Here is a 72089-nt window from a genome sequence, read left to right as displayed (position 1 = left end):
CTCAAGGAGATAGATCTTGAAGGGTGGACAAGCTATCAGCACTACAAGGAAGAAAAGCCAAGTAAAGAAAAGAACTAAAGAGTGATATGAAATCTGCAAGGTTAGAGCTGCAATCTTTATTAGGTCAAAACCTTTCCAATAATTTCGTACCATTGTATTAGACATTGAAATCCTACATTGCTAGGATAGCTTAATAGCTAGGTGGATAAGCGTTAAGAAAAGGATAGAAGATCCCCATGAGAAGGATAAGAGATCCTCAGGAGAAGGATAGGAGATCCTTAGAGAGGGATAAAAGATTCTTTTTAGAAGGTGACTATAAATCCCATGGACTTGGGTGGGCCTAATAGCTCTGTGTAAATCCTCTAACAGGGTGGAATTCTAATTTGAATATTCTTAAGTCCTCTAATAGGGCATACTCCTAATAGAGTGTAGAAATCCTTTAACAGGGTCACATCTGACAATGTGTAAAGCCTTTAATAGGGAAAACCATCAGAAGTGGTTGAAATCAATTGCACAATAATTTTGTGGGTGTCATCCCCACCCCAGTTTTACCTTCTTATTCCTAGAGGGTTTCTGGGTCACTAAAATCCTTTGTGTTATGAGGTGATGCATGTTTACTTTTCATTATTGTTTAATGTTTAATTGCATGCATGATAATTTCAATTATATACCATTAAGGATTTGACAAGAAAGTAAAAAGGCTAGTACTTCTAATTCACCTCCATTTTAAAAAAAAAAAAAACAAATTGTATTAGACATTATTGGACCTTGAATAATTGATTCACACCCCCCCCCCCCCCCCCCCCCGTCAATTATTCTAAAAGAATTCTAACAATTGGTATCAGAGCCCACTGCTGATTTGTTTCAAGGTACTAGCAGCAAGAAGATCAAGATGTCCAAGAGAGAAGTTACCAAGCTAAACAAAGATAACTTTGTTGCATGGAAAATTCTGATGAAGTTGTACCTTGGATCAATAGGTGACTATGCACAGACCTTAATCATAGTTGATCATGTAGACCCTGCAGGAGCCCTCACTGTAGAAGACATGAACAAGAAGAAGGAGCACAATCATGCAATGTTAGAGATTGCTTCAGCACTATGCTATGCCGAGGATGATGACATCAAAAAATGTGATACTACACATCTTATGTGGCAAACATTATTAGACATCTATGGAGGAGATGATAAAGTCAAGAAAGAAAAAAGAGAGAGCCTAAGAGGAAAGTTTGATGACATGAAAATGGAAGAAGGAGAGAATGCTACTCAATACAGTCCAAGAATGAAAGAAGTGGTAAGTGCCATAAGAAGCCTAAGAGGATAGTTATGAGAAGAAACAGTCTATAGAAAATACTTGAGAACTTTTCTTCCTATCTATGCTATAAGAGTATCAGCCATCCAAGAGCTAAGGTGTGTACTAGGCAACACATTGTCATTTGAAGAAATAATTGGAAGACTCACTGCCTTTGAGCTATCCAACTTTGACAACTACAAGCCAAAAAAATTTGAATCTACATTCAAAGCCAAGATGACGATAAAAGACAACAAGGAGGTGCAAACAAAGAAAAAGAGTGGAAAAGGAAAGTATGTATCTAGTGACAATAGCACTGATGAAGATGATGTAGACCAATTAGAGGCATTACTAGCAAGAAGATTTCACTAAGGTAAAGGCAAAAGATGCTACATTATTGAAGAAGAATCTGATGAGAATGATGATGAAGTAGTCTATGTGGCTATTAAAGATGAATTAGATGAAGATGAAGCAATTGCCCTAGTAACCCACATGAACAAGAATAAAAAATGGATCATAGACAATGCATTCTCTCATCACATGACTAGAGATAAAAGTAAGTTCATTACCTTTGTTCAATATGAAGGAAATAGTGTTAGATTTGGTAACAATGCACCATGTTAGATCAAAGGGAAAGGATGATGATAGTCATGTTCCTAAAACAAAATTTAGATGTGTTTCAAATCTTTAAATGGTACTTGGCCAGAGTTGAGAAAGAGATTGGGAAGAGCCTAAAATGTCTCAGATCTAATAGAGGAGGTGAATTCACATCAAGCAAATTTGAAGAATTTTGCAATGAAAGAGGGATCAAAAGGAAGACATCAGCACCCAGGACTCCACCTAAGAATGGTATAGCAAAAAGAAGGAATAGATCAGTTATTGACTATGCTAGAACCTTAATGATGAAGAAAAATGTTGCACTCAAGTACCGGAGAGAAGTTGTAAGTACTGCAGTCTACACACTCAACAGAGTTCAAGTTAAGAAAGGTAAAAATGCAACACCTTTTGAATTATGGTATGGGCATTCTCCTAATGTAAAACATTTCAAAATATTTGGATGCAAATGCTATATATATAAAGAGTCTAGAAATGGAAAGTTTGATGCAAAGAGTGAGGAAGGCACATTTCTTGGTTATTCTACTAGAAGAAAAGCTTATAAGTTCTTGAATGTTAACACTAACAAAGTAGTAGAAAGCACAAATGTGAAATTTAATGAGCTTGCAAAAGTTCAAAGTGTTGAGAACACCAAGAAAGTAGAAGAATACAAGACATTTGTATACTTTTATGAAGGTATACCTAATAATGGTGAAGTTGCAACTCAAAATGACAATCAGCAATAAAATATAGTATCTGTCAAGTCACAGATAGTGAATGTCAAGAAATAGACACATTTAGAAGCTGAGCTACAGAATACAGAGAATGTTCATTCAGATCTTGAGAACTATCAACATGAAGGAAATGAAGAAATATCTGATGAAAATACACATGAAGATTCAGATTTTGAAAAAGACAACATGCAAACAAGGAAAGAACCAATATTGGCAAAGTATTTAAGAAGACATCATCCTACAGATCAAGTTATTGGAAACAAAGAGGCAGGACCAATGACAAGGAATAGACTCAGAAGTGAGACATGTCTACTCAGCAAAATGGAACCAAAAATAGTAAGTGAAGCCATAAAAGATGATGATTGGTACAATGCTATGAAAGAAGAAACAGAACAAATTGAAAAGAACAAGACATGGACCTTAGTCTCAAGACCAGTTGACAAGAATGTAATTGGAAGCAAGTGGGTGTTTAGAAACAAGTTAGATGAGAATGGTGAAATCACAAGGAACAAGGCAAGACTAGTTTGTAAAGGGTATGCACAAGAAGAAGGACTAGACTATGGAGAAACTTTTGTTCCATTTTCTAGAATGGAAGAAGTAAGGACCTTACTGGCATATGCAGCCTTCAAAGGATTTAAAATCTATCAAATGGATGTTAAGTCCACATTTGTAAATGGTATATTTGAAGAGGAATTCTACACAGAGCAACTGGAAGGATTTTTTGATTAAAACAACAAAAAAAAGGTATGGAAATTGGATAAGGCTCTATATGGACCAAACCAAGCCCCTAGAGCTTGGTATGAGAGACTTCAAAAGTATCTAGTGCAAATAGGATTTGAAAGAACTGATGATAACAGCAAAATGTACATCAAATCAGAAGAAGGTAAGAATGGCCTTGTATCTAAAATCTTTTTGGATGACATAATTTTTGGAGGAAAGGAAGTGCTTTGCAAAATTTTTGCTGACAAAATGAAACATGAGTTTGAGATGTCTATGTTTGGAGAAATCAAGTTGTTTGTTGGATTGCAAGTACATCAACTAAAACATGATATATTCATGACACAATCAAAGTACATCAAAGATATACTCAAGACATCTAGATTGGAAGACTCCAAACCTATCAGCACAACAATGGCAATAGGACATAAGCTATCAAAAAATGATGAATCAACTGATGTCAATCAAACAATGTATAGATCCATGATTGGAAAACTTCAATATGTTGTACATAGCAAACCAGACATAGCATTAGCAATTGGAATAGTGGCTAGATTCTCTACTAATCCTAGAGAAAATTATCTCATAGCAGTAAAAAGGATAATGAGGTATCTCAAAGGAACTGATTATTTTGGCCTATACTACAAAAAGAATGAGAAGTTTGAGCTCAATGCATACACAGAGATAGATTGGGGAGGCAACATTGATGATAGGAAAAGCACAAGTGGAGGAGCATTATTCTTAGGTAGAAAGCTAGTTACTTGGACTAGCAAGAAACAAACATGCACATATCAGTCCACTACAAAAGCAAAATATGTGGTAGCAACAATCAATTGCACAAAAATTGTGTGGCTCAAACATCTATTGTAATGAATGAAAGAAGAGGTAACCAAACTTGTGATACTGTATTGTGATAATACAAGTGCTATAAACATATCCAACAATCCAGTAATACATGCAAAAACCAAGCATATTGCAATCAAGTATCACTATGTCAGAGAATTGTTGGAAGACAAACAAGTGAAGATGGAGTACATTCACACAAAGGAACAAATTGTAGATATCTTCACCAAACCATTGCCCAAGGATACTTATGAATATCTTAGAGGCAAGTTGGGGGTAAAGCCCCTAACTCAAGCAGTCTAAAGCAAAAAAGAATCTACCTTGCATGAATAGGAGTAGATCATTGAAATATCAGAAGAATGATACAAAGGATAACAATAGGAAACAAAATTCTAGATCAGTCACAAGCATGGCAACAGAGGAAAAAGGCATAAGATGAAAAGGTTTCATCAAGCATGTTGAAGATGCTACACCTTTGGCATTTATGTCAAAGAGGGAGATTTGTGAGAAAATGATCAATAAAAGGTAAGAGGGAGATGTATGAGAATGTATGAGATCAGTAGTAGACCCAAAAAAAAAAAGATGAAAGAGGGAGATTCAAAAGAGATAAGAAACTGATCAGCAAGTAGCTATGAAGGATTAGGAGTATAGAGTAAGGATGTAGCAGTCAAGAGGGCAAAGAAAAACAAAGAATTTAGTTTGTATCAGCAAAAGAGGGAGACATGATACAAAAAGGAAGATATATGTAATGGCAACAAGTTTTCTATTTGGTATATAATTTTGGTGATAACTAAGTTGATCAGCTCAATCAATTGATCGATTTGGTTTGCCATCAATGCTAAAGAGGGAGATTGTCTGAAATGAATGAAAAGATCTTTGAATGAAGAATGGTGGAATTGGTAAATAATGCTTTCAATCATTGTTTTTTCATTGATGTCAAACTTGCTAACTACAGGAATGGCAATTGCTTAAATGATCCAAATACTATCACTTAGTTGATTGACAAGATGTAACTAGAACACCTAGAGAAAGGTTGAAGTTATGATGTTGTAATGAAGTATAAGGATCAGCTAAGATAATGATGAAATCATGTATTAATGACATACTTTAAGACACAGGGAATGGACACTACAAAATGCAAGGTTTGACTAAACCATTTGCAAAGACTGACTAAGTTCATCTGTGAGTGCTGAGCAATCCTTCAGGTGTCAAGCATCAGAAAAAAGTAGTGCATGCTAAGAAAATCAAGAATCATTTAGGTATCAAGTTATCTAGAAAATTGTATATGTCGAGTAACAGAGATGTTCATATGCTGAGCTATACAGAATTCAACATGTGTCAAGTAACTCAGGATCCAATAGGAGCCAAGCACTATGAAGTAAATAGAAGCTGAGTGATTCAAGAAAATTGTAGAAGCCAAGCAATACAAGAAAGCTTTAGGTGCTGAGTAAAGCAGAAACTATAGAGGATGCCAAGAAATCTAGACCCAATTAATGTCGAGCATCAGTAAACCAATGATGTCAAGTTGCTGCATTATTTGTTAAGTCAAAAGAATTACTAGATCAATAATGACAAGTTTGTTACATTGAATTTTGTGAATCGGTTTGATCCAGTGGATAATTTTAGTGAAAATTGAAGTGTCTTCAAATCTCCAGATTTTTGTACCATCAAAAAGATCTTAGCATCCTGATTCAAACGCAACTTGAACAGAGCAAAAAGGAGTTCGTTCGTGCAAGTTATGCTTGATCAAAGTTCTGGTCAACAGGTAGACCAGAGGGCTAGATAAGGGATGAAATAAAAGCATCTCAAAAGTGGTCAAAAATGGGTTTCAAATTAAAGATCTTGTCTCAAGCTTTCTAACGGCATTCGTTTCGTCAAAAACAAACTTCATATGTAAAAGTTATGGCAATTTGAATTTTGGAGGTAAAAAAATGTCATTTTGAATCCTAATGATGTCATCATGATGTCGTGGCAGAAATTTAAAACCAAAAGAGAAAAAAACAAAGATTTTGAATGAGATTCGAACCCCTAACCAACCCTTTACTAAAATAAGGTTTGGCCATTGGGCCACGCTTAGTGCCTATTAGAAATTTCAAAACTATTATTTAACTTTGAGCTAGCCGCCAATTCAGTTATGAAAGAGGTGCCAGTGGGGTTTGAACCACCGACCACGTGGTACCCAGAATGTGGAGCAGCCAGTGCGCTATGAACAATGCTTAGAATGTAATAGGTGTATGTTTTACATGACCTAGCAAAAGCCGCCAAGCCTTGTTTAATTAAGGCTTATTTGTTATACATTTAATAATTGGTTAAACCTAAATTTGGCTTCTTTTATTGTATAAAAGGGGGTTATGTGAGGAGTTTTGGACTCATAATTTTCAAGAGTCTTTTTGGAGGAGAGTTTTGGCCAAGTATTCTTGGAGGCAGATTTTATTCTCTTTAAGTGATGATTTATTGAAACAGGCATTGTGACAAAGAGGTCTTGTAAGGAGATTTTTGTACCATTCTTGTATCTCGAAGTTTTATTGCTGCCGAAGTGCTTGAAGGAATGGTCTTGGTGCTTTGTAATTGATTTCTGGAGATTAATCGGATCGGTCATACTCTATTGGAGCCGACCCAGAGATGTAGTCACATTTGTGGCAAACTCTGAAATCAAATCTGTTTGCATTTTGTTTTTTTGCTCTCCTCTCTTATGTGTTGTTTCTCACCTTAAGTTTGATGCATAATTTCATTTATGTGTAAATGTATTAAGACTTTCACTGAGTTGTATTTTTAACTAAGCATTCAATATTGCAAATAGTCTAGATCCATCCATCAGATCAAGTGGTATCAGAGCCCAGTTGACTATTATTGCAGTTGTTTTTTTTTTGAATGCTAACAATATCTAGGATTCAAAAGGTTGAAGGCAAGCTTGAAGAATTTAATCCTAAGATCGGGAAGCATAGGACATTTCCAAAGATGTCTATTTTTGGAATGGAGGTTCCTGATGAGATTAGTGAGAAAGAATTTTGAAGAGCGTTCCTCGAGATGAAGGCTAAGGTGGACATTCTTCTCCAAGAGAGACATGAACGACAATTGAGAAAGACAAATAAGGCTAAGAAGGAGGAAGTAAAATCCTCATTAAAGGATGACAAAGCCAAACAAGTAGGAGGTGGTAGTGACCCTCCTGAACCTCCATCCCCGTCTTCATCATCTTCTCATTCTTCTCCATCTTCTCCTCATTCTACTTCTTTTAATCCTTTCAAGAGTGGGTATAAGCCTAAGATCAAACTGGATGTAAAATTTGACTTGCCTAAGTATTGTGGTGAACTTGATGCTGAAAAATTGGATGATTGGATTCAACAAGTTCAAGTCTATTGTAGAGTCCACAACCTATTAGATGATGTTGATAGGATCCAATTAGCTACTCTTTAGTTAGGAGGTATAGCTTTAACTTGGTGGGAGAGTAAGACTAAGGCAAAAGTTTCACAACATGGTATAGTCAGTTTAACTTGGGCAGAGTTTGTTAATGCTCTTAAGAAGTAGTTTTATCCCCTAGGACATATGCAATAGTTAATGATGGATTGGCAAATGTTTAGCCAAGGGAATTATCAAACTGTCCAAGAGTACACCCATGAATTTAGGAAAAGGGTTATTGCTTTGAATGTTCCTTTGTACACCCAGGATACTTTTTTGAAGTACATAGGAGGTATTCATTCCTACCTTAGACATTCTATTTTGGTATTGAACCCTTGTAATTTGGATGAAGTTTCTATTCAAGCTACACACTTAGAGTCAAGGGGTAAAGGATCATTTATTGATAATTTTGATAATGATGTAAAGAAATCTTCTAAGAATGTAGAGACAGAGAAAGGAAAGAAGGCAGCTATAGTCAAGAAGGATGAGAAACTTTCTTGTACTCATTATGATAGGAAGGGTCATGATGAAGAACATTGTTGGAAGTTGCATCCTAAATTGAAGCCTAAGTGGGATCAGAAATTGGATCAGAAATAGAAAGGTAAGGAGAAAGCCGCAAATGTTGTTATGGATCTTAGTTTAGATTCAGATGACGAGACTAAGATAACAACTATGGGTTTGAAAGGTAAAGTTCCTATTTCTAGTGTTTCTATTGCTAGTTGTGCTTCTACTTCTACAATAAATGATTTGTCTAAAGATAAGAAAAGGAATGAGTTGTTTCATTTAAGAGTTTTTGCTAAGAACACTAAAATTGATGCACTCATAGATAGTGGTTCTCAAGTGAACTTGATTTTTGAAAGTGTTGTAAGGAACTTGGGATTGAAAACTACATTACATAAGAAACCTTATCCATTAGACTAGATTTGTGAAAATGATAAGTTGCAAGTAACAAGACAATGCACCTTAAGATTTGCAATCACTAGTAAGTTTGTGGATGAAGTACAATTTGATGTGGTTCCATTGGATATCTGTGGGATAGTGCTTGGTAGCCCTTATCTTTATGATAGAAAAGCAATTTTCTATAGGGAGAAGAATCATTATCACTTGTTTAAAGATGGCATTCAGTATATCGTACATTCTCACAGGATTAAGACCGGTTGTTCTTTTGAAAACATAGGGCAATCAAAGAGGGTAATTAATGCAAGTAAAGAGTTAACTCTTATGTTTGTCAGTACAGGTGGTTCAACACTTGAACTTGGAGTAGCTAACTAGGGTCAGATGTTGCAGGATGCACCTAGAGTACAACATGAGGGAATGATGAATGAAAGCATTGATGGTTCCTTGGGTAAAAATGTTCCTGTTGTGAAGGATCAATATGTTGTTGATTTATTCTCTTTCATTTTTGCATTATTTTTCAGCTTGATGCTAGTCAATGTTTGTTGGTTAGTGGCTATGAAAATTGATGTAGATGCTTATGGAAGTGATAGAATAATGTTTATGATCAACAATGTTGTTGCAGTCTTCATTGTGCTTGTGAGCCAGGTATTCAGATGTACAGATGATACAGAACAAGTGGGGAGGCCAAGTCCTTACTTTATGTTAGAGTAAATGTCACTTTTGGAGGTCCAAAAGGTCTTCAGTGGGGAGGCCTGATCCGGTGGATAATTTTAGTGAAAATTGAAGTGTCTTCAAATCTCCAAATTTTTGCACCATCAAAAAGATCTCAGCATCCTAATTCCAACACAACTTGAATAGAGCAAAAAAGAGTTTGTTCGTGCAAGTTATGCTCGCTCAAAGTTTTGGTCAATAGGTAGACCAGAGGGCTAGATAAGCGATGAAATAAAACCATCTCAAAAGTGGTCAACAATTGGTTTCAAATTAAAGATCTTGTCGCAAGCTTTTCGACGACGTTCGTTTTGTCAAAAATGGACTTCATATGTAAAAGTTATGGCAATTTGAATTTTGGAGGTAAAAAAATGTCATTTTGAATCCTAATGACATCATCATGATGTCATGGCGGCAATTTAAAACCAAAAGAGAAAAAAACAAAGATTTTGAATGAGATTCAAACCCCTAACCAACCCTTTGCTAAAATAAGGTTTGGCCATTGGGCCACGGTTAGTGTCTATTATAGAAATTTCAAAACTTTTATTTAACTTTGAGCTACCGCCAATTCAGTTATGAAAGAGCTGCCAGTGGGGTTTGAACCACCAACCACGTGGTACCCAAAATGTGGAGTGGCCAGTGCGCTATGAAAAATGCTTGGAATGTATTAGGTGTACGTTTTACATGACCTAGCAAAAGCCACCAAGCCTTGTTTAATTAAGGCTTATTTGTTATACATTTAATAATTGGTTAAGCCTAATTTTGGCTTCTTTTATTGTATAAAAAGGGGGTATGCAAGGAGTTTTGGACTCATAATTTTCAAGAGTCTTTTTGGAGGAGAATTTTGGCCAAGTATACTTGGAGGCAGATTTTATTCTCTTCAAGTGATGATTTATTGAAACAGGCATTGTGACAAAGAGGTCTTGTAAGGAGATTTTTGTACCATTCTTGTATCTTGGAGTTTTATTGCTGCTGAAGTGCTCGAAGGAATGGTCTTGGTGCTTTGTAATTTATTTTTGGAGATTAATCAGATTGGTCATACTCTATTGGAGCCAACCCGGAGACATAGTCACGTTTGTGGTGAACTCTGAAATCAAATCTGTTTGCATTTTTTTTTTGCTCTCCTCTGTTATGTGTTGTTTCTCACCTTAAGTTTGATGCATAATTTCATTTATGTATAAATGTATTAAGACTTCTGTTGAGTTGTATTTTTAATTAAGCATTCAATATTGCAAATAGTCTAGATCCATCCATCAAATCACGGTTGGATGATAAGGATGATGAGTAGATGTCATAGAATTTTATGTAAACCATGTAAACCAATTCAAGGCAAATACTGATGGATTTTCTAGAAGAAATAGTTTGGAGGGAAAACAATTTTGAAAATCAATTAAAATTGATAAGTAGGAAGACTTGAGTGGAAAATGAAGAACAGAACTTCTTTATAAGGAGTTATAGGTTAGAGATCAAGAGAGAGAGTGTGAGTTGGTCATAAGTGTGGCCATGTGAAGAAGCCAAGAGAAGGCTAGTGTGAAGTGTCAAGAAGAGGACATAGTGAGGAGTAAGCACAGAGCATCAAGACTCTGAGTTGATCAAGTGACCATAGAGTGCATTGGCATAATGAGTGGAAGAACTTAAAGAGATAGATCTTGAAGGGTGGACAAGTTGTCAGCACTGCTAGAAAGAAAATCCAAGCAAAGAAAAGAACTAAAGAGTGATTTAAAATCTATAAGGTTAGAGCTAAAATCTTTATTAGGTCAAAACCTTTCTAATACTTTCTTACCATTGTATTAGACATTGAAATCCTACATTGCTAGGTTAGCTTAATAGCTAGATGGATAAGCCTCAAGAAAAGGATAGACGATCCCTAGGAGAAGGATAAGTGATCCTCAGGAGAAGGATAGGAGATCCTTAGAGAGGGATAAAAGATTCTTTTTAGAAGGTGACTGTAAATCCCATGGACTTGGGTGGGCCTAACAGCTCTATGTAACTCCTTTAATAGGGTGACATTCTAATTTGAATGTTCTTAATTCCTCTAATAGGGCATACTCCTAACAGGGTGTAGAAATCCTTTAATAGGTCACATCTGATAGTGTGTAAAGCCTTTAACAGGGTGGGCCTTTAACAGGGAAAAGCATTAGAAGTGGTTGAAATCAACTACACAGTAATTTTGTGGGTGCCATCCCCACCCCAGTTTTACCTTCTTATTCTTTGAGGGTTTCTAGGTCACCAAAATCCTTTGCATTATGAGGTGATGCATGTTTACTTTTCATGATTGTTTAATGTTTAATTGCATGCATGATAATTCCAATTATATGCCATTAAGGATTTGACAAGAAAGTAAAAAGGCTAGTACCTTTGATTAACCTCCATTTTTAAAAAAAAAAAATTGTATTAGACATTATTGGACCTTGAATAACTGATTCACCCCCACACCCCCCCCCCCTGCCTCAGTTATTATAGAAGAATTATAAAAACATTTATATGCTTTACTTCTATAGGATTATCCTACAAATATTCCTTCATCATCTTTGACATCAAATTTACCTTTCCTAGACTCTTTCATAATATAACATTTTCTACCAAATACTTTCAAGTAACTTACATTAGGTTTGTAGCCATACCGTAGTTCATAAGGATTTCGATTTGAGTCATTCTTCAATCGTACTCTTTTCAAGCTATGCGTTGTAGTACTAATTGCTTCCTTTCAATATTTGATTGCAAAACTCTTTTCTATCATCAAAGTTCTTCTACAATCCATGATGGATCTATTCCTTTTTTTTGTGGTGTACCAAGGGATGATACTCGTCTCTTAATTCCTTTTTCACTATAGATTTCATTGAACTCATTGGAAATAAATTCATCATTTATGTCTAACCTCAAACACTTTAGCTTCTTTCTAGTTTCTTTCTCTACTCTTTCCAAATACCACTTAAACTTTTGAAATGCTTCAAACTTATCTTTTAGATACATTATGGTAATCATTCTAAATAATCATCAATAAAAAGAATAAAATACTAATCTCCATTCTATCTCTCCATTCCAATAGGTCCACATAAATCTATATTAACTAGCTTGAAGACTTCCTCATAATGATAGTTCTTTCTTTTGAAACTTGTCTTGCCCATCTTACCAATTTGACAATTTTTGCATAGGCACATATTAGGTTTCCTTAGATGAGGAATACCTCTAACCCTTTTTATCATGCTTATCTTGATCAGATTATCAAAGTTCACATGACATAACCTTTTATACCATAACCACCTTTCTTCTACTTGAGCAATAAAATGTGAATTTTCACTAATATCTTAGAGGTAGAATAGGTTACCTTTTGTTTGATTACCAAATCCAACCAAATTTCCTTTTACATCTAGTAGCTTGGCCTTCCCATTCATGAATTCTACCTTGAATCCAATGTTATTAAACTATGCCACACTTAGTAGATTATGCTTTAGTCCTTCAACCCAATAAGAATTATCAAATCTAAGTTCATTGGTTAGTGAGATACAACCTTTTCCTTTTATGCAACATGGTTCATTGTTTCCAAATCTCACACTTCCAACATTATAATGTTTCATATGTTAAAACTTTGTTTTTTCACCAGTCATATGATGTGAAAAACCATTATCAATAATCCATGTATCATTTTTTTCTAACATGAGAGATAAGTGTCATTTTATCTCCTTCATCATCAAATTCATCTTTTACAAAAATATAAACCATTTCATCATCTTCACTACTATTTGAATCTTTAGTCATAAAACAAGATTTCTTATCTTTGTCCTTGTCGTCTTTGAAGTTCTTAAAATTCTTCTTGCCTTTGTACTTGTTGTGCTTATTTTCATCTATGTCTTCTCTATTTGGACATCTCTACAGCAATGTGTCCAACTTCTTCACAAGAGAAACAAATTAAAGGAATTTTACCTTTATACTTTCCTTTGTCTTTGGGATACCTTCTTGTAAAAAATGCTTCAATTGCTTCAAGATCACTATCAAAACTATATTCCTCTTCACTTTTATATTTTTTTCTTTTAGAATTTTTATATTTCTTCTTGAGTGATACCTTGGCTTCAAATGTAGACTCAAGATTTCTAGAACTAGGGGTACAATTATCATAGTTATCTAGTTCAAATGCAGTCAATCTTCCAACTAGATCTTCCAAAGTTATCTTATTATTTGGATCAAATCTCATCTCTTTAATAGAGGAAACTCTTATTGCATAGATAGAAAGAAGGGTTATGAGTACCTTGCTTATGATTGTTACATCTTCAATTGTTCCTCTAGAGGCTTTGATAACACTGACATTGGCTTTGATTCTCTCAATATATTTTGCAATGTTTTCATCCTCTCTCATTTTCATACGATCAAACTGACCTCTTAAGCTTTTTGCCTTGTCTCTTTTCATGTTATCTTCACCTCCATATACATCCTTTAGTTTTTTGTAAATTTCATGTTCAGTAGCACATCCTTTGACCTCATCAAACTCAACATAGTTAAGAGTTGATGAAATGTCAATCATCATGATATTATGATTTTTATTTTCATCAATTTCTTCCATAGTCAATGTTCTAGCAGGAGCATTGTAAGCATTTTCCAAGTATTTAAAACCTAAATCAATGATAGTTGCCAAGTGCAATGTCATAAGTTCTTGTCCTAAATGGAAGTTATCTTTGTTTAGCTTGGGAATCTCTCTCCTATACGCTATCATGATCTTTAGCTTAGGTCCTTGAAACCTTTCTCTACAAGCACCAACAAGCTTTGATACCAATTGTTGCAAATATAAGAGTAGTTGAGAGGGGAGGATTGAATCAGTTACCACTAAAATAAATCCCAAATCCCTTAGATGTTAGTGTATAACATAAACTTCATTGAAATTACTGATGCTTGATAAAGACACAAGCACTCGGTTTACACTAATAATTCTTGTAACTCAGCAAGCACTAAAATAGCAACTACAACTTAGTAAAATCTTAACATGAAAATTTTAAGATATTATCTATGATTAACCTTACTTAATTTAGTTGCATATTAAAAAAATAGCATAAACACAAGTGACACCAATATTTAATATGGAAACCCAATTTGGGAAAAAACACCAATTGCAACTAGTTACTGATTTCACTCTTTTGAAGTGAGCCATGTTAGGAGCCAGACCTATTAAAGGTTAGAGGTGATGATGGCTAAAGAGTAATAATGAGATGACCAAATTTCTTATGCAACTAAATTGCTGATTATAGATCTCAATTCTAGCTTGTATACTTGATCCTTTCTGATTGAATGTATCTTTGTAGCTCCACAAGGATATTCTTCTTATCCTTTTGATTCATTTCCTCTAAGCATCTTCAAATCTTCTATTACTTACACACATTCAATTCTCAACTTGACCTTATATTTATATCATACACATTGTCAAATTGGCTTCAATATAACTTAGAATGCTTATTATTCATCTCCTCAGATGACTAGAACCAACAAACAAAACTATTAAACTTAATACACCAAAATAGGAAAATCCTTAGTTAGCCAACCCTACTTGGTAGACACTAACTTAGAAATGATCTTCATGTGTTAACCAAGTAAACTTGGTTAATATTGCATTTTCACAAAGTTCCTTCGATAACTGAGTGAGCTCGGTTAACATTGGTTCCATCCAACTTTTCTTACATTAACTGAGTGAGCCTAGTTAACACTCAACTTCTATGAACTTCTCCTTTTCACCTAAGTGAACTCAATAGACACTATCTTCTAAATGTGGAAAACTCTGGAATGCTCTGCAAACACAAGAAACTATCTTCAATGCCCAAGTGATCTTGGCATACAGTAACTAGTAAAGATATGACATTTTGTGTAACATCAAAGACAATACACAATTAACCAATTATTTTCAACTGACTCCATGGACCTTGGTTTTATCCTATGTAGATTCCCTCCCTCTACCCTAGAAATGGCAGAAGTTAAAGTAAATCAACTTCTCACCGAGGATAAACTCACAATATAATTTTCTCAAAAAATATAAGGGCACATCATTATTATTACAGGGTGGTTGGTCAAAACCCATATATAACCTATCCCAAAGATTGGATTTGATCCCCTTATGAGCACACCAATGAATAATAAATTGCTGGGTGGTTCCTCTAGGTAGAGGTTAGTATCAGGATTAGTGAAAAGAAAACATACATCACCATTTTTAATGTTTTTATCTTTCACTTGATCATTGGGTAACCCATCCACATAATATGTATGACATCCATCCCTCCATAAATCCCATTTAGTCACCTCCTTAGCCACCTCATTAGCATTAGTGGTCATTCTTTCTAATGTGTTAGCTAGGGTGGAGTGGTGAGAAAGACTATAAAACCTCAACCTACCAACCAAATTAGTTATCTTGGTACTATTTTATGTGAGATGATTAACAAGGTCTTCTTGACTAGAGTTCACATGATCTAATGGGATTTGTGGAGGCCATGAACATTTTGGTGGTTGTTGAGGGGCATCAATTTGAGTGTTTTATGTGTTTGGAGTTTCCCCTTGATGGTTTTGTGGTTCATTTTGAGTTGTTTGTTCAAGGTTAATGTTTCCTTCTTTAGTAGTAGGTGGCCTTCAATTTTCTTTGCATTTACTAGGTCTAGATGTATCTAATTAAAAAAAATGATTATAAAAAATACAAATTAAAAAAATAAACCTAAAATAATATAACATACAATACAAAAAAAAAACAAAGATAACTAAGCTTTTCATGGAGGCACCATCAAAGATTACCAAAAAACAAGATGACTTTGAAGTTGATGGAGCCAAACCCAATCAAATTTGTGGCTTTTTTGGCACTTTTTAGCATCTTTTGTCCGTAGATTTGGGTGTGAAAAATGGCCCACCCCATAGGAAAACTATATTGTATTTTCACTAGTAAAAACATGATCACATTTTTGGTTGGTAAAAATGCAATCATATTATGTTTAGTTTGAATTTTTTTAATATTGTTTTCTTGGATTAGTAAGGAGCCAAGTTGATACTTGAATTTTACAAAAAGTACACATAACGTGATTATGTTATGTGCACCTTTCACTTTTTTTTCTATGGTGTCCACTTTTTTCACACCATATTGGTGCACTTACACATATCTTCAATAATTATCATATTGATAACATCAACTATCTCTACAATTATTTCTTCAGTCTTCACATCCATCAGCATATTAATTCCTCTTCTTTGCTTCTTCAAGTAACTCTTTCATATCATCTTTATCAACTATAAGAAATATTTTTGATATGATTTCCTCTCTAATCATTTTATCTTGGTCTAATATGACTTATCTACTTGATTTTAGTTTACCATACATATGATTGTGTATCTAATCCTTTATCTGAACTAAAATCTTGATAAACTTATTCAAATTTTATATAACTCTATCTTCTATTATCTTTCTCTTATCTTCAACCAAATATGTTGTGAAATTTCTTGACATGAACTAAAATGTCATGCTTAATCACATTGTTTAAGATTTTATCAATGAGGTCCTCATTCATTAACACTCATAGATTTGTTTGTGATGACCCTTTCTATTGTATTGCCTTCAATTATCATCATCTTCTTTAATTGATATGAATCAATAAAAGATTCAATATGATCTTCCTTTCCTCTCTTCTTCTCAAGATCGATACCCTCCCACTTTTCCCTTCTCTTCATAGGCTCCAATGGTAAATTTTAAATCTTAATCTTAGAAAACTTTGTTGATGGAGTTGATTTCTTTCAATGATGTATAGATGAAGATGTAATTCTTCTCTTGGTAGTCCTTTGACTAGGTAACATATAAATAGGTGGAGGAGAAGTTTCCTCCTTCTCTTATCTAGTAGCCCTTTGTTGGTGTTTTGAAACGTCAAAGTTTCAAATTACCCTGATGAGAATAGAATACATCTAAGGGAAGCTACTTCCCATCTGCAACATATCCTTTCAGACACTAGGCCAACTATAAGGCTAAACCCTTCTTCTACTTCAGGCTTTATAAAACCTAGGTGGGTGGACTTATTAGATTCTTCATATGGTACCAATATTCAAAGCATAGACTGAATCTAAACAAAGAAGATTAAACCCTTATATCTTTTGTACTCATGCAAAGATCATAGTCATGAAATAGCTAATAACATGACCTAAGAAATTGATAAGCTAAGTGAGGGCATCCTTTTAGCTCTTAAATAGAAAGGGAAATGGATGGTCATAATTTTTTATTTTAGCAAATCCTCAAATATGCAACAATAAGAACAATTTGATCATGTAGCTGATCAGTACCTTATCTATTGGAAAATTCCACAAATCACACACATACATCTATGATACTAGTGACATATTCCATACATAAAGATATTAGTTCTATCTTATCACTTTGTGAATCAATCATAGGTGTTCATAAAGACCTCATTCTCATGAAGTATCCTTCTCAAATAACCAGAAACCCTATCAAATACATCAAGCATTTACCTAGCTCTTTGTTCCAATAGAAAAACATATCAAACATATAACCTTAAGGGGATGGAAATGGGTCTTGATTCTTTGTTCCTAAACCACATAACATTGCAGATTATAGGGGTAGGAGATGAGAATCAGAATGAAACTAAGAAGATTCTTGCTCATTTGTATTCATTTCTTTGAAACTATACATTCAAGGTGCATGTAAATAACTCCTAAAACTACTAAATAGATCATAACTATCTATATTAGCTTAATTCATTATTGTTCATACAAGAGAGAAGAATGAAAAATGTGGTGGAATCATATCTCTAGATCCAACAATGTGGGCTCACAAACAAACCAGAACTAACGTGGTATCACATCAATGAGAAAATTTCTCTAGAACTAGAACCTTGGTCTCACAATAGTGAGAAAATCTCAAGATTGGAACCCTCACAATGAATTAGAAAAAGAAAGATATAGGAAAGGAATGAAATCCCATATATGATTTGGAAGTGACATGTGTCCATGTGAATCTTCATTCTCTATTGTTACAATGCATCTCTCATCTTTCTACAACTGAAATTTTATATGATTCTCATCATTATCTTTAAAAAAATTGAAAATATCTCTTCCTTAATGATAAAAACTCATGTTCTACCAAAAATATCTGAAATTTTAATAATACCTTCATTTAGCTAACTTGGAAGTGATAAAAACTACCCCTAACTACATTCTTACTACCTCTATAACACACTTAGTCCATCATCTTCCTACAAATCAAATCTAAACTTTAATACCTAAATGTGGTTGAAAAATGAGTACCTAAGACAAAAAACTGTATAACTTGAACTAGTGGCTTCCTATGTAGAAACAAACACCAAAAATGGAAATTTTTTTCTCTCTCCATTCCAACAATAAATAATAGTCCTGTATTGGTGCATCGGAGATGTCTAGAATCTCATTTTGAAAATCAAGCTCCTAGTAAGTGTTAGAGTAAATAATTAATTTATTAATTATTTATTCTATTTACTTAAGCTTACTTAGGTAAATACATTTTATTTATTAGTTGTAGTCTAGGAGTTTATTATAAGTTGTTTACAATACGGGAGTTTTTTCTCTCCTAAGTCATACTTATCCTCTCACCTTGTTCGAGGACTTTCCACCTAATGTGGATGTATGCTTAATTGTCACACTTATCTCCTAGCGTCTTCTAGTTGGTTCTAGGAGATTCCTTAAGGCTTTTATAAGTGGTCTCTCCCTCATTGTATTTAACAACTCATTTAGCATATTGTAAATACATATTTTCTTGTGTTTGCATACTTGTTGTCTCTCATGTCCGTTTAGGGTTTTTCCCTTGCTCCATGCTCTTCTCTCCTTGGGTTCCCTTTGATAGGTTTTCACATGCAGGTGATCTTGGGCATCTTTGAAGTTGGATTTCATCAACTCCAACATGGTATCAGAGCCTTCCTGTTGCTGCTTCATTGAAGGATTTTTGAAGCCATGATTTGAAGTCACAAACCCTAGTTTGTTTGTGCATTTTTCTTCAAATTGGGGGGGCAACAAGTTTTTAGAGAACTTTGGACCCAAATGAATGCTTTCATTGGATCTAAAAGGTTGTTTGCTGTCAAGATTCATATAAAAATTTTCATTTTTGGAGACAGAGCTTGGGGAGGCAAAAAAAAAATTTCTTGTAGGCCCTACCATACAAACTGTACGAAATTTTAGCATAAATTTTTTTTTTAAAGATTCATTTCAAGCCGCTCTACCACAGCACCGTCCAACAGCCACCATGAGGCTACCTAAGCACCACCTGCACTCCTCCTAGATAGGCTACACCACCCGACCACCTCCTCAGCCCACGCTCACAGGTTCTCTGCTGGCAGCCCAGCCAGTTTTTGTTGCTTCAGCCAGCAGCCCCTCCGCTCTACCGCATAGCTCCACTCGTGACAACTCAAAGCCACCTACTCCAATCTACTACTTCCACATGGATGTTTCTGCACCGTCAGTAGTGTTTGTATGGGATACTGCCCAGTCAGCACTTTGGCACAGTCAATGACAGTTGGTGCGCTTAGCGGGTGACACGAGGCATGAGTGCCACGTGGACTCTGCCATGTCACCCTGCCAACTTGACCACCTACCACATGGCCTCTTTTTTGTGGTGACATTCTTCAAGATGTCAAATTTAGGATAGTGAAATGCTGACATCAGCACTACATCATCCACCTTGCACATCTCCAAGGTCTTTTTTAGATCTACTTGCAATTTTTTGGCCTTAACTTGAGCATACGAAGGTATTTTTCCGATCCAAAAGAACCACCAAAAAGCTAGTACCAAGATGGAGATATTGGTTTAGGTATTTTTAGGTTTTGATGTATTTTTATTGCCCATTTTTTTAGTTGAAGTCCAAAATTATGTTTTTGACTCTGACATGCATATATTTTGTGTCCCATGTTAGTTTTTTGAAAACATTATATTTTTGAAAAGCTAGTTCTATCACCTTTTCAAAAATGTGGTCCTTTTTCTTAGATTTTTGCCCATGCTCTTTCTATCATGTTTTTGGCATTTTTGCCTTTATGGTGAATATTTTGGGTGTTTTAGGTCTGAGGATCATTTTCTTGGCATAGTTTCTTTTGTTTTAGGTTGTACTATGTTTTATATCAACTTGTTTTTAGTTTTGATCATTATAGCTATAATTTTGAAGCATTTTTATATATCACACTGAGATAAAGTGTCACTTTTTCATTTTGGGTTCATGAACATTATTTTTTAGTTAGTTTTACATGCACTATTTTTATAAAGCACCATGGGGGGGATAGTTGTTTGTTGTTTTAGGCATTTTCCCTTTGTTAAGTGAGCATCCCTTCCATGACATTAGCCCCATGCAATGTTAGTGTGACCATGTCTTTATAGGTGTTTGTACCTCTTCCTCTCTTGTCATTCTTGGTTCATCTGTAGGAGATTTTGGCCCACCTTCTCAGTTTCTTGTCATCTCACCCCATCTTCATTAAGGGGGGCTTATGTTTTTGTTCTAATGCATCCTTGGTTTGATAGTTTGATAGTGTGAACTATGTATTCAGTGGTTGATCCTATATACAAGGCGATTGTAGTGGCTAGCTACCTATGCATTTCAGTGAGATGGATCATCTACCATATAGACATGCTCAGTTCGTGCCCTCTTCTTCTATGGAGGTTCTTCATATTAGAATTTTTATTTTAGATGGCAGATTTTGTGGCTTCTTCATGCTTCAATGATGCTCTTCACGATCACTCCTTGTTCCTATTTTAGGGGACATTTCCCTAGTTGGAGGCTTCTTCTGTTCTTCACTAGGTTACCTCTTTTTGGGGGAGGGATTTTCCCATGTGGTTTTCTCTCTTTTCCCATTTTTAGAGGTTGCATCTTTTGTACTTTTTCATGGGTACATAACATGGCCTCATTGCCGGGACCCATTCTACATTTCTTAGTTTTGTCAGCTCAAGGCACTTCCCTAATTTGTACTTAAAGGGGGTGTTAGAGTAAATAATTAATTTATCAATTATTTATTCTATTTACTTAAGCTTACTTAGGTAAATGCATTTTATTTTTTATTTTTTTAAGGAAAAAGTGGCAAGCCACTATATTATTTTATTATTTTATGAATTTGATTCAACGAGGTCAACTAGGAAAGAATTAGAGAAGAAAACCCAGCATCATCCCTAATACATACAAAAGTATAGATAGTTTAAAAAAATAAATACAAGAGGTGTTTCAACTACCACCCATCACAAAATAGAAATTGTCATGGCATATTGATAGTCTCCAATCACTATCTTCATGACAATGACCAAGAAAAAAATAGAAACCTTACAAATCTATCCAATCAGATCCAAAACCACCTTCAAGTGACCCTAGCTCACCAGGAAGAGGGCCCAGGCTAGAACAAAACTTTGAGGAGGTTTGATTCTAGTCCAAATCCAAGTAAACCTGATCAATTAATTCCCAAAAATTATGTTCAATCGGCAGCACTGAAGCTACATTCATACCCCTGGGAACTAAAATAGTAGAATCCATCTGTAAATCAAACAAGGTCTGACCTACTAATTGAACATCTATTAAATTTGGTGCAGAGGGCAAAGCATATTTCAAATAATTAAAGCTGCCAGTGTCTACAGCTTTCTTAATTGCTTCAAAAATATCAAAAAACTCATGTTTATGCAGAAATTGATAATGTGAGAACAAACCACCAACTAGTGTCGCTCCATTCCATAAGTCATACTTTTGCATAGCCAAAATTAGTTGATTATCCACTAGATACTGAGGATGGATTACCTTATGGGCCAATGTTTGAAGCAAATCAAGAGACTATATTAAATCCATTACATTAGAAAGGAAAATTGAAATAAACTGATATGGATATAGAAACATTAATGCCAAAGAGCAGAAGAATTCTTCACCAATAATATGTTGAATAGCTCTTCGAACTGTAGTTGAGTAAATTAAAAAAATTTGATCCATCACTTCATCTGTAATAATGTTCGATAACACCTTTTCCTCAAAAGATGAAGTTAAGAAAATATGAAAGTTCTTTGGCATGATAGCATGGTGTTGTTTGTGACACATATCACAAGCCTGAGCGATATCCCACCCATAATTCATCTTGTAACTAGATGACAACATTGAATTCTTGCAAAAACAATAACTAAAGGATGAGGTAAGTAAAGATTTCAATCCTCATATAATAAATTATACAGTGCAACATGCTAAAAGCCATCTATATTCACACAAGAAAATGTCCTTTCAAGAGCTGAAAAAGTACTAGCACCAGTGTATTTTAATGACTCGGATTTAGCCACATGATAAAATCATATCCCATTATCAAAAAATTCAATGTCGTTAGGAAATAATCAGAATTGAAGCACTTGAAATATACTGTGCAAGTCATATCCTCATAAATGTTTCTGAGTAAATCATGCGACATTTATTAATGTGTACTCTATTACCAGGGCAACTCAGCACTTATTTGACAACCAAAAGCCTTAAACTTAGCACCAAAACTTGACACGTACAAATCTTTACTCGGCAAAAAATATACCACTCTGCATTACTCAGCACCTAATACACTTTTGAACAACTCAGCACCTGATACCAATCTGGACAACTCAACACCAAATACAAATATTTTCAAACAAGCACTTCACCAAGAAATTGATAGAACGCTTTGCAACACTCGACACCTCTAACTGACAAGCTCGACATCTGATACAATTTTAAACATCTCAAACTAGGACTACACCAACTAACTGACCAGTACAGCACCTGAAGAAAATTTGAACAACTTGACTCCTAATACAATCTTGGACAACTTAGCACTTAATACTACTCTAGACCACTCAGCACCTATTGCAAATCTAGAATACTCCAGATCCAAAAATAATTCTAGACAGCTTGACACTTGATACAACTTCGAACAACTCGACACTTAATGCAAATATGAGTTACTCGACACCTAAACAACATACTCGGCACCTGATAAAGCTTGGTCTACTTGACACTAGTAAATGCATTTTATTTATTAGTTGTAGTCTAGGAGTTTGTTATAAGTTGTTGATAATACATGAGTTTTTTCTCTCCTAAGTCATACTTATCCTCTCACCATTTTCGAGGAATTTCCACCTAATGTGGATGTATTCTTAGTTGTCACACTTATCTCCTAGCATCTTCTAGCTTGTTCTAGGAGATTCCTTGAAGCCTTTATAAGCGATCTCTCCCTCATTGTATTTAACAACTCATTTAGCATATTGTAAATACATATTTTCTTGTGTTTGCATACTTGTTGTCTCTCATGTCCATTTAGGGTTTTTCCCTTGCTCCACGCTCTTCTCTCCTTGGCTTCCCTTTGACAGGTTTTTGCATGCAGGTGATCTTGGGCATCTTTGGAGTTGGATTTCATCAACTCCAATAGTAAGGATCTCAGATCTGCATTTTTTTTTTAAATTTTATGAAAAATTTTGATTAATCCTAAAGTTAAAACTTTAGATTATAACTTTCCTGATTATAGCTTAAATATTTTATTGTTCACTACTAATGTCACACATTTAAAAATTCATAATAATTAACATACACACCATGAAATATACATAATGCAAGATGAAGAGAAATATGTATATGAAAATGAACATGATATATAAAATGAAGGGATAAAGGCAATTGTGTATATTCATTTAGGTATCTAGTTAAATAGTGTCATCAGTCGTGACTTAAATTTACATGTGGAAGTTATGAGTATAGTATATAGTATAAATAAATAAATTATATAGTGGTTGATCCCAAACACAAATATGAACTTGTGTATCTATATCCTTCTTAATATAATTTAATTTTGAAACTATGCTCAAAAGATGAAACCCAACATCTAAGACCCAATGAGAATCATTGATGCAATATAATACTCTTAAGCATATTATCCTATACTAAATCAATGGTTAAAGAAATCCTCTTCTATAAGTGAAAGTAGTAGGTATCAACACATACCATACTCCAATGAACATAAACATTACTCGAATACCTGAGTAGATGTATTATGAATGACTAGCTAATTGATAACCTTGTGGCAACATGCATATGTTGATTTGTGACTCCTTAAGCTTGTCCTTCAAAAAAAAAAAAAAAAGTACTTTTGCCCTTAAATTTTGGGCATGACATTCTGGTATTAGAGCTAGGATTCAACACTAGCAGCCTAACCCATTACATATCAACAAAATACAACCTTGTGTAAGATATATTAGTGCACCTGATTAAATCACAATCTATGGAGGAAGCACTTAGAGGAATAGGGGATAGGATACTTCTTCCTAAGAAAGTAGTTTTTATAAAATGGTTGTTTCTCCTCTTCTCCATCAAGGAACCTTGGTATGACCACCTCATTCTTGTGAAATTGTTAATCAATGTGAATTCTTGTTGGTCCTTTGTTGCAAATATTGTACTCATATGTTTTCCAATGATGTGACATTTATCATTTTCTATTTAGCTAGATTTTGGTCCCATTGTACCTTAGGGATATTCCTTGTTTTAATTGGGATTTACCAATGTGGCCACATTTGTGTTGTTTTCTTGAAAACTTGTTCCTTTTATTTTTTAAGTTACTTCTGAGGCATTTTCTTGTGAGTTATGTTGGCAAGTATATTGTAATGTGATGTATGAAATGGCCATAGCAAGGAGGATCCTTGATAACCATCTAAAAAAATTCAGTTCACCATTAAACCTTCTTGTTATGTGTTGCAAAGCTACTAGATAAGATCCCTAATAAATCACACTTTTCTATAGCCTAAATATGAAATGATCAAACTCCTTGTAATCTTTATTTAGCACAGATATAGATTATATCTTATACTTGTTAAGACTATAGGTGAACATTATGTTAAGGACCTTAAGTAAGGGCATAAACAATTTATCGATTAGACCTTGACAAGGTAAAGAGTGGTTTATTAGCACCAATAAGTAGAACACTAATGTTGGACCAACCTTGGTAAATGTAGCATAGATAAGATCCCAATACTTGCACCTTGTGGAGGTTCATGCCTAGAGGGGGAGGATGTGAGGCCTCATCTGATCTCCCATAGCATTGATGACATATTTGCATTATGATATTTATAATTTGATGTTTTGATATACTTTTGAGATTATACGGTTATGATATTGTAATATCTACATTTTGATGATCTAAACTTATGTCTACACATTATGACCTAATTGACATATTTAATGTTCCCATTTCATGTTCTAAATTATTTCAATTGCTTTGATAGAAGCTGAATTGTAGAAATGCTTCAAATGTCAAATTGTAATTTTTAAGTGGAAATTAGTGTTAAAGGATAGATTGAGGTATGCAAAAAGGACCTAGCTCACATGCTTGGTAACTTGATAATGATGGATTCAATATTTCATTAGTGTGATAGAAAATAGATTATTCAGAATGTTAATCTAATCATGTTAGGTAAGGATCTATGTTGATATGCAAGGATTGATATTTTAATGTTTTGAATGTTTTATATGAAAATGATTAGAAAAGAGAAAGCTAATTGGAAATGGTGAAATATGCAAGCCTAATGTTGAATGTGATAGTGATTTATTGCACTTATTTATATATTGATTATATGATTTTCTTAGACTATTGATGCTTGAGTTTAGTGTGTTGTAATTTAACCAAGGGATTTATCGAGGAACCAAGACTCAAGCCCATGTGAGCATGACATAGCCAAGGTGAATCTTTGTATGTATTTATTTTATAAATGTGAGTTTGAATGTGTAGTAAATTTAAATTCATGAAAACATTAGAGACATGTCATTGTGAATTGTGATGTTTTTTAATGTTTCACTTGACACTCGTGTTATCCATGTGGAGATGACATGTCATTTAAGGTTTGGGGAAAAAGTCACCTAACCTAAACCTAACCCAATGCAATACCCAAGTTAACCCCTTATGGTAGAGTGTTAAGAGAAGTCTCCATCAACGGAAATTCGAATTCCAACTTCCTATTAAATTTTAAGGATCAAAAAGTTGTCCTATGGGGTTATTTTGGTGAAAAATAAGTGCTCTCATGGTAGTACTATGGGTTGGAGGTCTAAAATTAACCTTTAGTAGGCCTAGATGACCTTGGGAACCCTCCAAACATGTCACTTTCTTAGAATTTCAAAATTTAAGAGTTCACATGTTTCTCCCACTTGGTCAAGATTTCAATTTTAGAAGAGCGCAAGGATGTAAGAAAAGAGAGGCTTCTTATTGGGCCATTTTTAGTTGAGTGAGAAGTTGGAGGCTTTTTAGAGGGCTCAGGGGAAATTAATGGGTTGTCTACCCACTCTCTAACTTTAGAGACTCTTAGGGTTTGGAAGCTAGGGAGGGAGCTCTTCTACAACCATTCATTATGCAGGAGCATCAAGGCCAAGGATGAAGACTAAGAAGACACTAGAAGCAACAAGATGAAAACATGACCATATTGGGTCATTGAATGTAATAAAACCTTGTAAAGGTCCTTTTTGATATGTTTTGTAATCCTTTTGTTAAAGTTCAAAATTGTAAGCCATTAATGGCATGATGAAAGGACAAGGAATGTGCCTAAGGGTCATTAATGTGATGTAATGAAGTGTCATGGGGATAGAGTCCTAGGATGTACTAGGATGCATAAATGTGGTCAAAGAGTCATAAAGTGGATATAAAATGCAATAAATATGATGTAATAGAAAATTATGTCAAATTGTCAAAATGTTGTCAAGCAAGCCAAATATTGCAAACTAAGGGGATATAGGGGTAAGCATGGAGTCCTTAAGTCATTTTTTCATGTTGTTAATTCATTTAGGGAAGTTATACAAGGTTTCATATGTCTTGAGTTATTAAATGTTGAAACAAGAGTAAATTAGTAAAGTGTTGTTAATAAAAGGTGATAAAACTGTCAAGTGGCTATTATGTGACAATTAGAAGGAGTTTTGGTCAGTTCTAGAGGTTTGGTTGGTTTAGAAAGGGAAAAGAAGTCTATAAATTCAATGTATTTGGTGTCCCAAAGGGTGTGTGTCGAAGATTTCTGTAAGAAACTTTGGAAAACAATAACAAATACTATATTTTCTCTGCCATGACAGAACTATCATAGAATAGTGACATTATATTTGGATTGTTTTCGTTTATTGTGCAAGTTTTTTGGTTTCTTAAGCATTTAATTTGACTCTCCAACATTTTTAGAATTTTTTAAGCCTATTTCTATCAGAAGCAAATCATTTAGCACAAATTATTTATAGTAGCAACCTTTTAACTGTCACTGTCATGTGACAGAAAGGGCAATTTCTAAGTTTGTTTAAGGTCTCCACCTCTTCCACTACTGTAATGAAGATGTAACTGGTGGGAGACGTTGTCAAAATGTTAATTTACATATCTAATATGATTTTTTTCCAGAGATATGCAAGGAAATTAAAGGCAAAGGTCTCAGATTGTGAAAAAGTGTTGTTTGGAGGGTGCATGGTGATTGGGACAGTTATAGGTTTTGGGATTCCATCCAAAGGAGGGCTATGTTTTATGACATGGAAGGTCATGTTTAAAGTATTTGAAGGTTTTGGATCCATTGGAGGGATCATAAAATTTTTGGAAAGGTGAGTTTGATGAAACCCTAGGCTTAAACACCTAGGAAGGAAGGGTTTGCTAGTTGGGTAAGGAAAACTTGATGGAATCTCCAATGAATTTGAAAATCCTTTGTTTGGAATAGTGAGACAACTCTATTTTTGGTTTAGAAGGTTTGGGAAGGTAATCTACTAGGGGTTGCTTTGTAACAAGAGAGTTAAAAGAGGGCTAGTTGTGGAGCAGCAGTCATGGTTCTGGCATTTGGTCCAAAGGAACAATATTAACCTCTAAGATATATTGTGTAGTGTCCAAAAGGGTATCAAGAAATTGTCTTCTTTTTTTGAGTGTTTTGGGAAAGGTGAGAGAAAGTAGTGAAAAATAGACTAGGTAGGGCTAATTGGGAATAGGCCTAGTAAAGGGCAAGAGTTGGCTTTTGGTATCAGATGAAGAGATGAGGGTTTGGAATCCTTAAGAACATATTATTTGATGTTAATTGAGGTGGGAGAAGTCAATTTTCACCGAGCTCACTCGTTCATCGAAGGAAAGATGGAGAAGTCAATTTTCATCGAGCTCACTCGGTCATCGAAGAAAAGATGGAGAAGTCAGTTTTCACCGAGCTCACTCGGTCATCAAAGTGGAGTCAGTTTCACCGAGCTCACTCGATCATCGAAGAAAAGATGGAGAAGTCAGTTTTCACCAAGCTCACTCAGTCATCAAAGTGGAGTCGGTTTCACCGAGCTCACTCGATCATCACAGGGAACTCAGTGCTTACCGAGTTCACTTGGCGACTGAAGGATTTCACAGAATTCTCTATATTAACCAGGCTCATTCGGTTAACACAAGAATTATTTTTGAACAAATTTTACCGTGCTAGGTAGGCTAGTAAAGGGATTTGTTAAATCTTTCAATTTAGACGACTGTTGGAATAATTGTTTTCCAAGTTATTTGAGCCGACTTGATAATCTGAAATATATATATAGAGAGAGAGTTATTCAAGTTGTAAAAGTGTGTGAAAAAAAAAAAAGGTGTAAAAACAAGTGAAGAACAAGAGAAGCAAGGATGCGAAAGAAAATACTTGGATAAGAGGAGACTGAGCGAATCCTGATGAAGGATTAAAGGACCTGTAAAGTTGTATTTGATCAGTAAGGATCCAATCAAGCCGAACAGAGATCTGTAATCAGCAAAAGTTAAGTTGCATATTATTCAGGTCACTTCATTGTTGCTTTATAACCTTTGCAGCAGTGAATCCAAATCTCTTAACAAAGTTGGTTTAACAGCCATTTTGTAAATCCTCTAACCAGGTGACAATTCAGTTGAATTGTTCTAAAGACCTCTAGCAAGGCCACTTCTAACAGAGTGTTTAAATCTTGTAACAGGGTCACACCTAATAGTGTGTTTTTGTAACCTTTAATAGGGTTGGCTCCTAATAGCACTCACTTTAGAAGAGTGAAAAACAGTAACTAGTTACATTGGTAGTTTTTCCCATATTGGGTTTCCACGTTAAATCTGGTGTCTCTAGTGTTTGAGTTTGCTGAATTGTTTTGATATCAGTTCTTAATGATTGTTATTATTTGCTGCAATATCAAGTTTCAGTAATCTGTAAAATAGATCAAACTTTTAGACATCTAAGGGACTGTGAAATGTTTTTGTAGTAACTGATTCACCCCCTCCCCCTCTCAGTTACTTCATTCTCATTTCCAACAAGATGGAGAAATTCAAACTTGACAAGGCAATTGAAAATGAAAAGGTAGATCTAGAAATGGCCATGGCTCAACTCAAAGAAGCAAAGGAGCATTTTTCATAATCCCTGAAAAGAAGGAAGGAACTTGCAAGACAAATGAATGACCATCAGTATGTTGAAGAAAAGATTGAAGACCTTTTACCATCAAATAGTTCAGATGAAGCTAATGAGGCAATCAAGGAATTCCTAGAAAAGAATGGCTCTCTGCAGGAAGAAGTAAGAAAACTTAAAAGAGAACAAGAAATCTAATCAATTAGGCTATGTGAAGTTTTGGAACAAAGAAACAAGGAAAATGAAGACTTGGAGGCAAGAAATAATCAATCCAATTAACATGAAGACCTCATGGATCAAATCTCTAGAGAAAATGAAGAAATCAAGATTCTCAAAGCATGGAATGAAAGAATAAGAAGTGATCTAAATAGTGAAAGGGGAGTTAATGAAAGAATACTGAGAGAACTGAAATGTAAAAAGAAAATTGTTAAAAAAATAAAAGGTGACCTAAATACTAAAAAGCAAATCAATGAAAGAATGATGAAGTTAGAGGAAGACATGAATCAACTGATTCAGCAAAATGAGCAGAATCTTCATAAGCAAAAAGATAAAGTAGGACTTGGATACAATGAAGAACGAGGTGAATCTTCCAAGCAAGGTGCAAAAAGGAATTTAAAACTCTCATGCAATCATTGTGGAAAAATTGGTCACACATCAAACAAATTCTAGAGTAATGGAAAAGGAAAATTCAAAGGAAAGTGCTACAACTGTAATCAGCATGGTCGTAAAGCCAATGAATGCAAGGAGAAACCAAAATTTGAAGGTAATTGTCACAAATGCAAGAAGCATGGTCACAAGGCATTCCAATGCAAATCCAAATCATTCAATCCAGCTAAACAACTTGCTAAAGAAATATTTGGATGGGACTACAATAGCTAGTGAAAATGTCATTATTGTGGAGAATATGGACACATTGGTATAAACTGTGTAAGACATCACCTAAGGAAGAAGGACACTACTATAAGGTGCTATAGATGTACAAAACTCGGTCATATAGCTAAAAACCACATGAATATAGGAAGAATTGAAGATGGAAAGAAAGATAAAGCTGATAACATTCAGAAGCAGATGAGACAATAGTGGATTCCTAAATCTACCAAGTAGAATAGTTCAAATGATGGCCACGTCACTCAAGAAGTGGGTGACTCCGCCATTTCCAATTATATTCACAAAGAAAGATCTGGAACTATATCATCAAGATACATCTAGAGTAGTTCTAAATGAAAGAAAAAAAATGATCCAATCAATATTATAGATACATCAGGATCATAGAAAGGTTATCTTTCACTGAGTGCATCAGACTCTACCAAGCAAAATGGTTAAAGACTTTACCAAGCAAGGACGAGAGTAAAGGAATATTGTTCATCTACTGAGTTGATACTCATGCTAAGTTAAGTTAGTGTATGATAGTCTATCACACATTATGACAACATGGTACCTAGCATTAATGGTGAACTCTTCATCAAAATGGGTAGAATTCAACTTCATTTTCATCATATTCTCAGAGCTAAAAGATTTCCAAGTGCATTCAAGCGATTTCAAAGTGATTTTGAGCAAATTTGCAGGTAAAGAAGTTTGTTTGAAGATTTCCATCACTTACCAAGTAACTATGGCTTCTACAAGCACAAGCACCAGCAAGGTGAAGCATGGATTAGAAATGTTGGTAAAGGGCATAGAATGGGAAGCACTGAACTTCAAGTTGGTTCCCACAGTTGTAGAAGTACTAGACCCTAATGGCGCACAATCATGAACTCCACCAAAGGTACTTTTAATCAATGATATCCAAACTCATTTCAAATCTTCTATTCAAGAAATAGGAACCCTAGAAATGGATAGTGCATTAGAGGAAATGTGTGTTGATGGCTCTCTAAAACCCGAGCATAAACATCTAGAGACAAAAGGGTTGACCCACATCTCCTATATGCCAAGAAGCTTTCAAATAAAATGGATTAGGTATATTCTTAGTCATGTTCACAATGGTCATTTATGGTTGGAGCAACCTGCATTGATCACTAAGAAAATGATTCACAAGATTATTGGACTTCCCATACTCAGCAAAGCCAAAACTACCAAAACCCTAGGTCAGGATGAACTTCAAAAGAAAACCCTAGCCGAGTGGGATGGCAAAGGCTTAAAGATCAGCACAGTTACTGACATTGAACTTAGATATGAAATTCATGTGGTAGCTCACAAGATCTACAGTTCCAATCATTTGAATAGTGTGTCATGTGAGGCTATAGACCTGGTATTTAAAGTTGTGAAGAAGAATTTGGAATATGACATGTCTGAGCTATTGCTAAGGCAACTGAACAAGAACATGGACAATATCAGATTGTCCAAGAATAACCCCTATAAATTCGGATCATTTTTTACATGTTTTTTCTTCTATGTACAAAAATTCTTTCCCTCCAAATGTTATGTTGTATGGAGAAAGGATATCCCTATTCTATATCAAATTAATGAGTTTATAGCATAAATGAGTGTTAATTTTTATAGTATAATGGACAACTATTTTGAGGACTTCAAGGAGAGAATGAACAACAGGTTCCAAATCCCTCCTAAACTTGTTGAAGATTACAAAGATGATGTTTTTTTTATGGTTGACTGTGAAAAAGTATATATTCAGGCAGTCAGGCCCAGAGTTGCATGGGTAAAACCTCTACCTTATGAGGTAAACATTGATAAAACTAGGGATATTATTGAAGCATTGGTAAATGAACTAGTAGATCCCAAGCAACCAGATTTTGGAACCTATGATGAGGCTAAAGATAGAATAGAATTGGAAATCAAACTTCCCCAAGCAATCAATAAAGGTAAGAGAAAGGTTACTAAGTTGAAGACTGCTACTGAGCCTTTAATGATTATTGAGGGAAAAGGTGAGGATGAAGAAGAGGAGTAGGAACTAGAAAATGAAGAGGAAGAATCAGAGAAAGAGGAAGAAATAGTCAAGAAGAAGGGAAAGGTAATCATTACCAAGCCACCCAAGGCCTCTACGACTATTTTCACAAGAAGAGGTAAAGGTAAGAATAAGGGTGAATTAGTATTCAGCAAGCCCCAACTGACCTTCCAAGAAAGATTGAAATAGATGCAAGAGGGAGTTGGAATTACAAATTTCAAAGCTCTAAAGTTTGAAACAAGAACTAATGTAGATTGAGGAACTAGTACTTACTAAGATGGTAAAATGGAAGTACTTCCCAGACCAGATTGCCCCTCAAATCTCCAAAGAGCTATTGGTAAGATTGCAACCAAGGTGGGAGTCAGCCACCCAAACATTCAAAGACATATATGAGTAATCCTTGAAGAATCTTCTATCGAGTCTTACTGAGGTAGAAATAAAGGCAGCAATGAAGAACAATGAAGGAAGAATGAAGATTTAATTCCACACTTGTTTGATTTTAATTAAGGACATTGAGCATGTTGTTAATGATGCAACAAACATGTGAAAGGGCATCTATCATCTGCAAAAGCCCAGTGATGATCCTATAGAAATCAAGGATGATGAAAGTGACCAAGAGGATGAGGAAGATGATAATAAATCATAGTAACTAATGAAGATATGCAAGAATCGATGAAGGAAAAGGAAGAAGAGGAGAAGGAGAAAGAAGCTGAAGAAGAAGACAAGGAGGAAGAGGATGAAGAAGATGATCCAATAAAGATTGTAGCACAAGTCATTGCTTCCCTTCCTCACTCTCCACCTAAGACTGCTACATCATCAGGGTTGGAGACAGTTTGAGCAGGATTGACCACATCAAAAACATCATCTACTCCTACTTCTCCATAGCTCCTAGCATCATCTATGGAAGTAACCATTACTTCATCTATCGAGCTACAGCCTTCCTCATCAGCACCTGAGCAATCAGTCACTAGAGCATCAACTATGTCTACCTCCTCTGTTGCATGTACAGTAAGTTCTAAAATTATTTCTACAATTTTGTCTACAAATCCAATTGTGAATATTCCATTCTATACACTACTTATTTGTACATCATTTTTGGGAAGCACACCAATTTTTGAATTAGTTGGTACTTCTCTCAGCTCTCCTCCAATTGCACCTATTCAAACATTTTTTGCTAGTCCATCCATGTCAACTATTGTTTCTATTTCAAAATCCAACAAAGTAAGCACAGAAGTAAAGCTCAAGACTCCTTTGAAACTTCTGCTTACTGGAAAACAAATTGATGAAGACATAGATTTGGATACAAAAATTGTTATTCCTAAGATAGACTTGGACAATGCCTCAGCCAGAGAAATGAGAATGGTTAGTTAGCTTCTAGAGCAGAAGACAAGGTAGAAGCAACTCATAGAAGAGAGAGATAGAGAATATACTATAATAGAAAATGCTAAAAACATAATTATTGAAGCTATTGGTGTTGGTATTGATTCATCTCAACACATTTTGATGCAATTAGATGAGGTTGTAAATAAGTTCAATAAGGACACCTCTGGGCAAGAGAAACTCATCGAAAAGGTAGAGAAGAAATTTGATAATAAAGTGCTTGAGCACATTGCAATAAAATAGGTTGAATTAACCTCAATTTTGAGCAATCTTGAGCAAGCTTTCACAAATGTAACATCACTTTTTGGAAAGCTTTGTGATGTTATTGAGTTCACTAAGGAAGTCAAGAAAATATTGAATAAATTAGATGTGGAAATGAAATATAATGCTCAAAATTTGTAGCTTGACCATAGTTCAAGCTCATCACATCACACAAAGGTGAAATTTTTTTTTGAAATGTAGGCAGAGCTACTCAGAGAAGAAGCTAGAATTCGGTTTACACTGATTAACATTCAAACTATGATTCTTCTAGTCATGGATCAAATGTAGAAACACATTGTCTATTCAAAAACATTGATTCATGAAAGCAATTTTTTAATGGCAGATCATATGATTGAAATTTCTATAGAAGTTCAAGTGGCTCTCTCCACCTGCAAGATTTTGCAAGACAATTGGGATAAGACATTGTCTCTTATTCTCAAGGTACACTCAGATTTTCTCTCACATCTTGGTGTCTCATTTTAAATTCATTGTATGTACATTCTTTGGCATTATTGTCGAAAAGGGGGAGATGAGATTGTTGGCAAGGGGAGATAAGATTGTTCTCATTGGAAATATGAGATGAATAAGGAATAAGAAAGACATTGTATAGATAAATGCTATGCATACCATATGTATGGGGGAGATATGTAAGATATGTAAATAGCAGAATAAATCAAAATGTAAGTGTTGATTCATAAGTGTTTTTGTCACTAATGCCAAAGGGGGAGATTGTTGGCATTATGATTATTTTGTCATTAGTGACAACACTTACTCAATTCTGTATGCTTACCAAGCATCAAGTGGTTACCTTGTAAACTTGGCAGTTCAGCAGTTTACACCAAGCAGACAATGGCTACCAAGCAAATACAGACAATGTGAAGTCTAGCAGTGTCTACCAAGCTTCTCAGTATCTACTGAGCTTCACAGTGTCTACCAAGAAGATAGTTTGTATCATGAAGATTCAGTGCAAACCGAGCAATGAAAACTTTCAATGTTTACTAAGTGAAGCAAGATAAACTTAGTGAACAGTACCTACCGAGTGACACTTTATCTACCGAGTCAGTAGTGGTTGCCGAGTTCAGAACTACATCAAGTGATTAGTATGGACCTAGCCTTCACTTCTATTGAGTGTATGATGATTTTGAGTAATGCAATGGATTTCGAATATCAAAAGATCCCTGAGTTAGTTCAGTGAACTCGAGTTATTTACTATTGGGCCAACTCTATAATGTATTTTTTTACGTGTATTTTGGTTGACCTTATAATTTTGTAAGCTTGAAAGGTATATAAGGAAGATGTTTTATATCAGTAGAGAGTATGAATGAATGTATGATGCATGGAATGAGAGAGAATTGCAAAGTAATGTGAAGTATATGTGAAAGACCATCAATAGCAGTTCAAGGTACACAGCAAGGTCAATTCAAAGACTAAAAAGTAATATCCGTCACATGAAGTGATCAGTGCATAAGGGATCTTATCAACAATCAGTTGCAAGAAGATCCATTGTTTCATCCTAATAGATGAATCAATTTTTCAAATCCTCTAACTAGGTAGACTTAATAGTCTTTGTAAAAATCTCCTAACAAAGTGCATACTTCATTGTATGTTTGAAAATCCTCTAACAAGGTGGACCTAGCAGTCCTTTGTTCTCCTAATAGGGAAGATCACCAAAAGTGGTCACTGTAAGCCTTAATAGGCCAACTTTATATTGCAATATTGAAGTTTTGTGAGTATCATCCCCACCCCAGTTTTACTTTCTATTTGGAAGGTTTTCGGGTCACCAATTATTGTGTTCACTTGTGTAATGATTATTTTATCTTTCAGAACTAATGCATGTAGTAGCATAGATGGATGCATGTTAAATTAAGAAAAAGTTTGAAGGTTACTGATTCACCCCTCCCCTCTCAGTAACCTATCATATCCTTAATATTTCCAACATGATCTTCATTATCTTTCTTAGGTCTAAAGTTTCTTTCATGATTCCTTCTATCATTTCTGAAGTTTCTTGGACATCGTTGGTTCTATTTATGGAGTTTCTTTCATGATTCCTTCTTTCATTCCTAAAGTTCCTTCCATTGTTCCTTCTACCCATTCTATAGTACTTTTTTGTATGTCCAAATTTCATGTATAACTAATATACTAGGGTTTTTCTTCTAGGATTTCTCTAATCAATAGGTGCTTGACAATTCTAGGCTGTGTCCAAAGTTGTTACACTTATAACACATGATCTATTTTCTTTCATCAAAAGGTCATATTTCTCTCAATGTCCTTCATTAGATCTTCTTCTATCTATAGGGTTATTATTTTTTAACATTCTACTATTTCTTCTATCATTATCGTATTTAGGCTTCTTACAATCAATTTCTTTACGACCCATACCATGACAATTATGACAATAAAAATTCATAACATGATTGAATGACTTATTTGTATAATCTATTTTCATATGACCAATTTCATTACATGAAAAATACTTACCTCAAAATTCATACCTAGTTTCCTTAGGAGATTCCACTTGCTTAGGTTCATCCAATTTCATAGTTTCCTTCTCTTGTTAAAATTCTTTGGATTTATCAGAAGATTGATTTGATTCAATCTTATCATCATATTTATCTTTCTCTTTTAGATCTGATTTACTTTTAGGTTTCTTTGTAGACATATCAAGTAGATAACCAAGACAAGTCTTATCATAGGTAGGCCTTTGTATTGACATTGATTCATCAAGCTTTTATCTGCTAGAATAAAGATTTTCAAGTTGTACCTTGTTTTGAGTTAGATTGTCTTTCACAATAGTGTTATGCTTTTGAAGTTCTTCATGATCTTCTTTTGACGCTTCAAAATCAAATGTCAACTTTTCTAGATTCACTGTAAGATTTGAATTTTTAGTCTTCAATTTAGATTCAACTTTGCTAGGATCATTCCTCAAACTCAACTTTAGATTGGTAATCTTGAATTCATGCTTCAAGATCATGTACTCTATTTTCAATTTTGAATATTCATCATCAATAGTTTCAGTTTCAGCATATTTGGGCTTGGATTTGAGATGTTCGGTCTTGTCCTTCAATTGTTCAATTTAAACTTTGGAGTCTTTGTATCTATCTTTCAGCTTATCTCTTTCTTCAATAAGGAGATCAATTTGTTCAAGTGTCTCTTCAAGGTTCTTCATCAACTTTTCCATATCCATAGGGATCTTACTCAAGTTGTTAAGCCTCCTCTGAGTAACTATGTTCTCATACCAATTGTTAGAAATAGGGAATACTTTGGGGGGTGAATCAGTATTCTACAAACTTTTGTCACCAACTGGATATTATTTGTTACTTTGAACCATGCATAAGAAACTAAACAACTAATACTAAACAATAATAATAACCATGCATAAAGAGAACTCGTAACACCATATTTTGTTAACTAGGGAAACCCTAGCTAAGAGAAAACCCTGGTGGGGATGATACCCACTAGATGATGTCCTAACATAATTGTTTCTTATTAGAGGATGGACCCTATTAGGAGTCTATAAAAGCATTCAGTGCATAGAATTCCCTATTAGGAGACTTTAAATCCACGCTAGGATATTCTTACCCTATTAGGAGTTGTAGTATAATGGATGCAAGAAGAGCTCACTGCCTAAACATGCACTTTCAATTATAATAAGAGCTCACTACCCAAACAAGTAACTAAAATTCAAGTTCCTCAAATACATATGTATAGATGTTGTACCTAGTTCTTAGTTGATCTTTGATCTCAGCTCAATCTCAAATCACAAAGCTAGGTTCACAAAAACTTTGCATATATGGCTTCACAAAAAGTTTGCATATAACTTTATCACATTACAATACACATCACTTGCACACTTAATCTTGCAAGATATCCTTTGCATAAATACCATGTCTTTTTACAAATTATTGCTCAGTCAGCCAAGACCACAATATGCTTTTCCAACTTGAAGTAAATATCTAGGATCTTGGCCCTAATTGGTCAAGTAATTATTTTGTAAACAATATAATTCCTTTACATTTAATTTTGTTGTTTTGTTCATTGGTAAATCATGAATATCTTTTTTCCGTACTATCTATACTAATGTCTAAGGTTATACACATCATCATCAATATGTATATTTCTTCCATCTAACCTCTCTATCTATGATAATGTCATATAAAGAAGTTATATATTATAACAATATGTTGTTGTAAACCAATTTCATACTTAGGCAATTTTTTGAGTATCGAAAGCTAAGTATCTTTATTTCTGAGATTTTCTACAATATGTACATCATGTTTTGCCATTAAAGAAAATAATCACATCACTAAATATAGCCAATTGTCAACATCAATAAGATGAGAAACTTCACTCCATGCAAGACTACCAACAATGTTAGCCACATTGTACACCTATTCTTCAAAAAGGTTTGGAGGATTCATGGGCTTCCATTAAGCATTGTTTTAGATAGAGACGTGAAGTTCATGAGCCACTTTTGGAAGACTTTGTGGAGCAGACTTAGAATAATAATGTCATTTGGTTCAACCTACCATCCTCAAACCAATGGCTAGACCAAGGTGGTTAATAGGGTTTTACATAACCTCTTGAGGTGCCTAACTATGGAGTATGGTAAACCATGGGATATCATCATTCCCCAAGAAAAGTATGCTTACAATAATAGTGAGAACAAAACCACAAGTAGAAGCCCTTTTGAAATTGTGTATGGGATGCATACAAGGGGTGTATGTGAATTAAGGGATCTTGGAGGAATGAGATTTTTATATCTGATTGAAAAGATCATTGATTAGAAAGATTGTTGAAGAAGACTATGTGTTTCAATCATTGTTTTGTCACTAATGTCAAACCTGCTATTTGCTAGTAAGATAATTTCTTATATGTTTCAAGTACTATCAACAAGATGTAACAAAAGTACCTAGAGGAAAGTTTGAGTTATGATTATGTAATGAAGTACAAGGATCAATTAAGATAGTGATAACATAATGTATTGATGATCTACTTGAGGTTAGAAAATGGCTAGCTACACTTAGAAAGTTCAGAAGAATGAGTTAAAAAAAGTTAATTTGCCAAGCTTGACCAAGTAGATAGTAGGTTCCAAGCAAAGTTAATTCAAGCCGAGCAAAAAGTCAGTTGGAGCTAATTAAAAAAAAATTTAGTGGTTGCTTAAGCAAGATAGTAGATGCCAAATAATTTTTAGTTGATGCTGAGCACTAGTAAAATCTAGTTGATGCCAAATGACGTAGTATGTGCTGAGCATCAGAAGATTGATAATGTCAAACTGTAACATTATGACAAAGATCAAATATTTTCCAAATAAAGGCTAACAAGTTTTCTTTCTTGGAACTTATGAATCAGGAGGAAGATAAGATTGATGAGCTGGTGGCACAGAATCTTATATAAACCATTTTGGAGCCAAATTCAAATGGATTCTAAGAGAATTTTCTAGAGAAGACAAGATATGGGGTAGATACATTGTATCCTACATAGTCCATCTAAAACCCTAATTTAGACTATGGATAATGAGCAGAAAAATGTTCTAATTTCTTGTATATAGGAATGCTTGGTCATGAAGCAAAAGAGTTAGAGAGTTGATGCGAGAATCTGATAAGGAGAAGGAGAAAGGGGTTTTGCTTCATCAAGTGACCCAAGAGAAGACTTTGCAATGGCATACTAAGAAAGAAGGCTTAAGAGGATGAATTCTTGAAGGGTAAACAAGTTGTCAGAGCTACAAAGAATGGAAGCCAAGTAGAGTTGAGGATTGAATAGAGATCTATAATCTGCAAGTGAAGTTGTAAATTGTATTAGATCAAAGCTCTACTGTTACTTTCTAATAATTGTATCAGTCTAGGGTAAATCTTTTGGAGTAAGGTTGCCTTAACAATAACTAGAAAATCCTTTAACAAGGTGGCATTCCAAGTGAATGGCCTAAAGTCCTCTAACAAGGTTCACTTTTAACAGGGTGACTGAAATCCCTTAACTGGGTCACATTTAATAGAGTGTATTGTAACCTTTAATAGGGTTGGCCTTTAATAGGGAAAAACCTTAGAAGAGTGAAAAATGAGTAGCATGTTAATGGTGGTTTTTCCCAAATTGGGTTTCCACATTAAATCATTGTGTTAAATGTGTTGATGGATGTGTTGTGTTTCATATTTTACATTTCTGCAAGTTGATTAGATAGTAACATATAAGTTTTAGTTGATACACTATGAATGCATGCATGGGTATGAATGGTTATGGGTTCATTGAATTGTGAAAATTTTTATTTGTACATATGGACCTTGAATAACTAATTCACCCCCCTCTCAATTATTCTAAAAGAATTCCAAAAATTGGTATTAGAGACATCTGCTTAAGAGGATTAGTTTTAAGGTACTAGAAGCACAAAGATCAAGATGTCAAAAAAAGAAGTACCCAAGCTCAATAGAGATAACTTTCCTACATGGAAAATTTTGATGAAGCTACACCTTGGAGGACTTGGAGATCATGCACAATCTTTCATTTCAGTGGAGCATGTTGATCCAACAAGAGCCCTAACTACTAAAGATATGAAGAAAAAGAAAGAACACAATCAGGTGATGTTAGAGATTTCCTCTACCCAAAGTATGCCAAATTTGATTATATCAAAGGTCTTGATAGTGCAAAGAAGATGTGGGATGCCCTAGCCACCATCTATGGAGGAGACAAAATTGTTCAAAGAGCCAAGTCAGAGATTCTTACAGGTAAGTTTGATGACATTAGAATGGAAGAAGCCAAGAATATTTCTCAATATGTTGCTATGATAAAAGAAGTTTTTAGTGCAATAAAAGGTGCTATTGGTAAAATAGATGATGATACTATGCTAAGAAAAGTCTTGAGGACATTATTTCAAATTTATGCCATTAGAATTTCTGCAATCCAAGAGTTAAGATGTATATAGGAAATGATCTAACTCTTGAAGGTTTGGTAGGTAGACTCACTACTTTTGAGCTATCTAATTTTGAAAACTACAAACTAGAGAGTATTAAATTAGCTTTCAAAGAAAAATTGTTATTGAAGGATTTTGATGAGGTAAAGCAAAAGAAGAAGAAGAAAAGAAAGATAAAATATGCATCCAGTGATAGAAACACAAATGAGGAAGACATTGAACAATTAGAAGCATTGATGGCAAGAAGATTTCATAGAGGAAAAGGCAAGTTCAAAGGTAATTTGCCCATCATTTGTTTCAATTGCAAAAAAGTTGGTCATATTGTTGCAAGATGTACACAAAAGAAGAGCTATAGAGAAGGAAACAAGAACAAAAATAGAAGAGAATATAATGGTAGAGACTACAGAGAAAAAGGTAAGAAGTCATGCTACATTGTTGATGAACATGACTCTGATGAACATGATGATAAAGTGGTATATGTTGCAATAAAGGATGAATCTAATGAGGATGAGGCAACTACACTTGTGACTTTTGTGAACAAGAATGATAAATAGATTATTAACAGTGGATGCTCACATCACATGACTGAAGAAAAAAGTAAGTTTGTTACCTTAAGTTGTGATGGAAATAGTGTAAGGTTTGGTAATGATGCACCATGCTTGATAAAAGGAAAAGGGTCTATCAAACTCATAGAAAAGACTTCATGTCACAATGATTACTATGTTTAAGGATTGAATTATAACTTGTTAATTGTGTCACAAATGAATAATTTGGGATGAAAAGTTGAGGTTGAAAATAAAATTTTCAAGATATATGACACAAATGGAAACTTGATTGGAAATGGTGATCAAACTAGAAGTAATCTATTCTATCTGGATATAGAAGATCTAACTTGTCTTATTGAAAAATTTGATGATGTATGGCTTTGGCACAAGAGATTATGTCATGTTAATTTTGATAATCTAATTAGTATCAATAACATGAAAAGAGTTAGAGGTTTTCCTAAGTTGAAGAAACCTGATAATATGATATGCAAACAATGTCAGCTAGGCAAGGTGACAAAGTCAAGATTTAAAAGTAAAGCTTATAACTCTAAAGAAATACTAGAAATTGTTCATACTGACTTGTGTGGACCTATTGAAGCTCAAAGCTACAAAGGAGATAAGTACATAATGCTATTTTTTTTATGATTACTCTAGGATGATGACAATCATGTTTCTAGAACAAAAATTTGATGCTTTTCAAATATTTAAATGGTACTTGGCCAAAGTTGAAAAAGAAATAGGTAAAATTCTAAAATGCTTGAAATCAGACATAGAAGGAGAATTCACTTCAAATGAGTTTGAGATGTTCTATAATGACAAAGGAATCAAAAGACAAACATTTGCACTTAGGACCCCTCCACAAAATGGAATTGATGAAAGAAGAAATAGATCTATAATGGACTATGCCAGAACACTTATGATGGAGAAGAATGTTGCTCTGAGATACTGGAGAGAAGCTATAAGTACTGTTGTATTTACCTTGAACTATGTGCAAGTCAAGAAAGGTACTCATTCAACACCTTTTGAACTATGGTATGGATTTCCACCTAATATGAAATACTTTAGAGTATTTGGAAGAAAATGTTATATTCTTAAAGATGCTAGCAATGGAAAGTTTGATGCAAAAAATGAAGAAGGTATATTCCTTGATTATTCCATAAGAAGTAAAGCTTACAAGTGTTTAAATACTAAGACTAACAAAATTGTGGAAAGTGCAAATGTGAATTTTGATGAAATTACAGAAGTACATGAGGCTGAACCTACAAAGGAACCAGAAGAATACAAATCATGTATATACTTCTATGAAGGAATGCCTGATAAATAAGATGGTACAAATCAAGTTGCAAACCAATAGCAAGTATGAAAAATTATTGAGTCACGACCTGTGAATACCGAGCTGCATTTAGGAACCGAGTTGCATTTAGATGCTGAGTTACAGAATAAAGAAAATGGACATTTTAATTCTAAGATTAGTATACATGAAATAGATGGTGAAATACTTGACAAAGATGTACACAGTGATACTGAAGTTGAGAGACAAAATGTAGTTACAAGAACTAAGCCAAGATTGTGCAAATATGTCAAAAAATGTCATTGTACAGATCAAATCATTGGAGACAAAGATGCAAGGCCAATGACAAGAAATAGATTGAAAAGTGAATCATGTTTGTTAAGCATGAAGGAACCTAAGACATTGAAAGATGCATTGGAAGATGATGATTGATACAAGGCTATGGAAGAAGAAATTTAGTAGATAGAGAAGAACAAGACATGGAGTCTAGTTCCTAGACCAGAAGACAAGAATGTGATTGGCACCAAATGGGTATTAAAAAATAAGCTAGATGAGAATGTGAAGTGACAAGAAAAAAGCAAGACTAGTTTGCAAAGGATATGCACAAGAAGAAGGAATTGACTATGGTGATACATTTTCCCTTGTTGCAAGAATGGAAGGAGTGAGAACTCTACTTGCTTATGCTGCATACAAAGGTTTCAAAGTTTATCAAATGGATGTCAAGTCTATATTTCTAAATAGCATATTAGAAGAAGAAGTCTACATAGAATAGCTAGAAGGATTTGTTGATAAAAATAATAAGAACATGGTTTGTAGACTGTACAAAGCCTTATATGGATTGAAACAAGCACCAAGAACATGGTATGAAAGACTTCATACTTATCTTGTGAAGATTGGATTTGAAAGGACTGAAGATAATAGCAATTTGTACATGAAGACAAATAAGGACAAAGGTATACTATTATCTAAAATATTTGTTGATGATATCATATTTGAAGGACAAGATGCTTTATGTAAGGACTTTACAATTAGATGAAGAAAGAATTCAAAATGTCAATGTTTGGAGAGATCAAAATTCTTTGTGGGACTACAAGTCTATCAGATGAAATATGGTATATATATCACTCAGTCAAAATATGTCAAAGAGATATTGAAGACATTTGGACTAGAGGATTCCAAACTAGTAAGTACACCTATGGTGGCAACACTCAAGCTATCAAAGAATGATGATTCAACTAAGGTAAATCAAACATTATATAGATCCATGATTGGAAAATTGCAATATGTAGTATACATTAGACTTGATATTGCATTAGTTGTGGGGATAGTTGCAAGATTGTTTGCTAATCCTAGAGAGAATTACTTGATGGTTGTAAAAAGAATAATGAGATACTTGAAAGGAACAAAAAATTTTGGATTATACTATAAGAAGAATGAAAAGTTTGAAATGAGAACCTACACTGATGTTGATTGGGCTAGAAACATTGATGAAAAAAAGAGCACCGGTGGAGGAGCATTCTTCTAGGTAAAAGACTTGTTACATGGACTAGCAAGAAGAAAAGTTGTACCTCCCAATCTACTATTGAAGTAGAGTATGTTGCTACTACTATTAACTGCACAAGCATTGTATGGATCAAACAACTACTTAAGGGAATGAAGGAAGAAATCACATATTCAATGACACTTTATTGTGATAATACAAGTGCTATCAATATATCAAAGAATGCTATGATGCATACAAAGACAAAGCACGTTTCAATCAAGTATCATTATGTAAGGGAATTGGTTTAGGATAAAGAGGTGAAGATGGAATATATTAACACAAAGGAGCAAATTGCTGATATCTTTACAAAAGCATTACCTAAGGATTCCTATGAGTATATAAGAGGTAAACTACGGGTGATACCCCTATCAAAGGCTATGTAAAAGACAAGGGGAGTGCCCTATATCAAACAAGCTTACAATTATTTAATACAAATTAATGCACTGGATCTTTCTTTAGGAATTTCCTAAAGTAATCACAGAACTAGAACTTCAAAACAATCACAAGCAAGGTAACAGATGGAGAAATTGAAGAATTTGCAAAAGCCTATATCTACATATATTAAAGATGCCAGGTGATTGAGTATATGTCTTTGGAATTATTGTCAAAGAGCGAGAAAGTATATTGAACTTATCAAGATATGATCAGGTGCAACAGGAACAATGGAGAAAGTATATCATCGAAAGATCAAGAAAGAAAGAGGGAGAAGGCAGAAAGCAATCAGAGAAAGGACCAAAACAAAGAGGGAGATATTTTGCTGACCAAGATATTCTATTGATCAATTCAGTATGAAAGAGAGAATTGAGAGGGAACTCAGAGGGAGTTATATTTTGTAACCTAATTAGAAGATGGAAGTTGTTGATAGAGGGAGAAATTTCAATACAAGTTTTCTTTTTGGTATCTACTTACTGTTTTAACCTAGTTAGTTTGATGGAACAAGATGTTCATCATTTGATTGACTTGGTTGATTAGTTTGGTTTTCCATCAATACCAAAGAGGGAGATTGTTGATATCTAGTTGAAAAGATCATTAATTAGAAATATTGTTGAAGAAGACTATGTGTTTCAATCATTGTTTTGTCACTGATGTCAAACCTGCTCTTTCCTGGTAAGAAAATTTCTTATATGTTTCAAGTAATATCACTTAGTTTATTGATGAGGAAGATTTGATCAACAATATGTAACAAAAGTACCTAGAGGAAAGGTTGAGCTATAATTATGTAATGAAGTACAAAGATTAGTTAAGATAGTGATAACATAATGTATTTATGATCTACTTGAGGTTACAAAATGGCTAGCTACCCTTAGAAAGTTCAAAAGAATGATTTAAACAAAGTTCATTTTCCAAGCTTAACCAAGTGGATAGTAGGTGTTGAGCAAAGTTAGTTCAAGCCAAGTAAAAAGTTAGTTGGAGGTAACTGAAAACAAATTTTAGTGGATGCTGAGAAAGATTGTAGATGTTGAGTAATTTTCAATTGATGTTGAGCACCAGTAAAATCCAATTCATGGCAAGTGATTTTACAGTTGATGTTGAGTGATGCAGTATGTGCCAAGCATTAGAAGGTTGATAATGTTGAGCTGCTACATTATGACAAGGATCAAAGGTTCACTAAATAAAAGTTGACAAGTTTTCTTTCTTGGAACTTCTGAATCGGAAGGAAGATAAGATTGATGAGATAGTAGCACAAAATCTTATGTAAACTATTTTGGAGGTGAATTAAAATGGATTCTGATAGAAATTTCTAGAGAAGACAAGATATGGGGTAGATACATTGTATTCGACCTAATCCATCTAAAACCCTAATTTAGATGATGGATAATGATTGAGAAAATGTTCTAATTTCCTATATATAGGAATGTCTAGTCATGAAGCAAAAGAGTTAGAGACTTTGATGTGAGAATCTGATAAGGAGAAGGAGAAAGGGGTTTTTCTTCATCAAGTGACCCAAGAGAAGAGTTTGCAATAGTTTACTAAGCAAGAAGGCTTAAGAGGATGAATGCTTGAAGGGTTAACAAGCTATTAGAGTTGCAAAGAAAAGAAGCCAAGTAGAGTTGAGGACTGAATAGAGATTTGTAATCTACAAGTGAGGTTGTAAGTTGTATTAGATCAAAGCTCTACTATTACTTTCTAACAATTTTATCAGTCTAGGGTAAATCCTTTGGAGTAAGGTTGACATAACAGTCATTAGAAAATCCTTTAATAGGGTGGAATTCCAAGTGAATGGCCTAAAGTCCTCTAACAAGGCTCATTTTTAATAGGGTGACTGAAATCCCTTAAATGGGTCACATTTAATAGTGTGTATTATAACCTTTAATAGGGTTGGCCTTTAACAGGCCATCACTTCAAAAGAGTGAAAAAGGAGTAGCATGTTACTAGTGGTTTTTCCCAAATTGGTTTCTATGTTAAATTATTCTGTCAAATGTGCTGATGGATGTGTTGTGTTTCATGCTTTACATTTTGCAAGTTGATTTGACAATAATATATAAGTTTTAGTTGATACACTATGAATGCATGCATGGGTATGGATGTTTATGGGTTCACTGAATTGTGAAAAGTTTTATTTATACATTGGGCATATGCACCGAGTTGTGGTGCCAAAAAGGTGACAAGGAAATTTTTTTTTCCTATTTTAAATAGCGCGTACGCGCTATAGCGCGCATGTGATATGGCTTGGGCAACCCAAGCCATAGCGCGTGCGCGCTATAGTGCATACGCGCTATAGCACGTACGCGCTTTTTAAAAAATAAAAAGTATATATGATGGGCTGCAAACCCGCAGCCCATCATTTTCATTAACATTTTCTTCTACTCCTACAGTGAGCAGCGCGTACGCGAGTTGAAGACTCAACATTTGCACCACCATTTGCCAAAATGCCTCCTCGTCGATGAAATCCAAGACCACAAGCGCACCCACGACGATGCCATAAGTGATATAAACCTAACTTTGCATTGTCTGATATATTTTTCATATTGTTTTGTAAGTTTTTTATATTCTTTTGTAGGGTTTTTACAAATTTCATTTAGATTTGTTTATTTATTTGAATTTCAATTGATTTTTTATCAGGAAATGTTCATAATCAACCAGAAAATCCACAAGAACATCAAAACCCTCAAGAACCCCAAAACCAAAACTCTCCTCAAGAAGAAGAACAAATTCCACAACCCGAACCAATTGCAAGACCTCCACCAGGCACATAAGAAAATTTAAGAAATGAAATAGAGAGAGGCAAAACTGAATTAGAAGGAATCATTGCTCGGTTGAAAGAATCCGAACAAACCAATCCAATGAGGGCTCAATTGGCATCATCCCTCGAATCCATTAACACTCAGATAGCCTCAGTTAGTGGTCAGTTAGATATTTGGCGAGCTAAGAGGGATGGACAAAAAAGATTTTATGCAAATAAATTGTCATATGAAGATGTTAAAAAAAAAGAAATACCAAAAGGTAGTATATGTGCATTATTTAGAAAAATTGGTGAGCAAAATAATGTTAGAGAGGGTACTAAATGATTCCCCATCCATTGGTGCATACATGATGCTATTAGAAATAATTTTTGGGATAGATGGTGGATGGTTTTTGATGCCCCTCCTTGCAACAATCATGAGGTCCCCATGTATTTTTTGAAGAAATTATATTGTGAGTTTGTCCTTGGGGAGATCCCCAATTATTTTGATATGTTAGACTCCCAGGGTAGAGGTGGGGGGTCATCATTTGAGAGGCCCGGAGCACGTCATGACCCTAATGTAGTTAGGGCACCCGTGGTCCATCCACAGCATGAGCATGTGATTATTCCTTCAATTGTGAAGGAACATGTAGAGGCCAGCACTCTAGGGACCATTAATGCTTTGACGCAAACCCTCATCCATTCCATGAGCCCATTAGTTGAGGGAGAGCCTTCTATATGTCATGGTCACATGTGCACTTCATGCGGATCCCTATGCACATTTGGCACTCATGTCGAAGATGGTGCAGATGATGGGCTTGTCACCGATCAGTTCCTGAATGAGACATTTGGCATTGACACACAGGTAAACTACTAATTTGATCACATTTCATATGTATAGTGAATTATTAATTAATTAGGATTTATATACATTGTTCAAAATTTAGGGTCAAAGTGTTCTTGGGCCTAGCAGTGATCCTTCAGGCCCATTTTTTGTGCCTTCGACGAGTCCTGAGGTATGTATCAATTTAATCATTTTAATTAATACATATATTTATTACATAATCATATTAAGGATTGACCAAAAAAAATATGCATGTGCATTAGTTCTCCACAGGACCCTCAACCTTTACCACAGATGCAAAGCAGAGACATCATGCGAGCTTCACACAGGTACAATTGTTTCATGTTAATTTAATTCATTTGATTATATTTATTCCATGTTTCATGTTAGATATAATGTGTATTGTATGACGTGCAGCTCATGATGTCGGACACAACTCCTCATCTGCGACAGTCTGTTGATAGTGGAGTGGCCGCAGTTGTGGCTAGCTCACAGCCACTGACGGAGGTATGAAAGAATTTTCTTCATTTTAGTTGTTGTTTATAATAGTTAATCTCAAAATTTCTAATGTTATTTATAAGTTATTATATTTATTGAATTGTTGTAGGGTCTTGTCACACTTGATCGTCCACAAGCATTTGAGGTGGACTTACAGAGTGACTATTTGTTGGCGGTAATAAAATAATTGATTTTGTGAGTACATATATTTGATTTCAACGTATAATAAATATTGATTCATATCTACTTTCTTTGTATTAGTTGGACCTAGAGAAGAGCCTCAAAAAGAGGTCAAGTGAGCATGTCAGGAGGGCCCTGTCATCTCCACTATCTCCCTCCACACGACAGCAGAGGACGTCGAGAGACTTGTTTCCTTCCCCATGTATATATATAGGCATCTGAGAGACATATTCGATACACATTTGATGTACATATGACATTCTATATTTGATGTATGACATATTTGATGTATGACATTATTGGTTAATATATGATATGTTTGTTCATATACGACATTATTGGTTATCATAATATATTATGTGTTTGTTAATGTATATGACATTATTGGTTATCATTTTATATTATATGTTTGTTCATGTATGATGTTAAATTAGATATGTTCGTATATGACATTAAATTAGATATGTGCATGTATGAAATTAAATTCAATTGCTAGAGAGTTGCCATTATGTCTACCAACTAGTAGATGTTCTTTTTTGCTTTATTAGTATTTCTAAAAAACTGCAAAGAAGCTATTTCTGGTAGTATCTACTATAGTCCTTCTACTCAAATATGTTTTCAAAAATACTTAGTATGGAAAAGAAATGTTTATGGAAAGCTTGTCAAATAGGATATTGAAGAACTAAATGTGGATAGTCATTAGTACCCATCAATAAGAACACGGACATCTTTCTCAAGCAAGCCATATGACATTAGCAAGTAATTTATAAATTTCCTTTGCAAATAACTAGAAGATGCTATGAATCTTAATACAGAGTTAATCACGAACTCATTATTCCATCCAAGAAGCATATATCACCCTAAGCCAATTAACCGACAGGATAAAAATTAATTCAAAATTTTGAGTATAACAAGCATCTTAGGGATTCTTACAAGAATTAACACAATGTTCACAAGAGCATTACAAGTTCTTGTAATGCTATTTCACATATTGTAATCATATTCAGTTTTGAATGGCCATTTGTGTTACAAGCATAAATGTTCTTTAAGGTCTTTCAATTCTACACATGAATTTTACTATGAAGCTTTTTTATGACAACCCACTCAATGCATATATTGTTGTTCCACATTATGCTAATTTGACTTTCATTGGTTGATTTGGGTCTAGACATGACGTTATTCACTACCTTTTTAATATATTATTTTTTTGTAGTGAGGTTCTGGCCTGAATGAATGTATTAATCATCGAAGTTGTGAACCTTGGTCGAGATCCTTACAAATATATTTTCAAATTGGACCTCAAATAGTTTTCTCAGTCACCCCCTGTACACAGATACTGAAATTGTAGTTAATTACAAAATTAATACTGAATTAACACAAGTTTAATTGAGAAGTATTATGTACCTCAATAGGCTAGATTATTATTGACCGGGAAGCTTTATCTTAGAGCAGTTGGTTTCCTAAATCTTTAGCGCAATGACAGTCTTATGGAATGTGGAATTAGGTCTACTAGCTAAGGAATGTTCTTTAAAAGGTAGAGGAAACTCAAGACTCACATGTTTCCAATCAATATAAATGTTTAAATCGCTTCTCTAATTTTTTCTATTTATGATCTTCTTAAAACTTAACTTTCTAAATGCATTGATGGGGAAATAAAGATCTTCTAGGAACTAAAGGCTAATCATGTTTAATACTTACAATTCTCTATTTTTATCTAATAATTTAAAAATGATTGTACAACTGTTTTCAAAGAGCAACACTTGTCACTAACATCATAAGAAGGAATATCCAAGGAGTCTTACCACTGATCCCCCACCACCAAATTCAAGAGAAAACAAAATTCCACTACTAAAGAGATAGTAACAATGATCATCCCTAGTATCTCCCTTATCACAAAATGATTACCATCAAAATTTTCATTTCCAATTGCGTCATGTGCGTTGAAGCGATAGTAACATTTTCACTCTCTTACCTAATGTCTCCCATTTCTGAAACTCCTGGGGAAGGGCAAGGCCATCTTCTCAGTACTTCAAAATACAACGAGTTCCATTTTTTCACATATTGATAATCGTTGACTTAAAGTATAGTCGAAGTATTGACAGCCCATAGATATCCCTTGTCAAAGATCGCAGCCCTGTGGCATTTAGTGACCCTTAGGGACATTCTGGTTCAGCGTGCCTGAGAACGTTCGAGCATTGAAGGGGACAGGAAGAGGTTGGGGATAGGGTATACCTAGCCACCCGGAGCTAATGGAGCAGATAGTTTGATCCCACGATGAAAGATGAGAGAGATTTGGCAGTTGGCAACTTTGTACTGGCCAACACTACAAGTTTCAGCATCACCCGAGATGGCATTGTAGAATGAAAATGGAATGTGATCTCCAAAAAGTGAGAGAGGTTATTGTAGGTCTCTATAACACAGTCCTGTAGGAATTGGAATCTCATCCATATCTTGCACGAGCTCCAAGATATGCCCCATCAAAGATTGCAGCCCTGTGGCATTTAGTGACCCTTAGGGACATTCTGGTTTGGCGTGCCTGAGAACATTCAAGCATTGAAGGGGACAAGAAAAGGTTTGGGATAGGGTTTACCCAGCCACCTAGAGCTAATGGAGTAGACAGTTTGATCCCATGACAAAAGATGAGAGAGATTTGGCAATTGGCAACTTTGTACTGGCAAACACTACAAGTTTCAGCATCACCCGAGATGGTGTTGTAAAATTAAAATAGAATGTGATCTCCAAAAAGTGAGAGAGGTTATTGTAGGTCTCCACAACACGGTCCTGTAGGAGCTAGAATCGCATCCATACCTCACACGAGCTCCGAGATATGCCCCGTCAAAGATCATAGCCCTATGGCATTTAGTGACCCTTGGGGACATTTCGGATTGGCGTGCCTAAGAACGTTCGAGCACTAAAGGGGATAGGACGAGGTTGGGGATAGGGTTTACCCAACCACTCGAAGCTAACGGAGTAGAAAGTTCGATCCCACGATGAAAGGTGAGAGAGATTTGGCAGTTGGCAACTTTGTACTGGCCCACACTGCAAGTTTCAGCATCACCCGAGATGGCGTTGTAAAACAAAAATGAAGTGTGATCTCCAAAAAGTGAGAGAGGTTATTGTAGGTCTTTGCAACATGGTCCTGTGGGAACTAGAATCGCATCCATACCTCGCACGAGCTCCGAGATATGTCTCGTCAAAGATCACAGCCCTGTGGCATTTAGTGACCCTTAGGGACATTCTGGTTCAGCGTGCCTGAGAATGTTTGAGCACTGAAGGGGATAGGACGAGGTTGGGGATAAGGTTTACCTGGCCACATGAAGCTAATGGAGTAGACATTTTGATCCCACGACGAAAGATGAGAGAGATTTGGCAATTGGTAACTTTGTATTGGCCAACACTACAAGTTTCAGCATCACCCGAGATGGCATTGTAGAATGAAAATGGAATGTGATCTCCAAAAAGAGAGAGAGGTTATTGTAGGTCTCTGCAACATAGTCTTTTAGGAATTGGAATCTCATCCATATCTTGCACGAGCTCCGAGATATGCCCCGTCAAAGATCACAGCCCTGTGGCATTTAATGACCCTTAGGGACATTCTGGTTTGGCGTGCCTGAGAATGTTCAAGCATTGAAGGGGACAAGACAAGGTTGGGGATAGGGTTTACTCGGCCACCTGGAGGTAATGGAGTAGATAGTTTGATCCCACGACGAACGATGAGAGAGATTTGGTAGTTGGCAACTTTGTACTGGCTAACACTACAAGTTTCAGCATCACCTGAGATGGCGTTGTAAAATGAAAACATAATGTGATCTCCAAAAAGAGAGAGAGGTTATTGTAGGTCTCTGCAACACGGTCCTATAGGAACTAGAATCACATCCATACCTCGCACGAGCTCCGAGATATACCCCGTCAAAGATCGCAACCCTATGGCATTTAGTGACCCTTGGGGACATTCTGGATTGGCGTGCCTGAGAACGTTCGAGCACTAAAGGGGATAGCACAAGGTTGGGGATAGGGTTTACCTAGCCACCCAGAGCTAACGGAGCAGACAATTCAATCCGACGACGAAAGGTGAGAGAGATTTGGTAGTTGGCAACTTTGTACTGGCCCACACTCCAAGTTTCAGCATCACCCGAGATGGAATTGTAAAACAAAAATGGAGTGTGATATCCAAAAAGTGAGAGAGGTTATTTTAGGTATCTACAACATGGTCCTGTAGGAACTAGATTCGCATCCATACCTCACACGAGTTCCGAGATATGCCCCGTCAAAGATCGCAGCCCTATGGCATTTAGTGACCCTTGGGGACATTCTAGATTGGCATGCCTGAGAATGTTCGAGCACTGAAGGGGATAGGATGAGGTTGGTGATAGGGTTTACCTGACCACACAGAGCTAATGGAGTAGACAGTTCAATCCCACGAGGAAAGGTGAGAGAGATTTGGCAGTTGGCAACTTTGTACTAGTCGACATTGCAAGTTTCAGCATCACCCGAGATGGCGTCGTAAAATGAAAACGGAGTGTGATCTCCAAAAAGTGAAAGAGGTTATTGTAGGTCTCCAAAAAGAGTGTTTGAAAATGCAAAAACAGTGGGGGGTCCTTTGTATGGTTTGGGATTTTGACCATTAAAACTAGAAATTGTCCTAGTAGTAAGTGTTGGTAATAGTTTTGAAATTTGATTGTTGAGTGTTGAGAAACCTCAAGTTTGAGATTTTTCTTTTTGGTTTGAGTCTATAATAACCATTTCCATCTAAAAAGTCGAGTGTTGAAACCATTTAAGAAGTATTTGCATAGTTTTCCCTAAAATTTGAGTGCATAAAAAGGGGTATGTGATTGCTCCCAAGGTGGATTTAGTGTTTTCTCCAAACAAGAGTTGCATTTTATGTTTGAAGTCATCTAATATAACCAAAGTGAAGGATTTTGAACCATTTTGGGGTTCTAGAGATGTTGCAAAGTAAGAGTTCTAGAAAGCCCTAGGGTAAAGGGGCTAGAAAGGAGGGTTTTGTAAAAACCATTGTAAAGTTGATCATGAGACCAAAAAAATAAAAGAATCCTTGCATTTGAGTCATGTCTTGAGACTTTTTTGGGTCATGGGAGTTCCAAAAGTCAAGGGATTGTGAGTTGCTTTGTAAATGGCCTCAAACTAGGCCTAGTTGGCAGACTGAAATAGCCAATTTTGAGTGATATTTTACGAAACAAGTGTAGTTGGTTTTGGAGTATACTTTAGAGTGAGGAAAAGGGTATTTTAATAACCCAATAGTTTAGGAAGTTCTGTGGAAAATTTTGGAGAAAACAACAAATTAGTGACTAGCAAGGGCTAGTTGGAACAAGCCTAGAAGAGGCAAAATTGAGAAAGTGTAAGAGATGAGTTTCTAAGAGTGTGCAAGGAGTTGGAACATGTTAGATGAGATGTTTTGAGGTGATCCAAGGTTTCCATAATGATAGGGATAGGATAGGGATATGGTCTTTGAATAGGGAGGTTTTAGTGAATGATATAGGCCCAAGAAAGTGCTTCATTGTTGATGAGGATGGAAAATAGGGATCTAAACCACAACCCACAAGTAGTGGATCAAAAGAAACAACTACTATAGATGATGCAAATATTTATGAGTTGTAAAGTGAGGGGGAGGAAATCACTATTGAATCCTTCCTAAAAATCAATGGCTTATTAGATGAACCAATTAACACTTTGTTGAGGAGTTATGGACAAAATATAAAAGGACTAGGTACAATTGCGCCTAAAAATACCCAACCAGAAAACTTGAACCAGCCAGTGGACTATTATAGGAGATAAAACCTTGAGCATACAACAAACATTGATATTAGATTAAGCTTGCTAATGCAAGATTCACAACCAGATTGGTTGTAGGAGGTTGTCACAAACCTTGGGTAACCAAATACTTGTGGGGATGAAAATGTTTCCCTTTTAATTCCATCCCCACCACATGTTGACCCCAAGGACGTCATCTAATGCTTTGCAAATGGTGGCAACCATGATGAAATAAATAGTTAACAATTTTTTGATACCCAGGCCCAAAATGACTATGATGGAGATGTTGATTTTATATGTTACATGCCACTAGACAGAAAACAACATAGTGATTTACCTAGTAGATTCCTATAGCTACCAAAGAAAAGGATACAAAATTCTAAGGAACAAGAGAGACTAAGAGGTTATTTGAGGCTAATGCACTTTACATGAAGGAGAAGATCAGGGATAGGAAAGATGGGAGAGAGGAAAAGATTGCAAGAAATGAGATCTTAGATGCTATAGAGAGGGGAAAATGAGTTGTGAAGAAGGTTGCACTAAAGGAATAGAAGAGGAAAGAAAGAGAGGATAATCTAAATGTTTGAAAGAGATATAGACCAAATATTGGAGGTGCACCTTCAACAACTATAGAAATTATATTTACAACACTAGTGGAAGGAGATGTAATTGCACTAGCCCTAGAATCAATTAGTATGCCCAACATACCTCTTCTCCCATAGCATAAATCACATTCTGATATGTTCAATGCTCTAATCCCTAGATTAGGAAATATTCTTACTTAATAAGTGTAACCCCAAGCATTGTCACCATAGTTGGGAACAAATGGTGAGAGTCCCAATCAACTAGTGAAAAAAATGACTAAGTTGATGGAGTTGAATCCTACATTACACACATCTCCTAGTAGTGGACAGGAGGATGTTGGGATTGGGAGCATAGCGCCTATTCCCTTTCCCAGTTTTATGGACAATTGATGGGAACTCAAGTAGATGGGAGAAATTCCAATTTTTTTGAAGCGATAAAGTTTTGTGATGTATTTAGAATATCTAAGATAGACTTATTTTTTATGTGAACTAAACCATTCTTACATTACTATTTAAATGTATTTGTATTGTTATAATAGTTTGATTGTTGGTCATGGTGTAAAATATGTAAAGTTTAGAAATATAAATAGTTCATCATAGAGATATTATAGAATTAATTTATTTTAAATAATTAAATAATAGAAACATTGTAGAATTAATAATTCAGTATAATCATAACAAATAGACACTAAACAATCCCAAATTCAAACATACGAAGGTCCAACTAGAATAATGACTTTAAATAACCAAATACCAAAGCCAAACAAAGGAAATGGGACTTTTACCTTAAACGAATAAATTACATGAAGAAGGGTGACTGGTTGTTTGGAAATCTACTTATTTTTCTTCTCTCCCTCCTATCATCCAATAGAACATGCAATGAAAGAAAAATATCGTCACAATAAGAAAATATGAAAAATATTGTTCTAGCTTTAAAAAAATTGGAGACATCAAAACATAAAATCTAGATTCTAAACAAATCAAAACATAAAATCTATGATTTAAACTAAATCTCATCACTTACGCATCATAACAATATGGTCCACCTTAGTCATGTGGACAGTCTTGGGGAAGAGGTTGCAACAATGTATTTGGATCCAGTTGATCACTCTTTCTCTCTCTCCCTCTCTCTATATTCAATCTAATGAGCCAATTGGATCTGCTCGACATTTTAATGTCTCAAGTATTGCCTCGTGGTCTGACTCGTGAACTCTCCAAAGATTCTTATTATGTGGTTTTCCAACATATTTTATCAAGTGGACATTTGATGCAACAACAAGATTTGAATAATGAAGAATCTTCCTCTTTGTTTGCCAATCCTCGAATAACCACAAGTTAGGGTTCTTCATAGAATATCGTCTAAGCCATGTGCCGATTACAACCACCGCACCGACATGGTACTCTAAACCTTCACCATCTATAACCGAGTGATCCAATTTTTGTTTGGCTTGAACACAATGACACAAATAATAATATGTCCCTTCTTCATTGTCTTCAGGTGCAATAATAGCAAAAACATGGCCTGCAATGACAAATGTACAAAATGCGGTCATTAATTCAGAAAATACTTGCGTAAAAGTTATAAAGTTACATATTGAAATTACAAAGATATATAAATATATATATATATATATTACCAAGTTGCACTAGATCAGACAAGCAGTCAAAGTCAATAGACGATTCCATCTGTACCATTTCCAGTGCTTGTGGGGGACAATAGGTGTCAATTAGGTCCAAAACCCGTATATCCCATTTGTCCACCCATTCAGTCGACTCACAGTCATCCCAATTTTTCTCTGCACATGATGGACAATAGCATGCCATTTTTTGTGTGTGGATACTCCATGAACCTGCATCAGAGCTTCTAAAAGAGTGCAACTCACTGGATCCTGTTAGTGTGCAACAATCCTGATATGGTGCAATGTTAGTATTATCTATCAACCAAAAAAATCTATGAACCGTAGACTCACCTTCCTTACCTGGACCCATTGTAGCGTTACACCACTGGACGATGGATTTTGCATCTATCAATATTGCTCCATCTTTGTACTTTAGTTCTTCACAAACTAAGGCTCTTTTGATGCATGCGCCTGCACCATCGTGTTGTCCCTTTCCATGATCAGCCTCTGTGAAATTCCACATGTATTGAATTCTACACAACTTGTGCATCCTGCTCAACCAATAGAACATCCGTGCATTCTTGAATTGAGATGCATAATTGTCTGACCAAATAATGTCTTGATGATATGTGATGCCCCTGTTAGCCAAATCTCCATAAAATAGTTGAAAACAACCATGTACAAACTCCGTAGAATGTGATCGATCATCGCTGATGTAAAAATGGTACTCCCTCAAAATCTTCCTGTCATCCTCTGTACTTGTAGGTGAATGCATGAATGTTATGTGAACAAATATGGAAACCCGTTGAGAAGTATAATACTTTGCTTGCACCTCATTTTGTGGTTGTAGTGTGTAGTTCTCTGCGAAATCTACAACCGAAATAATGGTATCCAGTGGAAACGTATCCTTGCACAACTTGAATTGCAAATCCAGCCATCACGCTCTATGGGTATGCCTTGCATACTCGTAAATAATGTTTTCACGAAAAATCTTCATGAACTCATACACTGGAATCTTTTCAATGACTAAATCACATCTTTTACCATGTTTCCCATCTTTTAGAGCATATGTCACTGTCTTAAATTTTCCATAATCTACTATTTCATTTCCAATTGCATGTGTACTATCCATATGTTGACAAGTTGATAAAAGTTGGAAAGAACCACAAAATAAGCACGTACTATCCAAGCATGATGTTTGTAAAATTGTTGGTCATCCCTTATTTCACATAAAATGTTGGATATGAATTCCCTTGAAGATCTTGGTGTCTCATTTATGTCACAATCCTACAAAACAAACTGAGAATGCAAAATTATGCATATATGCCTAAAAACATCAAAATGGTTAGAAAATTCAATATGTATCCTACAACAACAAGTTGTGCATGTGTGATTTATCTTCACATAAAAAGGTTTACCCATCTTAAAAAATCTTTGACTTATTCGAATTTGAGGATACATACCAATAAATTTTGCAAAAAATTGTGTCTGAGTTGTGTCCAAAAAATGTTTTGCATGTGGCTCGTGATTTTGTCTACCAATCCTCCTTCTTACAACATCTCTTTGATTAGGAGAAACACGTGTGTTATTTTTTCAAAAATCTTCGATCAATGATTTCAAGGCTTCACTAATTTCTTTATCCTTTTGCAATAGTCCACCACTAAATGTCCATAACTCATTTTTTGTTGGATCTTCCAATCTCTCACGCCTTAGCATGGCTCTCCTTAGAGTACCTCTACCAATTTTTAATGTTTTTCTTGTCTTTCTCATGAGTCAAGCTTTCTTCATTTGGCTACTTACTATTGTCAATGTAAGTACTCATCTTGTGATATTACTATCTTTGGTGCGTGATTTAGAACCCACTTTGTCATAAGCATTCATTAGATTCTTTACAATGTTTTTTTCATTTGAATCATCCATCATTCTTAGCCCAAGAATCTTCATGATAGGCCTAAATTTTAAATTTCTCATCATTTCAACAAATAATTGGCATTGACCTATAATATTTAATTCATCAAAAAATAATCTCCACATACGATTAACTTTTCTTTGACAAGTACGCTTGCCAATCTTGTCAGGCATTGATTTTAAAATGTTACTATCAATATCAATCAAATATTTTGGTCTTCTAAAACAAATTCTAGAAGGTGTTATAATCTCTTCAATTCTCTCAACATTTTGAACATCAACATAAGGTTGAGTGTATTGCATACCTTGAACCGAAGATGATGTGCCTTGGCAATAAGATGCAAAAGATGGAATATCACCTACTTGATGTGTTGATGTTGTGCCTTCAACATGACATGATGGAGTGTGTATATCGTCGGATCTACAAATCGGTGTCTCTTCAACATGAAAGGACGATATGACTTCAACATTGGAAGATGGTGTAGCGGACGATATGACTCCAACATTAGAAGATGGTGTAGCTTCACAATTCAATTGTCTTCTTGAGCATAACAGTCTCATTCGTTCTCTTTGTCTTTCTAATTCTTCCTCTTTGTTTCTTGGTACCGGTGGTTCTTGATCCTCTTCGAAAGTCAATTCTTCATTATTGCTTTGCAATTTTCTTTGCTCATGTAGTAATTTCATTTTATCTCTTTTAATTGCCAAATCTCTCTCCCTATCTTTATTTGTTTGATTTTTTGGTTTTTTCCTTGGCATGATGATGATTTCTACATGTCAAATTATTCAAACATTTGAATCACTTAAAATGTGTAAATTACAAATTATTCAAATACATATAAAAATTATAATTATTTGAATGAATACACAATATATATATAAAATGACTTGTCAAATTTCTAACCATTTCGAAATAACATTTCATTGAAACATACAAATTTCAATGAATTCACTATATATTAAACAACATGTCAAATTATAATCAAATTTGTATCTATATATCAACAAAAAATATTTAAAATAGATTGCACTAACCTTTTCTATACAAGGAATATTCAAAAATTCTTCAAATCGTGTATCCAATGATTGAATTTGGTGTTTTTTAGCTTCCAAAAGTGTTTGCCACCTTGAAATAGTGTTTTTTAGCTTGAAATAGTGTTTGCCACCTTGAAAAAGTGTTTGTTGTGTTGAAAAAAGCAATTTCTGTCGAGATAACAGAGTGCAGAATAGAACAAAAGCAGAGAATGAATGAAACGAGCCCCAAAGTTGCTTTTTGACCATTTTTAGATGATTTCACATAGCGCATACGCGCTATAGCGCATACGCACTATATGAGAACACATCACTCTCCACCCTCCCTACTCTCTCTCTCTCCCTACTCTATCTCTCTTCCTACTCTCTCTCCCCTCTCCCATCCCCTACACTCTCTCTCTCCCCTCTCCCATCCTTTACTCTCTCTCGCTCTCCCTCTCCCATCGCCTACTCTCTCTATCTCACTCACCCTCTCTCCTCTCCCATCCCCTACTCTTTAGATCTCTCACACACACTCCCATCCTCCCTCTCCGACTTCTTACTCTCTCTCTCTCTCTACCACCTCCTACTCTCTCTCACACTCTCTCCCATCCCCTACTCTCTCTTACACACACTCCCATCCGCTACTCTCTCTCTCTCTCTTGGGCTACTCTCTCTCTCCCCTCTCCCATCCCCTAAACTCTCTCTTTTGTAGATACACACTCCCATCCCCCTCTCTCTCTCCCCTCTCCCATCCCTTACTCTCTAGATCACTCACACGCACTCCCATCCCTCTCTCTCCTCCTCCCCCACTCCCTCTCCCACCACCTACTATCTCTCTCTCTCTCAAGTTCTCTCTCTCCCTCTCTACTCTCTCTCTCTCTCTCTCCCATCCCCTACTCTTACTGTCTCTCTCTCTCCAATCCCCAACTCTCTCTCACACTCTCTCCCATCCCCTACTCTCTCTAACACTCTCTCTCATCCTTTCACTCTGTCTCTCTCATCTTGTACTCTCTCTCTCTCTCTCTCTCTCTCTCTCTCTCTCTCTCTCTCTCTCTCTCTCTCTCTCTGTCACCTCCTACTCTCTCTCACACTCTTTCCCATCCTTTCACTCTGTCTCTCCCATCTCGTACTCTCTCTTTGCCACCCCCTACTCTCTCTCACACTCTCACACTCTCTCATATCCCCTACTCTCTCTCTTTCACAGACACACACACACACACACACTCCCATCCCCCCTCTCTCTTCTCTCCCATCCCGTACTCTCTAGATTTGTCACATGCACTCCCATCCCTCTCTCTCCTCCTCTCCCACTCCCTCTCCCAGGTCACCTACTATTTCTCTCTCTCTCAAGTTCTCTCTCTCCCTCTCTACTCTCTCTCTCCCATCCCCTACTCTTACTCTCTCTCTCTCCCATTCCCAACTCTCTCTTACACTCTCTCCCATACCCTAGTCTCTCTCACACTCTCTCCCATCCTTTCACTCTATCTCTCCCATCCCGTACTCTCTCTCTCTCTGCCGCCCCCTACTCTCTCTCTCACTCTCTCCCATCCTTTCACTCTATCTCTCCCATCCTTTCACTCTGTCTCTCCCATCTCGTACTCTGTCTGCCACCCCCTACTCTCTCTCACACTCTCACACTCTCTCCCATCCCCTACTCTCTCTCTTTCACAGACACACACACTCTTATCCCCCCACTCTCTTCTCTCCCATCCCCTACTCTCTACATCTGTCACGCACACTCCCATCGCCCCTATCTCTCTCCCTCTCTACTCTCTCTCTCTCCCATCCCATCCCTTACTCTCACTCTCTCTCTCCCATCCCCTACTCTCTCTCACACTCCCATCCCTTAATCTCACTCTCTCTCTCCCATCCCGTATGAGCTCTCTCCGCCACCACCTACTCTCTCTCACACTCTCACACTCTCTCCCATCCCCTACTCTGTCTCTCTTACACACATTCCCATTCCCCCTCTCTCTCTCTCCCTCTCCCACTCCCTCTCCCACTACCTACTTTCTCTCCCCCATCCCCTACTCTCTCTCTCCCCTCTCCCATCCCCTACTCTCTCTCTTTCATAGACACGCACTCCCATCCCCCCCCCCTCTCTCTCCTCTCCCATCCCCTACTCTCTAGATTTGTCACACACACTCCCATCCCCCCTCTCTCTCCCTCTCCCACTCCCTCTTGCACCACCTACTAGCTCTCTCTCTCTCAAGTACTCTCTTTCCCTCTTTACTTTCTCTCTCCCATCCCCTATTCTCACTCTCTCTCTTCCATCCCCTACTCTCTCTCATACTCTATCTCTCTCTCTCTCTCTCTCTCTCTCTCTCTCTCTCTCTCTCTCTCTCTCACCCTCATCCTATACAAGCTCTCTCTACCACCCCCTACTCTCTCTCAAACTCTCACACTCTCTCCCATCCCCTACTCTATCTCTCTTATACACATTCCCATTCCCCCCCCCTCTCTCTCTCACTCCCTCTCCCATTGCCTACTCTCTCCCATCCCCAACTCTATCTCTCTTACACACTTCCATTCCCCCTCTCTCTCCCTCCCACTCCCTCTCCCATCGCCTACTATCTCTCTCTCTCTCTCTCCCTCTCTCTCCCATCCCCTACTCTCACTCTCTCTATTTGCCACCCCTACTCTCTCACACACTCTCTCCCATCCCCTACTTTCTCTCTTACACACACTTCCATCCCCCCTCTCTCTCCCTCTCCCACTCCCTCTACCATTGCCTAATCTCTTTCTCTTCCATCCACCCTCTCTCTCCCTCTCCCACTCCCTCTACCATTGCCTACTCTCTTTCTATCCCATCCCCTACTCTCTCTATCTCTCTCTCCCCTCTCTCATTCCCTACTCTCTCTCTTTCACACACACCCATCCCCCCTCTCTCCTCTCCCATCCTCTACTTTTTCTCTCACTTTCTCTCCCTCTCCCACTGCCTACTCCCTCTCTCTCTCTCTCTCTCTCTCTCTCTCTCTCTCTCTCTCTCTCTCCCTCTCTACTCTCTCTCTGCTACCCCCTACCCTCTCTCACATTTTCACACTCTCTCTCTCTTTCTCTCTTACACACATTTCCATCCCCCCCCTCTCTCTCTCTCTCCCACTCCCTCTCCCATCGCCTACTCTCTCTTCCATCCCCTACTCTCTCTTCCATCCCCTACTCTCTCTCAAGATACTCTATCTTCCCCCTCTCCCATTCCCTACTCTCTCTCTTTCACACACATGCACTCCCATCCTCCTCTCTCTCGCTCTTCCTCTCCCACTCTGTCTCCCACCACCTACTCTCTCTCTCCCAACTTGTACTCTCTCTCACACTTCCTCTCTCTCCCATCCCCTACTTTCAATCTCTCTCCCCCATCCCATACTCTCTCTTTGCCACCTCTACTCTCTCTCTCATTCTTCCTCTCTCTTACATCTTCTACTCTCTTTGCCACCCCTACTCTCTCACATTTCCTCTATCTCCTATCCTATACTCTCTCTGCCACCCCTACTCTTTCTCACTTCCTCTCTCCCCTCTCACATCCCCTACTTTCTCTCAATCTCTCTCACACACACAAATAGCCATTCCCTCGCCCCACCCCCCAGCTCTCTCTTGGTTTTGGTTTGCAATTTAGGTCTCAATAGTGCATGCGCACTACCTCGAATTCAATAGCATTTTAATAGGGCGTGCGCGCTATAGGGCGCACGCGCTATTCAAAGCTTTGCATTAAAACCAAGCCTAAGGCTTGGTTTTGCCTTGGAGATCCAACCCAAAGGTTTGGAGTTTATAAATAGGTCTGAGACGTGTTTTCCAGCAAACATACAAAAAATGATTGATTTTTCTTGTGTGCTCCCCTTCAAGAGTCCTCGTGGTTGGGTATCGATAAGATCAAGTTACATAACATTATAGGTCTCTGCGTTAGCTATCTAACCATATAATTAATTTTTAATTTGAACTATTTTAAGTCTTTCATCTATAATTTCTTTTGAATGTATGTTCATTTTTTGTCAAAAACCACCATGTACTAATTGGGCTATAGATTTTAGCTCATTCATCGAATTTTGTAACAACTTAGTTTTTTAGAAACTAGACTCCATTCTACGCACTTTGAAAAAAAGAAGTTTTGATTTTAGATTAGTTTTCAATCATTTCTAGGGGGAGCACACAGATATTTCACATTTTTGGGATGGGTCTAATTTAAAAATTCATTAAAAAAAAATACACATTATAAAATTACCCGAAAAATTTGGGATAAACTACATAGTGTTAGGTAACTTTTGACTGGAGCGATTAAAGAATTTCAAAAAAAAAGTTAAAATTTTAGGGGGGCCACACTTTGTACTATGTTATGTTTTTTTGGAATAAACAGTACCACTTTCTGTGGCCCCCTTTTTTGAGGACCTAAAACTAAACCATTTTGAAAAAAAATTAGGAGTTTAGAAACTAGATTCAAAGGACTACGACTTTTGCTTTTGTCATATCTTAAAATTTTGAGCGTAACTATCTTCAAATTCTTGTTGAAGTCTAGAATTTGCTGATTTTAGGAAAAAGGTACCCCCCTTTTGGCACCACAACTTGGTGCACTTACCCCATCTAGACCTTGAATAACTGATTCACCCCCCTCTTAGCTATCCTAAAAGAACTCCAACATGAAACATAGAAGTGGGTGTGCTAAAGACCTAGGGATCCTAGGATATTTTTCATGTATTGGTGCTAGCCACACCACTAGGTTAATAATAGGGATAACCTAGTCCTAAAGTGAAGTGTGTTTAGGTTAGGATGCCTTTTGAGGCATTAATTGCTCCTAGTTGCATGATTGGGTCAAATAGGCCATTTTTGTGTTCTAAAGGGTGGGATGGAAAAATAAGTTTTTTAAGGTCCTTTTTACTTTTTTTAAATCCATTTAAGGCTTTTGGAAAGGTTTGGTACACTTTGGATCAATTTTGAGGGTCAAACACTAAAAGATGTAAAAGTTGCTCAAAAATTATCAATGTTATCATTCACAACATTGACAACTTCTTGTTGTATTCAAGAAAATTTTTAGTTGGGGCTTGGTAACTATCTAAAACAGTTATGATAGGTCCTAGGATATGAATTTTAGGTCATCCTGGGTCTTTTGAAAGGGTTGGAAGTTTTAGACTTCTTGGTGTACAGATTGACAACAAAGATATAGTTAGAGTCTATGTTTTCTAAATTTTTTTTGCATTTACATGGATTGAATTTGGATCTATATTGTAGGAACGTATTATTCTGTATAACTATAGTTTTTGTTTTTATAGGGTTATTGTTAGTCAAATAAATTGATTTGTTTCTTCTCTACTCATTATTCTAAACTAGGTCACTATGTAAAATGGAGTCATAGCTCCTCTTCCCACTGTAGCATATATATGATGAAGGTACGCTCTGATACCACTGACAAAGGGCCACACCACCTTTACCAACTCACAACCAAGAATGCAACAATAAGGAAACAAAGAGATGACAAAATACTTCCCAAGAAATTTTATTATACTTGACAATCCAATAGCAATTACAATAACATTTCTACAAGATCTCTCAAGATCCAATCCAAACTCAAGCTAGTCCAGATCCACACTCTGGTAGAAACCTCCAAGATCTCAACTTGTGCTCGCAAGTCACCAAGAAATCTCCTTGTTTCTAAACCCCAGTCACTAGCTCTTCTCACAAACCTAATCCAAGATCCAAGTGTAAACTGCCTCACATTCGGCACTCTGTCTACACACTCACAACTCCATCACAATCCTGCTGTAAACTGCCTCACATTCGATGCTCTGTCCACAGACTCAGGAAAACTCACTCTTCACTTCCTCTTTCTCTTTCACACCTTGAAGCCTTCCAAGTTTTCCAAGCTTCACATTCCACAACTTTCACCTTTCCAAGCTTTCCTTCCAAAGCTTCTACTTCCCCAAGCTTTCACTTCTCAAGCTTCCACTTCTCAAGCTTTCACTTCTCAAGCTTTCACCTTCTTCTCGAGCTTCTACTCCTCGAGCTTGATTAGAAATGCTCATATTCCTTGCTTAAATAGGCACTTACCACCCAATACATGACTTATCCACAACCTTCTAGAATTCCTCCACAAACTTCTACAATATCCACAACTTTCTACAATATTCATAACTTTCTAGAATTCTACCCACACACCTCGATAAATGGAATGACAACCATTTATTTTTTACTATTATGCCACCTATGCACCTTGAAAATAGAAATCCCCTTTTCCTTTCTTTTCTCCTTTTTTCCCCTTTTTATTTTTTTTTATTATTTCTCCTCTAATTTTCGTCACTTTCTCTCTCCTCTAGAAATTTTTTTTTTTTTTTTTTTTGCCAATTTTTTTTTTTTAACCTTTTTTTTTCCAATAATTTTCCCATGCAAGATGCTCCTGCATCAATATAAGAGCTCTCGGGATTAGGAATGTGACTCCTTGTACATACTTTATATTGAAGGAGGGGCCTTGGGAAGCAAGGGAAGTATTTTTATGGTGATTCCATAGGTGAGCCAGTGATGCATGGCTAGGGATCACAATATGTAGAAAAGGTGTTAGGAGTGATTGAATGCTTGAAAGCTTCAATCAAAGTGTGGATTATAATAGGAGGGTGTTCATAAAAGCCCCAACTATGGGGTGAAGCATTGGTGAAGGTTCTAAGGAGGGTGAAACTATATTCTTTCCAAACTAGTTCAATTTCTTACAAAACCTTGCTTTGTAGGCACTAATATAGGTCATACTATATGGACGTTTTGAGATACTGAGAACTCAAGAATCTCTTAATTCTCTAAAGAGGGTGGCTAAATAATTTACTAGGTTACTCCCTTGTTAAATACTTTTCCAAGTTATTCTAGTTTTTCATCATTAGGAGAGCTAATTGCTTGTAGCCCTATTTGGTAGATTGGGAAGCAAATATTGTGTTTTTGTGAACTTGATTAGGGTTCCAATCTCCAAATTGGTTTTGGATCTTGTAAGGGGTTAAAATTACCTTCAATAATACCTATTCTTTTTCATAGAGTGGTTGTTGAAAAAAAAAAAAAAGGAGGTATGAAGTTGGGTAGTTGCTAAGGAAGCAAGAAAGGCTAACAGGCCTAGGAAGTGGTAAAGGAGTGATTGTTCTACCTAGTTGATTTGCACTAGTTGAAAGGACTGGGACCTCATTATTAGAATCCTAAGAAGAATAGGGTAGCCAGAAACCCTGTTAGGTCAAGAAAAAGACCTAAGGAGACCCTAGGAGAAACTAGGGTAGAAATAAGACTACTTGTCACATCACCTTATTTTTCTATAAGTGGTGAGTGGTCACAAAAGATATTGTGAAGTATGCAAAGGAAGCAAAGGAAGTTAAGTTTTGGATGTTGCATGCAAGAGAGAGTTTTTAAAAATAACGTTTAGCAACCTAATGAAGAAGTGAAGGATTGAGAAAAGTTATATTAGATCGGAGATCAGATCAGATATTAGAAGGAGGAGATCTATAATCAGCAATTATAGTGCAGACCAAAGGATCAAGTATTGAGTTAGTTTTTACAAATTGAACTAGGGAAAATCTCTTAATAGAGTGAGTTTAAAAAACCTTTGTAAATATCCTAATAGAGTCCTTACTTCATTGTAAGTTTAAAATCCTTTAACAAGGTAAGACCTAACCATCTTAAATGCCTTTAGCATGGAAGACCCCTCACATGATAGATCATTAGAAGTGATCAAATTATAACCCTAACAAGTTAACTTTGTTACTATAGTAGTGAAGATTTGTGGGTTTCATACCCACCCTAGTTTTACCTTCACCTTGGAGGATCCCTGGGTAACCAAATATTTTGTGTAATGTGTTTACATTTCATGGATGTGATTGATAGATAGATTTACTTATTACAAGATTTGATTTACAAGTTATGTTATGCATAAACTAGACATGAGAAGGGCAATATGGTGAATGCAATAAAGTTGTTTTGAAGGTTAAAAATTTTATAGCTCCCTATTCAACCCCCCCTCCCCACCCTCTCAGTATCTTAGTTTCCTAGTTAAAATCCTAACAAACATTTTTCTATATAGAAATTAAATCCAAATATGAGTTATTTTATAGACTTAGATAGCTAATTTGATGAGCCTCTTTCATCTATATAATCACAAATTTTTAAAATATTAGATTTCATTTGGAATCATTATAAGTTGTCTAATATATATGGAGTAAGTATATGACATCGAATCTTACATGAGCTAATTAGTTTGACTCAAAAACTCCATAGTTGAATCTTAATATCAATATCTCAATCTCTTATAATTTTCAATTATATTTGATTATGTAACACTTTTTTGCTAGATCCATGTGACTATCATAAATTATCCTCATCTCACATCTCTTAATTTTACAATGTGTTTGTCTAGCAACCTTCTAAAATTTTAAATTAATCAATCTTTTGAAATGTTTAACTTTAACCTAAATTGTCATTGAAACTAGATGTGTCAAATTCTTGTTGCATTTATTTTTAAAAATTATCAAACTCACATGTACCCAAAGAATGTTCATTCTCTCCTCATAGTTGAAGGATTTTTATTTTTTTATTTTTTTGCATGTACCCAAAGCCCAAAGAAGGTTCATTTTCTCTCCTAAGTGTTTTTTCTCAATAAAAGGTATTAGAAATGCATGGTACTATTATATCAATATGTTATGCAATGCAAGTTTGATAACAAACATAGATGAATAAACCTATTGGGTCTTAACCATTTAGTATTTTTCATTATACCAATTTTACCATCTCATAAATGAATTTAACCTTGAAGTCTTATTGTAAAATATAATTGTTTAACATGAATCACATTTTAAATTTAGGACAAACTCCTACACTGAATGAGATTCACTGAGACATACTAATCATTTTCTCAAATTCAATATTGCAAATTCATGATTATAATTTTAGTTTTAACTAACATAACATAAAAATAAAAAATAAAAAACATAAATCATTCAAGACACAAATAATTTTATAATTCTTGCTTTCTCAAAATCTTTGTTTTAGAGAACTCTTAAAATCACTATTACTAAGGAAAAACAACAACCTAAGTTTCAACAAAAGCAATGGAAAAATAGGGTAAAATGAAGTCAAGCATTAAACTTTTAAAGAGGCTTCTCATTTTTTTTTAATGAAACTTGAGTTTGTTGTGAGAATAAGCCACATCTAAATGTTGTAAAAAGATCAAAATTAAGGATGACTAGATCATAAACACTATCTAATAGAGGGACGCTTTGATATCATATGATATTGTCCATGTATTACAGATATCTTTTATTTTGATGTGAATTAATACTCATGGCTTTGCTACATACTTTTGCACAAGATTTTATCTTGAAAAGCATAGTGGGATATTTTATCCACAAAAGGGAGATAATGTTGACTTCCTTGATAACACATCAAGTCCATTTGTTAATGATATAAAACAAAAGATATATCAAACAAATAATACATACAACTATAATATCAATAATGATGTATTTCTACTTTCAAGAATTTAATGATATATTATTTCACAACTATCTAACTATTATTAATGACTTGAACTTACCTATTCATATCTTTAATTATTTAAAAAAATTGTCAAATATAAAAATTTAGTTAGTTAAAAATTATAGGCATGAGCATCACACTAGACACTACTCAAAATTTTGACTTTATGCATGGACCATAGGGATGTTGTTGGCACATAAATAGATACATTTTAGTTCAATTGAGTGTATTGATGAATTAGCTAAACTTGCAATATGCCTAGATAGGTTGTTTCTCCATCAAATGTCACCAATTTGTTAAAATTAGGAAACCTTGACATCCTAATATTGAAATTCACTTGAAATTATACCCATTTAATTTCTCAAAGTAGATATATTACAACTTCATGATTATAATTTGAGATTTAAATAGCATGATCTTAATAAAACTAGATAACAACATAAGGTAAATCGATGAACAACTAGAAGGTATAAATTAAATAAGATATATTTTAAGAAACCAATAGCTTTCTAATTCTAGTTTACTCAAGACCAATGATCTTACACATAACTATAAGTAACACTATTATTGGTATTTAATTGTAATCCAAGAAAACCAAATGTAAATTTTAACAAATTTTAACAAACATAATGACAATATAGGAAAAAAAATGTAAATTTTAAAATTTAAAAGGCATCTAGTTTCTAATGAAACTTGACCTCTTTGTGGAAATGAGCCACATGTGGTTGTTGTGTAAATACAAACAAAGGCCAATGATCGCAACCTTTATTTGATCTAGGGACACTTTACTATCATGCACTCTAGTCCACTTATCACATATTTCTCCTATGTTAATGTGCCATATGAAGATGACTTTCATACCCACTTTTACATTGTTTAAAACGTCATGAAAATAATAATAAAATATTGTATGAAAAAAAGGGTTTGTTGACTTCCTTGATAAAAGGTAATAACTTAAATAAGGTTAAACAAAGGTTAGTATGAAGTTTTTTAAATGTCTTATGATTTATTTTTTAAATGCCTCTAGTTTCTAATGAAAGTTGATGTTATTGTGGAAAGAAGCCATGAGTTGATGTTGTCTAATGACATAAATTGAAGATAACTTGAGCACAAATTTTATTTGATATAGGGACAATTTTCTATTATGTGATCCACTTTACTTCTAAAATATTTTTCCTATGTTAATGTGACATATGCCTATGATTTTGTCACCAACTTCTACCTTAACAAAATAACAAATCATAATCAAATATATTATATGAAAAAATAAATATTTGTTCACTTCCTTAAAAAAAAAGTAATAATAAAATAGGGTAAAACAAAGGTAAGCATGGAAAAACTAAAAAGACCCCTAGCTTCTAATGAAACTTGACTTCATTAAGGAAATATGTCTCAAGAGAACTTTGTACAAAGACAAATTGAAGATGACTAGGCCACAACCTTTATTTGATGTAGTGACATGTGGTCATCCCATGATCTACTTCACTTTTCACATGTTTGACCTATGTTGATGTGACATATGTCTATGATTTTGTTGCCTACTCCTACCTTTAAAAAAATTAACATGAAAATCATAATCAAATATATTGTATAAAAAAATAAAGATTTGTTCACTTCTTTAATTAAAGAGTAATAAAAAATAGAAAACAAAGGTAAGTATGAAAAGATATAAAAACACTTCTAATTTCTAATGAAACTTGAGCTTGTTTTTTAAATAAGTCACAAGTTGATGTTCCACAAAGACAAATTGAAGAAGATAACTAGTGCAAAAACCTTTTTTGGTGTAGAGACACTTTGTTATCGTATGATCTAGTCTACTTAGCACATGTTTATTTTATAATTTGAAAAATTACCAAAATAAGAGTGTTGGTCCTATAGACAAACAATTTGAAGGCAACACTAAGAAGCCATTAATAATACACTATCAATAAACTGGTCCATAATTTCAAAATAATTCCTAAGATATAAAATCAAACTATGAAGAGTCTTAAAGCTTTTGAAACTTGAACTAAAAACAACTAACAAGTGGTTAAACAAATAAACCAACCAAAGTCTACAATAAAGAATTTATTAAAAAAAAATCGTAATATGACAAATGTCTACATGTTAGATAACTATTGTTACATTGAAAAACTGTTATAAAACTCATAATAAAACAATAAGTATGAAAAAAGAGAGAGCACTTGACTTGATAAAAAGTCAAGTCTTTACCAATTATATAAAACTAAAGATGTAGGTACCTTGAAATTCTATAATCTATTGAATTATTGCTTGCCCATAATTTTTATTGCTTTACCAATTATTGCTTGCCCATAAGTCAAATGGGCGTCTTGTATATGCCGGCCCAAATTTGAATCCAAGCATAAAAGCTTGGGGACGTTGTTGACTCATATTTAGAAACCTCATCATTGACAGCTAATTGACAGAAGGATGAAAGTGGAAAGAAGGGAGAAAGTACTATAAAACGAATGGACGGCTATGATAAGAGCTGTACAATGGGGTCCTTGATTTGAATTGAAAATAAGAAATCTAAAACAATATAATGTTTTGACCTATCTCCTTCACTCCAACAATATTGAAAACAAGTCAAAATCTCCACTCACACTTAAATCGAACCATGGGCGTATATTGCTATTTTAATTAAACATGCTATGAATCTGGGCCAATTAAAATATTACACGGCTAATGTAATGAGATTAAAACACAATTAAAATATTATATGGATAAAA

This window comes from Cupressus sempervirens, chromosome 1, assembly GCF_028749045.1.
Source record: "Cupressus sempervirens isolate cs-2001-9-10 chromosome 1, ASM2874904v1, whole genome shotgun sequence".
NCBI lineage: Eukaryota > Viridiplantae > Streptophyta > Pinopsida > Cupressales > Cupressaceae > Cupressus > Cupressus sempervirens.
This window is presented reverse-complemented; position numbering follows the sequence as displayed.